We start from the raw sequence: 72,089 nt of genomic DNA on the forward strand, positions 1-72,089 counted from the left end.
GTTTCTTCCATCTCTGGCAGCCCATGTAGAAGACAAAGATGAAGAGGGGGGTGAAGGAGGTGTTTATGGTGAAAAAAGTGGTGAAGATGTAAATGTTCACTGTGGATTCAAAGCAGTGAATGAGTGAATCCGAAGACGAACCAGAGGAGTTGGACATGTTTTTATGTCTGCAGGCATAAAGATGAAGAGGGTCTGAGGTAAAACAGAACAAAGAGAGAAGATTTAGTTGATAAGAGATTTTGAAGTAGACAAACTATCTGCTTTAACTTGACTATTTAATTCTTCATATTCGCCCAAATAAGGCTTGTGTGACTTACTGTCATCCAAGTTTGATAAAGGTTAAATGATCGACTGACTTGGTAACAATTAATACCGACATTATGCATATGTTTCTCCCAGTGTTAACTCTTCAACATGCCAAAAGGAAATTACCAAAGGAAATACACTGTGATCCTAAATTATTATGCATAGCTTGGAGGAATCTGGGAAATGTGTATTGTGGTCAAAGCAATTATTCCATATCTTTATTGGAAGACATGGAGCAAAGAGCAAAAAGCAGGATTAAAAAGCCCAGCTGTGATACATGGATTGCATTTTTGCTTTTCCATTTCTGTGATGGTACCATTAAAACAGAAAAGAGACAATGTTGCAACATGTTACGTTCAGGACCACATCTTATCCAGGGACATTTTCCAACAGGGCAAAACAAAATCAGATCCTGCCCACATTATTAAAGACATGTCTACAGGAAAAGTGGGTGTGGCCTCTGTTACCAACAGAGAATGTTAAAGAGAATTTTAAAGCAAAAATGTGGATAACAGTTTGAATGTGTTTTCAGGAAGAAAAGAAATAATTAATATAACTCATCATAACTCAAGCATCCTTCATAGACCGATTCTTCATCCCCAATGTATGAAAGAGCACTATCGCAGATCCTTCCTTTCTGCAACAGCTAGATTGTGTAACCAGCCTGTATAACCAGCCTGTATAACAAGCCTGTATAACAAGCACTATGTATAACCAGCCTGTATAACAAGCACTATGTATAACCAGCCTGTACAACAAGCACTATGTATAACCAGCCTGTATAACCAGCCTGTATAACGAGCACTATGTATAACCAGCCTGTATAACCAGCCTGTATAACAAGCACTATGTATAACCAGCCTGTATAACCAGCCTGTATAACAAGCACTATGTATAGCCAGCCTGTATAACAAGCACTATGTATAACCTGCCTGTATAACAAGCACTATGTACAACCAGCCTGTATAACCAGCCTGTATAACAAGCCTGTATAACAAGCACTATGTATAACCAGCCTGTATAACAAGCACTATGTATAACCAGCCTGTACAACAAGCACTATGTATAACCAGCCTGTATAACCAGCCTGTATAACGAGCACTATGTATAACCAGCCTGTATAACCAGCCTGTATAACAAGCACTATGTATAACCAGCCTGTATAACCAGCCTGTATAACAAGCACTATGTATAACCAGCCTGTATAACAAGCACTATGTATAACCAGCCTGTATAACAAGCCTGTATAACAAGCACTATGTATAACCAGTCTGTGTAACTAGCACTATGTATATCCAGCCTGTAAAAGCAGCACTATATATAACCAGCCTGTATAACCAGCCTGTAGAACAAGCACTATGTATATCCAGCCTGTAAAAGCAGCACTATATATAACCAGCCTGTATAACAAGCACTATGTATATCCAGCCTGTAAAAGCAGCACTATATATAACCAGCCTGTATAACCAGCCTGTAGAACAAGCACTATGTATAACCAGCCTGTACAACAAGCACTATGTATAACCAGCCTGTATAACCAGCCTGTATAACAAGCACTATGTATAACCAGCCCGTATAACAAGCATTATGTATACCCAGCCTGTATAACAAGCACTATGTATAACCAGCCTGTATAACAAGCACTATGTATAACCAGTCTGTGTAACTAGCACTATGTATAACCAGCCTGTATAACAAGCACTATGTATAACCAGCCTGTATAAAAAGCACTATGTATATCCAGCCTGTAAACGCAGCCTGTAAAAGCAGCACTATATATAACCAGCCTGTATAACCAGCCTGTATAACAAGCACTATGTATAACCAGCCTGTATAACAAGCACTATGTATAACCAGCCTGTATAACAAGCACTATGTATAACCTGCCTGTATAACAAGCACTATGTATAACCAGCCTGTATAACAAGCACTATGTATAACCAGCCTGTATAACAAGCCTGTATAACAAGCACTATGTATAACCAGTCTGTATAACAAGCACTATGTATAACCAGCCTGTATAACAAGCATTATGTATACCCAGCCTGTATAACAAGCACTATGTATAACCAGCCTGTATAACAAGCACTATGTATAACCAGTCTGTGTAACTAGCACTATGTATAACCAGCCTGTATAACAAGCACTATGTATATCCAGCCTGTAAAAGCAGCCTGTAAAAGCAGCACTATATATAACCAGCCTGTATAACCAGCCTGTATAACAAGCACTATGTATAACCAGCCTGTACAACAAGCACTATGTATTACCAGCCTGTATAACCAGCCTGTATAACGAGCACTATGTATAACCAGCCTGTATAACCAGCTTGTATAACAAGCCTGTATAACTAGCCTGGATGACAAGCACTATGTATAACCAACCTGCATAACCAGCCTGTATAACCAGCCTGTATAACTAGCACTATGTATAATCAGCCTTTATAACCAGCACTGCTCCCAGCACACCAAAAACACAAACGCACAATAAAATGCAGCATAAATTATTATTGTATATTGTAAATAATAAACACAGTTTTCATGTTTATTTTTCACTTTTGTGTATTTATCTTAATAATTTTTTTTTTTTTTCACTATTTCTTTTTTAACTTTCCCTTTGATCCTTTATGTCTTGCTGCTGATGCCCTGGAATATCCCCGCCGGAGACAAATCAAGGTATTGTCTCGATACCAGGATGCCTCCGTATTACAAGAAGGAATGGCAGCTTTATAAAGTCGTAAAAACTTTACAAACCCAACATCAATAATCTTGGGTGCAAACTGTCTACATTTAAGTTGAATATCAAGTAAATGTAAGAATTCAGCAGTAAAAACTTCTTGTTTTTTTGTATTTTCCCATCTTGTTACGGTGGACATCTTATGGTTTTCTAGGAGCAGATTACATATACTGGCTTCTTTTATACATAAGGGTGTGTGACAAGGAGCAAGTAGCCCCACAGTGAAACTAAACTAGAAACAGTTTCAAGGACGTTGGCTCCTTTAAAAGGGGACATGCTAGCTGGGCAACAGATATGCTGCAAGAAATCTGAATCCTTAAAAATATTCACATAAATCTTTAGTACACAGTACAAGAATATTCTCTATTTAACCTGACAAAACACCACCAAGACAATTATACTTACGGTAGAGAGAAATAACCTATAATATTTAAATTTACATCTTTTAGAGCTGCTAAAGTTTGAACCAGGACTAAGAGATCTGAACACATCACAACAGTTTTGAAATCTTTACACTGGCTTCCAGTCAGTCATAGAACAGATTTTAAAACCCTTCTGATTGTTTACAAATCCCAGAATGGTTTAGGCCCAGAATACATCTGTGATATGTTCAGAGAATATAAACCTAGCAGGGCTCTTAGATCCATAGACTCTGGTCAACTAGTCCAGACCAGAGTCCAGACTAAACATGGAGAAGCAGCATTTAGCTGTTATGCTGCAAAGAAGTGGAACAAACTGCCAGTGGAGATTAAACTTTCACCAAATGTAGACATTTTTAAATCCAGGTTAAAAACTTTTCTTTTCTCATGTGCCTATGCATAAAATCTACACGCTAACTTTTAACCTGTCTTGCTTTTTGTAATTTTAATGTAATTTAGGATTTTATTGTGATTTTTGCTCTTTGTTGCTGCCTTTTACTATTTCTTAATATCTGAAATTCTTTTAATGTTTTATGTAAGGCACCTTGAATTGTCCTGTACATGAAATTTGCTATACAAATAAACTGCCTTGCCAATACACACTTTTGAATAATAAGCATCACTTTGCACTCACCTTGTCAGCAGTGATTTATGATCTCTTGCATTGTCTTTAATAAATGCTGTGTGTGTTTGAGCTCATTTTTTATGACAGAGAACACCAAACTTTTGCATATTACACACCCAATAAAAGATTGCGTGCCGGTAAATGACGTTCAGCAGGCAAATTAGATTTTTGCATTATTTTACATTTTCTGTTTACAGTAGCAGGACAGCTGCAGTGGAAGTCAGCCAGATGCCATCATAACACTGATATGACAATGTAAAAATTACATCAAGATCTGCTAAAAAAGATCTGGATCTGGAAGGTCTTATCTAAAAAGTTAAAATTTGGAAGATTCCCTACAGAGGATTCCTCTATGCCCCTTCTTCCTTACAGTCTCTATCAAAAGACAGTTTTTAATTAAACATTACAAACAATCACAAAAAATGGATCATCTCATTATTTTTTGTTGACAACATAAGACTTATAATTGGCATTTTATAAGTTCCCCAGCTTTCAGAAGTGGTCCCATCCTGGGGACTCATTTGCAAAGCAGTTGTACGCACATAAAATGGTGTACAGCACTTAGAGGCAACTTTTGAGATTTATAAAACTAAAACTAAAGCAGAAATTCTATACTGCCATGGCAAAAATCTGGACAAAAACATTTGAAATGCAAAATCCCAAATAAGAAAAGAGAAAAAAAAAGACTGTTATGCCTTCCTTAATTAACAGACAAATGACTCAAATTTACAAATTATTCTACTACAAATTTATCTCCACAGCATGCGAATGAAGTAAACTTTAGGCAGACAGAAAAGACTAATGTTTACTTTAAAATGTACCATAAAAAACAACTCTTTGTTAAATGTAGCTCAATAAGGTGCAAGTTACATCAAAGCCATTAAGCAATAGTGTGTATGAAAATTAAGAACTTTCAATACACATTTTTGTGTATAGTAAATCATCACCATCAACACAGTGAGAGATTACGAGTTCAACAGATGATTCACTCGTAGACAATAAAGGACTCTAAGGTGAAGAAAGATCTGGAAAAGCCACAGCTCAATTGCTCCATGTGCTCTTCAAACAACAGTGGAGACATTAAGATGGCTGCCCCATGATTCAAAGGCTAGATAAGCTAGCCATAGCCAACATGTGACATCCAGTGGTTGGAAAATTAATTACCTTCTTCTTCTTCTTCTTCTTCTTCTTCTTCTTCTTCTTCTGTTTAATTAGCAGTTGGCACACAGCATTGTAGTGGTGCATTACCGCTACCAACCAGTATAGAGTCTGGCTATAAAACCCTCTACCGTGTTCCTTATATTCCATTTATCAGACCTGATTTTGCAGGCTGACAAAGAGGCAGGAGGCAGACTGGTGCAGAAGTTAAAGTTTTAATAACAAAAAACTAAACTAAACTCTGGCATGCTTTGACTCAGATTCTTTTGATCCCAATGCAAGCTTCACAAACCACTTATCTCAATGTCTTTTTGTACAATCCCTGACCAGAATCAACCAGATGTTTAAAATTGGGAATGTTTACTTGTTGTTGAAGCCTGAAAACTCCCAGTAAATGCACAATATACCAGAAACATGATGCAGTTTCATTAAAGATAAAAACACTTAAACAAAATTGCATTCATTTAACAATTTTATTATTTATAAATATATTTATTCATAATAGTTCACTGTTGTATTCTCGAAAAACAATAATAAAACAATACAAGAGAACCAGACATTGTCAGAGTGGAAATATATTTACTTAAATTATTACTTAAAATACTTAAAATGAATTGCACTCCTGTATCAAGTATCCTTGTGTATCAAGAAAATCATTGTTAATAGAGCTAGTATTCAAGTAGAGCTACTTATTCAACAGGGCAGTAGCTGCAGGGACAAAAGAATATTTGTGTCTGTTAGTCCTTCATCTTGGTGGGATGTACCTGCACCCTGATGGAAGCAGCAAAAACTCACAAGCCAAGAGGTGGCTTTGATCTGCAAGGCCTGAACGAGCTTTGTTTTGTGCTCTGGTTTGATACAGGGCTGAGAGGTCGTTCAGGGAGATCCCTGCAAAAAGATCTAGACCTCTTCACCCTACAATGACAGACATTATCCAGAAGTGCAAAACATTCAAGGCAGCTGCCAATTTTCCCAGGAGTGGATGTCCCAGTAAGTTTAGCCCAAAGTCAGACTATTTAATGCTCAGAAAAAATTAATTAATAAAAAAAATAAGCTACATCTCAGACTCTCCTGGCCTCCATTAGCATGCTAAATGTTAAAACCACAACAGTACAATTAGAAAAAGACTCAACAAGTATGGCCTGTTTGGAGGGGTTGCAGGAGAAAATATCTTCTCTCTATAAAGAACATGACAGCGTAGCTAAGCAAAGCTGCATCTAAAAAAACCTCAGGACCTCTGGAGAAATGTGTTCTGAACAATTGAAACCAAAGTGAAAATGTTTGGTTAGAAAACACAGCGACATGTTAGGATAAAACCAAACTCAGCGTATCAGCTCAAACACCATACCATATGTCTAGCATGGTGGTGGAAGACTGATGATCTGGCCTAGTTCTGCGCTCACAGGACCTGGACACCTTGCAGTCATTGAATTTACCATAGATTCCTCTGGATTCCAAAGTATCATACGTGTGACAGCTAAAGCTTGGCTGAAACTGTTTCATGTGACAGGATCAGACAGAAGGAAGGTGTTGACGGTGTCATCCAAGTCCAGACCTCACCCTGTTTAAAATCAGAGAGTTGTAGAAACCGATGCTACAAACCTCAATGAACTGAAGCAAGATTGAAAATAAGCGTTCATTGCTAAAGATGCTTCTGCTGAATCATTGGGTAGATGTGGTTGTATAGTCTCTCCGCATCTGCTACTGGTTAAGCTAATTTTTAAATAAATAAAATGATATGGTGTAAAATATCACGTGTTCATCTCATGTTGCATTTACAAAACGTTCCAACATTTTAAGTCCAAATTGACTTTCAACATGCATTAAAAGGTTAACTTTGGAATTTTAAACATCCCTTTATAATCAAAGTATCCCTTAGCGACGCCAGAATGAATGCAACCACCTAACAAAAGGCAACATCCCTTCCTTTTCTTGTAAACAAAAACACAGTTCAGTGCTATGTTGTAGATGTCCTTAGAGCTCAGGGTGGTGATGAGCTCTGGTCTTTTCCCATAGTGCATGTTGGTTAATATTCGTAGCTGCCCTAATAGCAGATTTCATAGATGTCTCGATCCAAGCATGAGGAAAAGCTGTGTGTTCACCAGCAAAGTGCACCCTGCCTTCAGGCCTGAAGAGCTCTGCTGAGTACTCTAAATGCTGGTAAGGTGTGAACAAAGCAAAGGCCCCTAAACTGTACGGATCTATGCTCCACCTTTTCACCACCACACCAGTGCACTTTGACCTGATGACCTCACCGTGGATCTGCACTAAATCTCTCAAAGCCAGCTCTTTCAGGTCTTCGTCGCTTGCACCTTGAAAGAGGAGGGAGTCGTCGGACCAGGTGTAGGAAGCCAGAAGGACGCCGATGGTGTCATTTCCAGGGAAACTGTGGCTGGGGTAGTAAATGTAACGAGAGGGTCCGTCTGTGATGCTCTTTCCTCCTCGGATGCCATCTTTCGCCCAGAATTTCTCACTGAAGGTGAGGATGATTTTGGTGGAGCTTTCATAGTGCACCCCCCGCATGGCCTCCATCTTTCTGAAGGACAGAGGAGGATCAAAGTCTATGAAGAGGGCTGCTTTAGCTGTGGTCGTTACCAGGACAACGTCAGCATCGAGGCGCTTCAAAGAGCAATCGTGATCTTTCTCGTACCACACAGTTACACCCTTATCTGAATGGTTGATGTATTTCACTTTGGATTTAAGGAGAATTGGGACATCCAGAACAGACAGAAAAGCTTTAGCAAGAAGGTCCGTCCCTCCGGTTATTTCATCGTACCTTCAAAACAGAAAAGCAGTAATTATATTCAGTGACTTGAGTATCTTATGACATTGTTTTAATATTTCAATCAACTAACTGTCAAGTGAAAGTCTAATGTAAGTCTGTCAGGTCTAGAGAAACTTAAAATGAATGTTTTATACAAAATTTTTCAAAATCAAACCAGCCCAGCTGGAAAACATGGATGTCACTCAACCAGACTCAGATATGTTCTGCACATACTCCAAAGTTGCATGCTTTTGTAACATGTAAAGCATTAAATGTTAAAAGAATTACCATCACCAAGTATGAATGAGTAATGAATGTATATTCATATTTACATATTCAGATACAATGTAAAGCCTTGGGTGCCTTGAAAAGTGCTATATAAATCTAATCCACTATTATTATTATTATTAATAAAAGGTTCAGATTGGTCCTCAAAAAGTCTATAATATTATATACAACCAGTATGAAATCCATCCATCCAAACTTAAAACAGTGTCTTCAAACTTTAAAATCACTTTAATCACTTATGTCTCTACAACAGAGTGGGACACCTTAGATGTTGCTGTACAGATAGAACAGCCACAAACTCTTTTGCTGTGCTTTCAAACAATACTTGTCTTTCTGTACATAATTATGCATACAAAATAAACTGATCTTACGATGTGCTGTCGCTGACGTCGCTTTCGACATATAGAAGCTCAGTCAGAGCCAAGTGCATGAGGCTCTGCTCGTTGAGCAAATCCCCGATCATCCTCACAGCCTCTGCACTCAGACCACCTTCACTTCTCAGATATTCCTGTAAAACCCACACAAACATGTTTTATATGCTGCCAAGACAAACCTTAAACTTGATTCAGTCTCTTCTGATTTTTACAATATGCTTTTTTGTTACCTTCACAGAAAAGTGGTCGTATTTCTTTAGCATAGCTTTGCAGCCATGAGCTTCGACCTCATCTATCACCTTGAAGAAAAGATCATTTCCAGTGATTAGAATTTATTACAGTGCTATACACACCCTAAACAGGCATTTAGTTAGCAGCTACATGGCATTAAATTAAGAAATAACCACTTTAAACACTAGTTTGGTGATTATTTCATGATCCTCACGTACCCTCTGCAGAGCCTGTTGCAGCAGCTCATCTGCAGACTTCCCCTTCTCCCTTTCAGGCAGCTTGTAATTCAGGATGTCAGGGTTCGCCTTCACCGCGTACGTCTTCTTCCGCAGCCCATGAACCAGATAGAAGGTGTTCATGTCGTCCATGATGAAACGATTCAGCTTCAGCCCCAGTTCTTTGATGAACCAGCGGACGATGCTGTTAAGAGACAGAAGTCAGTGATCAGACCATGTATGTAAATAGGGACGTCCGTTTGAAATTTTCAGTCATATGCGTCTTTTATGTTGCTATGGTTATCTAGTCAGTTTTTCACCACTGAGCTCTAGAGATGTGACGTTCATGAACGAATCGATTCTTTTGAACGGCTTTTTTAAATGAACGATGGGAACCGATTCACAGCTGTGAGTCGTTCATTTATGAGCCATTCTTTTTATATACAAATTCTTGACACTGCCTTCACAAAAACAAATCAAGTCAAACTTTATTTATAAAGCGCTTTTCATGCCATAGGCAACACAAAGTTATTTACATGATTAAGAATAATTAAGAAACACTCAATGAAATCTTTGAAGTCACACACATACACTTATACACACACGCCTGAATGAATAAAAAAATGAACAAATAAGAAAAGAAGAAGTAGTACAGTTGTGTAAAATGAAAATAAAATAAATAACATTTGTGACATCTTAGAAGTCTGATGTCCAACACGCTCCATTCATGTGAAGCATCTATGGGCAGAGAGTTGTTCGGAAACTCTATCCAAAAGGTTTATCCTTTTTTATCTATATTTTTCCTATAATTTTTTAATCTTGTATAGTAGATTTTATATAGGTACATATTTTGATTGTTCGTCATTCTTATATATTGTGAAATTTTGTAATATATTGTGAGAACGAGCCAGTCTTTTGAATGGCTCTTTGAAAGGAACGGCTCCTCAAGATCCGGCTCCCTTCAAAGATCCATAAATCCCATCTCTATTGAGTTCACAGTTTACTCCTGCGATCCGACGTAAGCTTCAGTCACCAGTTGGTGGTGGTGATGCATCATTATGAAGTTATTTCCATCTGCTCAACATGCCCTTAACGTTGGCATAGCCTTTCTTCAAAAACTCAGACAATTTCTACAGTTGTCCTCGGATTCATTCTTTTGATTTTTGTTCCTTTCTCGTTCTTAATCTTCTTTGTTTTTTTTTTTCTTCTTTCACTGGTCACTTATTCTCCTCAGTATTACCCCTACGATTTCTGGAGGTATCGACCCTTGGTTTTAATTTGAGAATAAAGTGAGTAAGAACCAAGCAGACAAAAAGACTGTTTTGTCTTTTCTCAATTTCCTATCCATCCATCCATCCATCCATCCATCCATCCATCCATCCATCCATCCATCCATTTTCTATACTCCTTATTCCAAATCAGGGATGTGGGGGAGCTGTAGCCTATCCCAGCAGTTACTAGGTGAGAGGCAGGGTACACCCTGGACGGGCTGCCAGTCTATTGCAGAGCAACGTGTCAACCATTCATTAAAAAAAAAAAAAAAAAAGAGAGAGAGAGAGAGAGAAAAGAGATAAACTCACTAATGATAACTTGGGATCCTCATTGCTCCCAGTTCTGCGTACCAGCCCGCTGTTTTATTCCTGTAGGTCTCCACACGGCCTCCAACACGACCACTAGCCTCCACTATGGTTACCTTCACATTCACATAAAACAAACATGTCTAATTACACTTTTAAATTATGACAATTAAAAAAAATACAATTATCAGAAACAAAAAAGATGCACTAAAAAGGGGAAGTGGTGGCCTCGTGGTTACAGAGGTGGTCTGAGAAACCTAGGTAGAAATGATCCTTACTGCATATGCCTATAGTGTCAGCTGTACATCAACATAACATAATACTGATCTTTACAGCGCTACAATTCTGTGAATGTCAAAGTCATTTATTCTGTTCAAACATATGATGCATGTAAACACATTTTATGGTTGGATTAATTTTTTCAGGGGCCATGTATGCAGTCCAGGTCTGAACTGAGTCAACCCAATAGAAGAAATTAAACTTATGCACTTATGCACATGGACATCAACCAGTGCATATATATATATATATATATATATATATATATATATATATATATATATGCAGTACATTTTGCATTGGATTTCCACAACAAAAGGACACAAAAAGTACCAGTAATATTTGTTAATCTATTTCTCTTGTCATTAAGATGGAAACTATAGATTATTATTTTTTTACATCATTTTCCAAAACTATCTACGTCTCATAAAAGAAAGCGTGTCTATCCTCTTTTAGCAAAAGTTTTATGCTTTTCTTTATTTTAAAACGTAAAAATAGGAGTAAAAACCAGGTTAAAAATAACAACACATTTTCTATTGTAAATATTTATCGTAAATTATAAGTTGTCTTTTTTCAAAAGGTCTTGTAACATTTGCATCTCTAAACTAGTTTTATTTAGCTGGCTGAGGGAAAAATGGCTCTTTGGATTGGAAAGGCTGCAGACCCCTGCACTAAACACATAAACAGGTTTAGCAGCAGTTTTCTCTTTAAACAGCAACAGTTAAAATATTTCTTCATATATATATTTATAAGATCAAATATTTATGAGAAAGAAGGGTGAAATGTTCAGGATTTACTAACTAAAAGGTAAAAAGTCAGCAGGATGAATTTAAAGCTGTGAAGCTGCTTCCTTCTAAACACACAAGAAACAATATGTGATGAATATCAGCATCAGGTGAACAGACAGAAAGCAGGATGAGAATCTCACAGCTTCTAGATGGTGAGGAGAGAGAAATATTCACAATATGCACAATAACTTCCTATAAAAACTGGAAATATGAAAGGAAAAACTTTAAAAAAGACCTTTAGAAAACCTGGAAAATTATTGATCAAGACTGATTTAAAAGATAATATTTGTCTCCAGACTTTGAGGGGAACCTGAAGACTATAACACAGTACTGCATTACCTCAGGAAACCACTTGGTGTTGCACGTGAGCTGCAATAACTTTTAAAGAAAGAACTAGACCTATGTAGTGCTCATCACACACACTTTAACGAAGAACAATAGAGAATACATGAATCTCAGTCTTTCTCAGCTAAAAATGTTCACATTTGCATGAACAGGGTGGATGATAATCAACTCAGAGAACTTTAAAATGTAAAATCTTTAAACCAGCTAAAGAAAAACATGAAATAGGAGATGTAGGTAGGTTTTCTTGTTTAATATCAGAGGAAAGATTGGTTGTATTTTTGAAATACTATCAGAAACATCCGGCTGCAGCACTCAGACCTGTAGCTTGGATGCAGCACATCTTTTCCTGTCCATTGTTCTCCTATAAAAGAGCTGACTTGTCTGTAAAGTGTGAATTTGTGTCAGGTACCTCATGTCCTGCATCTTGCAATAACTTAGCAGCGGTCAGTCCAGCCATTCCAGCTCCAACAATGATGACGCGATGAGGTTTGTGAACATGTGGAAGGCCGTCCTTCGCGGTCTGCAGCAGCTTGGCGTAGTCTGTATCATTCAGACAATCTGCCAGCGTTTCCTTCAGGTTGAAGGCATCTGTACGACTGTGGTGTAAAAACACCAGCAGCACAAGGACAGAAACTACAGATGCACAAAAAGACAAGATTAATTTTTCATCTGGATCGGCTTCAGGAATCAGTCATATTTCAGCAAGGAGCAGATCAACTTATAATTCCATGTAAACATGTTTTGGCTCGGCACAATTTTTATGAAACTCATACAGTTGATACTCGTACAGCGAGTCGCTGTATGAGTATCAACCTCCTGTATTAGCATTGCCTGGTAAAATTCTGAGAATAAGAATAATATAAAATCTGGTTTTAAAAGGAGGTAAGTACAAGCTCAGATAAGCAACAACACATGACCTGTTACATTATGAATGTTTTATGTACAAAAATTAACCATCAAACGGTTTCCTGATTGTTCTAAACCCCTCTGCGCCTCCAACTTTCACCTGATCACATGTTGAAACAAGTTTAGAGCTAGAGCTTAAACATTCCAGAAAGAAATTCCTTTTCATCCAGAAAATGTTTTTTTTTCTTTAGGCAAGCCTGAAATTTTTTTCATTTGTGGTATGTGCCATCCTCATTTATCTTTCACTAGTAAGCCATTAACTAATATTTAAAGCTTTACACCTGTTAAATCTCTCCTTACTGTGACTGAAAATTTCAAGTAGACATAGTTTGCAGAGACATTTTCACTCATTATGAGGTTGAAATTTTCAAGCTGAGGCCTAAGAATAGACACAGAGCTGGAAAATATCACCACTGACTGACATACTTTAACAAATAAGTTGGCTCCTGCTCTGTGTTTGTATACTCTGACAATTGCAATAGTTTAATTAATCTCAACTGTGCAGATGAGCGTACTGACTGGGCTGTTAAAATTAACACAATAATGCAAAGAGATTAATCTGTGAAATAAACATGTTATTTTATTTTTACGCATCAATGCATAAAAAACAAAGTTATTACTCATTTCATATTAAAAATCCATATTTGGGTTTATCTCTGCAGTAGTGCTGATTTGGGGAATGTGCGTGTTTTATTACAGCGGTAAACCCAAACCACCAAAAACCACTTTATTATTTAATTATTATTTTATTATCTGACTGTTTTCGAGCCTCACATTTAGTATTTTTATTAAAAAAAACCAAAGTTTTAAGGAACATAAACACCAACATGTTAGCATTCAAGACTCAAAATATTTGGGAACCACATCCTTATTACAATACGTCAAACTCTAGGAAAGCTAATCTGTCAGAAATGTAAAGCATTCATTTGGAAAAAAAAATAAAAACAACTTACAGATTTTCCACATCAGTGCTTGTGGATCCAACACAGTTGCCATACTTGTCTTCTCTGTTGTTGGCAGCATAAAGAGGATGAAGAACAAAAACAGTCAATTTTCCTTCTGGTTTTACATCAAGAGCTGAAGCTAAGAAACAGTGTAAAGTCTGATAAAACATAATAAATATCTGTACTTTAACAGCTGGTTAATATTACCATGCACATAAAGATTTCATCTCGCTTTTCTTTTCTTTCCAGTCTTACACATGCTATGTATCTTTTGAAAAATCCTACCTTCCTGCCTTCAGCGCAGCTTCAGTGCCGGGTTGTAATGAAATAGTGACCTGGTGTCGGATTGAAGGCTTTTATATCCTCTGCTGTAGCACAACACTGGAGTTTTTCTCGCCATCTGACTGGTTTCACCACCCAGGTTGTGACTTGCTGTAAAAAAAAAGGAAAAGGTTTGAGGTTTGCTTTCGTTTTCCAAATCAGTCTTGTGATCAGATAATGACCAGATGCCAAAATGTTTCATTTCCCACTGACGCTGTACTGCCAGCACCACATAAGGAATGGTGTCTGGCGGGTTTGATTAAAAGGAAGTTCTAAAAATACTTTCTTTTTCTGCTTTGCTTCCGTGGATGTTGACAAAATAATTTACCCCGGGGCTTTTTCTTGCTCTTTGACAAGCTTGTACTGTGCGTGCACTTTGTAATCACACCCTGATACAAAAACACCCCAGACTAAAAAAATTCCCACAAATTTTACGTGCTGGTTGAGTGTTGGGATTTTTTCTTCACCACAAACAGACTTGAAAACCAGTTCAGTTTGTTGATTTTCACCATTGGAAAGTTAACTCTAGACAGACAATAAAAAGTGTTGTCATACAGTTCCACATTTACCTAACCCTGACCCAACCAAGGACAGGACTTAGGTTTCACATCAAATCTGTAAAAGAAGTGCTTGAAACAGGTAAAACATCATCACTTAAGAAAAGGCTGCAAGATAACACACCTGTCAATCAAACATTATTTGTACTTGTACTTTGTAAAGACTGTCTACAATGATTGCAGTTTATTTAAAAAGTGATTACATTGAAGGTGAAATGTTATTAAAAATATAGAAATTCACACAGTAAATAGGAGCTGTTTTAATATAAGAAAAAACACTTGATATAAGATCCTGAACTAAGAGAAAATATCTAGACTTTATACAACTGTTGAAATGATCGTTTAACCAGCCAGTTAATATTTGTTTTCAGTGTTTCTCACTTTCAGAGAAAAGATCTTAAAAACAAGGGAAACTGAATAAATAAAGAACTGGTAGCAAAGGGATGTGCATGGTGTGGCTCCCAACCTATTTTCTATGAGGACCACCCTTCATGAAAATACTAAAAAGCCCTGGACCACGGCTCCACCACGTGTGGTGGCTCCACCGTGGCGGTCCACCATGCTTGGTTTCATGCTTTCAGTTGTGATATTTTTTGTTTGTTTTTAAATAATTTGCTTTGTAGAGTTTCTCAGACACATGTCACTAGGACAAATCCAGGTTACCAGGATAGACTTGAGCTGCTCCACCACCAGCTCACTGGCCTCACTAAACCCAGTAAATGAATGGAAATTGATTGGATGAACAAGACGTAGCCTTGCAAATTGTTATTTATATATTTATTTTTGACTAAGAATACATGTGGTAAAATATTGTATAGCAGATTTTAATGACCCCCATTTATTCATTTTAGCATCTGGTTTAAAATGTTTTCATGTTTTTTTTTTTCTCCCGAAACACCAGTTCCATGTGAAAGAAAATCCAGATGATCTTAAATTCAATCACAATGGCTCTGAATGCTGGCCAAAATGAAGCACTTTTTAGCACCACAGCCCGTCTTTGCAACCACCCGACTGGTTTACTGCAATGCACTTTATTTTGAGGTGAATCAGTCCTTTATTTCTCGACTGCAACTTGTACAAAATGCAGCTACACGTCTTTAAACTGGCAGACGTAAGTATGAACATATCACCTCAGTTTTATCTTCACCTTACCGGCTGCACATGCACTTCAGGATTAATTTTGAAACGCTTTTATTTCTTTTTATGTGTTTAAATAGTGCTGCATCGTTGTACCTCTCTGAGCTTCTCTGTCTCTACACCTTCTCAGGCTCTGAGGTCGGCTGACCAGCTCCTCCTGAGTGTGCCCAAGACTAGCCAGAAGCTCAGAGCGGACCGGGGCCTCCTTTATATCTGTTTTTAAACCTCTTCTTAAAACCCATTTGTTCACCTTGGCCTTCAGCACCAAATGACATGGTGACATTTTTATCTAATTTTAGTTTATTTTAATTATTTAGTTTTATTTAAGTATGTTTAAAATTTTAATGTTCGTTTGCTGTTTATTTTGATAGTTTTAATGTTAGTTGCACATTGTAGCACTTTGTTCAACTAATTTTGTTGTTTTAAAAGTGCGTTATAAATAAAGTTGTAGTTGCAGTAGCGGGAGCGGTTGTCTTGGGGGACCTGGTCCTCCTGGGCCCTCTGCTTTCAGCTCTTGGGGCCATGAAGGCCGGTGCTGCCGTCTGGGTGGTGGGGTGGGTACTTTTGTCTTTTTTTTTTTGTATGTGTTTCTGCTACTTTGGTTGTTTTTGTGATACATTTGTTTATTTATTTATTTACATTTGTTTTTTTTTTTTTTTTTTTTTTGTTTTTTTAGGAAGTCCTAATAATGGTCAGCTTAGTTTACCTGTAAAGGCTGTAGGGAATTCTTTGGTGTGTTTATGTACAGGGTTAGCAGTCGGCTGTCTGGTGTTACTTTGGATTGAAGGGTTGTTATTCTATTTTTGTCTCCTCTGTCTTTTTTCTACTTTCCTTTTTCCTTCTCTTCTTTTTTTCTGTCCCCTCTGGTCATATCCATGCAAATTCCATAACTAAAATAAAAAAACTAAGATTAAAAAAAAAGAAATCTGATTATGAAGAGGAGCCTTATACCCATTAAACTCCCCTTGGTAAAGCAACTTTGTTTGGCACAACACAGCAGCCAGAGTATCATTCTGCTGCCACCATGCTGGACAGGATAAAAAAAAAAAAACATATGTAGGAGTGAACTGTGAACTCTGTTCATTAGTGGATGAATAGAAACCCAAAAGACACATGAAAGTATGAGGATGGTGACGTGTGACAGTACTTAAAATGTACGTCTCTATTTACATACGTACGGGAGCACAACAGCGCTCCAGACTGCAGAGAACCAAGCAGAAAATGTCCTTGTCCAAGCTTGATTTTAAATCTTCAAATAAATAGCTTAACTTGAGAGAAGTACTTCTTTCCTTAAAACTAACATGTTTTTTACACTAGCCTTTGTGAGAAACCCTTTACCCACCTCCATTCAGGTGGCAGGAACTGCTTGATGCTGCTACTGACCCTTCAGTTAGTTTAAAAGCAAACATAGCAAATGTTTTGGGATGATATAGTAAACTTTTCTCTCAGCAGTGTTTTCTTTTCTCTGGTAATCCTTGCATAAAGCCCAGCTCTGTGGAGTGTCCAGTTAAGAATGGTCCTATCAACAGATCCAACAATCTCTGCTACAGAAATTTCCAACTCTCTGATCGCCCCCTGTAAGTGTTTAAGTTTTGGTAGACAGCCCTTTCTGTGAAGGTGTTGTATTTTTACCATTTTATGATTTAATGGTGCTGTGTGATATTTTCTAAGTTTATAACACTTGATTTGAGTTTTTTCAAAGCTTTGACATTGACCAGTTTGAAGAGTTTTTTGGTATCAATGGTGTCTTGCTTTGTGGGACCATTTGATTAGTGACGTCTCAGACTCGGACTATTCTAGACAGGTTTATATATACAGAGATCATTTGCTAATTGGACTCAACATAGTTTAAACTTTTTAATTTAAGAAAGTGATGTCTGAAGGTAAGCGGTAGCTCCAGATCTTATTTATGGTTTCATAGGTGAATAAATATCTATGTACTGCTTTTTTAAATGTATCTATATTCAATCATACCTTTATAGTTCAACAATTTACACTATTTATCATTTTAATTTTAGGCTATGAAATAGAAAACAACCAAGGGAGGATGACTACTTTTGCTAGCCATTGTAAATGGAGTAAAGAATACATTACTTTTTATGGAAAAAACATTTCATAATGTACAAACATGATTTTATTGAAGACGTTTCATTTAAAAAAAAAAAAATCACCTCAAAAAATTTCTCTTTTGAAATGAAGAACATAAATTTTCATTTCTTTAATTTTAATTTTCTTTAATTTCTTTATTAAAAAACCACACAATCAGACCTCAAAGCTCATCTCGGCCTTGACTTTTATCTGAACTCATCAGAGCTGCCTTGGTAATATTCTTGGCCGCCCTGATTGCAGATTTCATAGACGTTTCGATCCAAGCATGAGGAAAAGCTGTGTGTTCCCCAGCAAAGTGTATCCTTCCTTCAGGCCTGAAGAGCTCCTTGGCATACTCTAGGTGTTGGTAGGGGGTGAATAGAGCGAAGGCGCCCAGGCTGTACGGATCCAGACTCCACTTTTTCACCAAGACACCAGTGCAGAGGGACTTGATGTGCTCTCCATGGATCAGAGCCAAATCTCTTAGAACCAGCTCCTTAAGGCTTTCATCACTGGCTCCGAGGAAGAGGAGGGAATCATCAGACCAGGTGTAGGAAGCTAAGATGACACCGATGGTCTTATTTGGGAAACTGTGGCTGGGGTAGTAGATAAAACGAGAGGGCCCGTCTGTGATGCTCTTTCCACCTCGGATTCCATCTTTTTCCCAGAATTTTTCTTTGAAGGTGAGATGGAGTCTTGTAGCACTGCCATAGTGGACTGACCTCAGGGCCTCCATCTTCTGAATGGAGAGAGGTGGATCAAAGTCCATGAAAAGGGTGGCTTTGGTTGTGGTTGTTATCAGGACAACATCAGCATGAAGGTGGGAAAGTGAGGGCTCATTATGTCTCTGATAAGAGACAATAACACCTTCATCTGATTGGCTGATACGCTTAACCCTGGAGTTCAGGGAAACAGGGAGATCAAAGACAGAAGAAAAATATGTGGGGATGAGGTCCGTCCCACCAATCACCTCATAGAACCTTAAAAAGATAAAACAGATCACACTTACATACTTTACATAGTTACAAATAAAATATGGTTGAAAATTCATGTACACACATGCACACCTGTCTGCCTGGAGTCTGTCAAATCACAGATAATACAAGCCTGAACATGGTAGTTATGGCTTCCGGCCAGACTACTGTCACCCTGAAAGAAAATTACCCACCTCCAACAAAGGAGTTAATTCTAGTATCTGCTCAGTGGCATTCATTTTTTTTTTACCTCTGTCATTTTATTCTTTCCTGCCTCAATGAAAGGGGTAGTTGAAGATGTGTGAGAACCTGCCTCTGAACCAGCCTCACTCTGGCATTTCTCATCAACGAAATGTTAATATTAGATGGATATTATTCATACAGTATGGCTTTAACATAACGTCAAAATTTCTGTCACCTGTGACATTTAACCCTCTAAGGCCTAACCCAGGAAAAAGTGGTAAGAAAAGTCATTTATTTTATATGAGGTCTTTATTTGACCCCTTAATCAAAAAAAAAATGTGGGGGTGGGGGGGTATCTACCATTTAATATCATGTGATAGTCAAAAATATGTGGTTTTCTTCATCTGGGTATCTGTTAAGGGACAGGTGACAAGTATCAGATTGTGTTCAACAGGATTTTGAGTGAAGTTTATACCATAAATTGAAACAAAATGTCTCAGAAACTGTATGTAACAAATATGTCACATCAGGCTCTAATGGGTTAAGACAAAAGACTCTGTGCTGTAAGCTCCTGCTCGAGAGTCACCGCCAGTGCATGAAAGACTTTACTTTTGGCCAAAGTAATTGCATTGTGTGTGGTCAAATTTAGGAGATATTTCTTAACTTTGTTGTGATCAAAGCTCTGCATGTATTGCAACTTGCCCTAGAATCATCTTTTTTTTATAAAATATAACCATATTTTTGAGTGCTTCTTCACCATCTTGGCTATGTTCTGAGCTAAAATACAGAGCTTGTACATGACGTCATCACACAAATACTTCAGATGCTAGTGGAACCGATAAGCTTAATCATTAGGCAGGCAGATTAACAATTCCAAAGAACTGGGAGCCAGTTCTCCACAAGAGTCGGTTTTCCATTTCCATATCTCTAATTGTATGGATCTTTAACTGTTATATTTGAAGACAAAAAATGTAGAATTTACAATGAATTTTAAATGTTTCTGAAGGGCCATCAAAAAGAATTTTTTTCTTTTTTTAACTGTCTGGATGTGCAGCATAATACAGAAATTTCCTTTATAATCCCCTTGGTTTTTGATGATATTTAAAAATGTTCTAAAAACTAATTAACCCTACCATATACTTTAAACAGAAAAAACATGTTGCAATTTCTTCTAAGCACCTACTGCAGATAGAAAAAAAATCTATTAAAAAATAAATGAAGCTTTTTCTTGCCATTGACATAGATTTTAGTATTTTAAGTCATTTCTATGTAAATAAAAGTGTGCTGATGTTAAGCAGTAGTCGGGCCTTACGTTGTGTTGTCAGTGATCTCAGTTTGGTCATAAATCATCTCAGTCAGCGCAGTGTACATAAGGTTCTGTTCATTCAGTAGTTCTCCAATCATCCTGATGGCCTCATGACTCAGTCCTCCCACCTCCTTCAGATACTCCTGTTGAATAAATAAACTCTCTTGTATTGCAGTTACTTTTCCATTAAACAATAAAATCTATACAATGAATAACAGTAGTGGAAGTTAATTAATCAGACTCATCCTCATACACTCAGTTATACTATTTTATAAAACATGACTTGCAGTTAAACAATATAAATTAATTTCTCCAAATGCAATTTTAAGCCTTCGAGTTACCCAATGAATCAAATCATGACTTGCCAAAACGTGGTGAAAAACATAGGATTTATCTAAAGTTTCAAACAAATACAACTTTTAAGTCCCTCCCCCTCCCTCTCTGCTGTGCTTTAGCGCTTACTCCAAAGGCCTTTACACTGCTGAGGCTTGTAACCATGGCAAGTGTTTAATTGTAATTAACAAAAACTGAAGAAAGTGCTTCTGACTGTTACTGCTTATTTGCACTCCGGTAGTAAATTCGTAGAAAGTGCATTAAGGCAGATTTCTTGTAATACTGTACTCAGGTCTCTTTGTGAATCACGGTCAGGGAGCAGTTTCGGCAAGCTGTACAAAACAATGTTGTTTATTCATGCTACAAAGTTCTTCCTTTAAGTTACTTGTTGAACATTTAAAACCATTTTATATCTTTATATTGCTTTAGTTAGAAATGAATTGAAAAATGAGCAGTGAATCTGGAATTAATATGTTAAAACATCTTGTGAGAGCATGCCGTTTACCTGTACAGAGTAGTGGTCATATTTTCTGAGTGCAGCCCTGCAGCCATGAGCTTCCACTTCATCTTTCACCTACGAAATTGAAAGAAAAAGTCTAGAATGTTATGCCAGACCAAAAACAGACCAAAACAAAACACGCCCCACGACAAAGTTCAGGGGGGCAACCTAGAGGCCGAGCAGACAACAGGGTCAGTTCCGGAGGGCGACCCGGAGGCTGAGTAGACAACAGGGTCACGTCAGGAGGCCGGCCTGGAGGCCGGACAGTCCGGGGCAGAATCCCCGGTGGTCGACCCGGAGGTCGAGAAGAACTGGGCAGGGCTCCTGGAGGACGACCCGGAAGATGAGCAGACTGGACCTCAGGCGGACAGCCAGAGACCTGCCCAAACATGAGCCGGATCTTTGGGAGGTGCGTTGACCAGAGCCGGAGCACAGGGAGGCGCGCTGACTGAAGCCGGATCTCTGGACACTGAGCAGACAGAATCTCTGAAGGCTGAGCAGGCTGGACCTCTGGGGGCTGGGCAGACTGGATCGCCGGGGGCTGGGCAGACTGGATTTCAGGAGGGCTCAGTATCCAGATTGTGATGAGCCCCAGAACCAGAGGCAGAAGAGGATCTCCTTGGCGGTGTTGACCATAGACTGCAGAGGAGGAGCGATCTTAGTATTGGACACCAGAAGCACGTGAGGAGCGTCCTGACCTGAGACCCCCTCTGGAACATGGACTCGAGTTGGGTGAGGAGCGTCCTGACCCGAGACCCCCTCTGAAACATGGACTCAAGCTGGGTGAGGAGCATCTCGGCCTGAGACCCCCTCTGGAACATGGACTCAAGCTGTGGACAACGCTGGTGACGTGGACTGTGGATCTAGTGATGGCACTGGGGGAGAAGACCTGGGCACAGGTGTGGGACGCTGAAGAGCTGGGCAGGACCTGGGCATTGGCGTGGGACGCCGAAGAGCTGGGCAGACCCTTGGAGCTGGTGTTGGACGTTGCAGCGCTGGGCAAGAGCTTGGAGCTGACGTCAGACGCTGAAGAACTGGAGTAGACCTGGTAGCTGGTGTGGGGTGCTGAGGCACTGGAGCTGGAGGCAACACTGGAGACGTGGGCCTGGGAGCCGGTGGTGACACCCGTGACATGGACCGTGAAGCTGATGGCGTCACCCGAGATGTGGACCGTGGAGCTGGTGTCGACATCCGAGACATTTCCTTTGAGATTTCAGGTGCTTTTGGATTAAGTTTTTCACCGTAGTGTCTGGATCCTCCTTCATCTGCTCTGGAATCCCTACAAATACCAAATTCTCTCTTATTCTCCGGACCTGCAGATCATTCACCAGTTCCTTTATCTTCTTATTTTCTTTCGAAACATGGGTCGACTCTCTGAGACCGACATTCTCTGCTGCCAGGGTATCCACCTTTAGAGGGGGTTAATGTTTGGTTTGGCTTCCCCATGACGGTTCTGTTGTAGAACCGATCTATGAAATCTGTCAGGCTGGCCAAGTTCTCCCCGCTGTGCTTCAGCGTGTACCTTAAAATACACTATTTTCCTACTTACGTGTATTTTGTGATCAAACTGGCAAACATGCAATTGTATGAATGTATGTTTGAGGTCACCTGATTTGAATCTGCCATCTCACCGGATCTATATCACTATCCTGCATCACTTAGCTCCAGCTAAGCTTGTCTAATAACCAAGCTTAGAAGTTAAATGTCCACTCTACTCTGCCCTCTAGTGGAGGCATAATAACCATACTAATGTAACGTACACTTGGGAACATGTGGGAAGTAATGTTTGAAAAATGTTTAACATGGACAAACCTCTTTAAGCATGTAAAGTTAGCCTGAATAAATCCTTAACCTCCATGGGTAATAGGTCATGGAGAGGTGAGGAGAAAGTTTTTGTTTTTCTTTGAGTATTAGAAAAAGTGGTAGATGGTTATTCTCTGTGTTTGACCCTGGCTTGTTTTAAATATTACCACTAACCATACAGGCAAGGACAAAGTTTTTTGGAAGTTCTTGACACTTAAGTAAAGCCCTTTTAGATGTGAGATACACAACGTTAGTGGTCTGATCAAATTGTTAAACCTTGGATTATTTAAAAGCATTGCATGTTTGAAAGAGGTGTTTAGCTCCTTGGGGGCTGTCACTGATGTAAAAATAAGTCATTACATTATAAGAATGTCCCTGAAATTTATAGAAAGCCATTGGTCCAGAAGATGAAAATGGCCCAAGAATGTTTACACAAACACTTTCATCTGTAGGTGTTGTGTTTGTTAAGAGCCTCTTTTTTGTTGTCTAAGTGCCTTAAAAATTCCATTTGTAATGAGTTTAGCATTTTGTGTGGTATTTTCTCCATTGCATAGTTTGACATGTCATTTTTCTGTAAGTCCTCCAGTGCAAACATACAATACGGCCATTTTTCCAGACTTGTAAATAAGACCCTGAAAAGAGTATACTGTACCGATTTTAACGCATCGCTTAGCAGCTTACTGGCTGATCTTCCTTTTTCATTTGGTGGCAAGTCGAAGTTCAGGATGTTTGGGTTCTTTTTCACTTCAGAGGTTCGGTGTGTCTTCCCATTTACTCGGACAAAGGTATTGTTGTCATCCATGATAAAGGGACTCAGCTGGATCCCCAGAGTTTTGATATACCAGCGGAGGATACTGTTGAAAGGTTCAGATTGTGAGTGCACAGTAGAAGCTCTGAAAAATTAAACAGCACTAAATTTTATTTTTTTTTTCTCCACTTACTGATGAGTACTTGGGATCCTCATGGCACCTACTTCAATGTACCACCCATCTTTATCCCTGTAGGTCTCCACCCGGCCTCCAACTCGTTCACTTGCCTCCAGTATGGTCACCTTAAAGAAAAAAAAAAACAAAAAAAAAACAGACCATATTAACCCTTTAATGCCATACACATCATATTTGATTGTCTAAGACATTTTGCATCACTTTATGGTAAAACTTAGCACCAAACTCTGCAGCACACAATCTGATACTTGTCTTCTGCCCCCTGCTGGAAACAACAATACAACATTGCACTACAATAATTTGGACATATCACAGTAATCAACTGTAAACATGCTAAAATTATTTTGTTATTTTTTTTTTCTTTTTTAATTTACATTTTGTTCTTGTTTTGGGTTTTCAAATGTTTACTAGCCAGAATAAATTTGCAGAGGACGCCGATTATCATCCTGATTCCAATCAAAACATATTGACTGTCATGTTTCACGGTCTTATTGTGTTTTAGTTCTGTCATGATTTTGGTTATATTTCTGGTTTTTGTCATGTTTAGTTTCTGTTTAGATCATGATTTGGTTTTTGTTTTGTTATCCTTAGTTCAGTTTTCCCTCATGCTGTGTTTTCTGTCCCTGGCTCATTAACTCACCTGGTTTGATTTTGATTCACTTCACCTGTTCTCAATTTGTTCCTCTGTGAACATTTTTTTTTTTTTTTTTTTTTAAATCTGACCTCACTGCATTTTCATGAAGCAGATCTTCAAACTTTGATGACCAGTAGCAAGACTGGAAGAGTCCAAATGAACCCAGGTCAAAACAGAAAAACCTTGTAAAACTTACTAAAATAATTCAAATTAAAGGACATGGCATTGCTGCCCCTTTTGAAAATTTTTTGCAAAAACCGAACAAATGGATGACAGGCAAACTCTTAGATCATACTTCACTTGTAAACCAGCCCTATATTTATTTTTTATTTACAGCCAAGTGGATTTTCTGTCATTTTACTAAATAATTCCAACAAATGTTCTTTTGCCTCACCTGAGAGGAGATTTGCCTTCACTTGTTGAAGTGGATGGATTTAGAAACAAATCTATTGGGTCGCTATGATCCACAATTAGTGATAAGCTATGTATTTATGTAAATTGTCTCAATCATATCACATTTTAATTGGTCCAAAGCTGATATAAAAGGGAGGCTTGTTTAATTTCCACACTGATTGTATTGTGTAGCTATTATTTTTTTTAATTTATTGCAAAGTCCCAAGCTATGGCTCATGAAGTCTCAAGGGCCCAAGGGCCACACTTTAAGGACAGGGGTGTTACAGTGGTGTTAAAAAGGACTATTTTCAGATTATGTTTTCTTGGGTCGGGCTTTAAAGGGTTAAAGAGGTTTAACAAAAACCTGGTTGGTTATCTAGAAATGCCGTGTTCAAGAAATGTGTTCAAATTCAGCTATGACATGAAAAAAGATTAATAAGTATGAAACACAGATCACTGGATTGCATGTACCGTGTGTCCTGCATCTTTAAGTAGTTTAGCTGCTGTCAGTCCAGCCATCCCAGCTCCAACAATAATAACATTATGAGGTGTCTTTATGGGTGGAAGGCCTGTCTTCGCTGTCTGCAGCAGCTCTTCATAGTCGGTGTCATTCAAACAATCAGCCAGCTTTTCCTTCAGGGTTATTTCAGCAGAGAGGCTGTGGTGCAGACTGAGCAGCAGTAGACAGCCAAAAGTAACTGGAGACAGAAAACAGGAAACAAAAACACACTTCAATATTTTAACAATTATAAAGGCTTGAGATAAAATCAAGACACTCATATGTACTGTTTTATGGGCTCGACACATGGGAAGCGACTGATGACAGCGACAGGCAAACTCATCGCCACCCAGGTGAAACCGAACACACTGGACGTGACAATCGCTTTTCTCCAACACATGTGATTGGTTATGATATTGGAGGGAATTTTGACATTTTCAAAGCAGTCTGTGAAAGACAAGGCATGAAAGATGTAAAGTCAAAAGATGTTGCAGCAGAGATCTTGCTGTTGGCTTTACTGTAATAAAGAAAACGACAATCCTGGGTTCATCCAAGTTTACAAACAAGGAAAACAGCATGATGAATATCAGAACTCAAGGTTGATACAGATAAATCCAGGACTTAATTTTGAAGAAATTCATCCTGGCACCACGCAGCTGCCTTTTTGTTTCTTTGTGTTCATATCTCTATAATCTTTGTGTGAAATAGTGCTAAGTACGGGAAAGTCAGACACAGCTAAAATGATCTGTTCCTCCATGTTAAAGTGTTTGCAGATTGCACTGTTTAGCCTGCTCTCATTGGTCAGTCACTGAAGCTTCTCACTGATTGGTTGTAGTGCCATGTGACAGCAGCAAAAATGTAATTTTTTTCTGTTTTCTTGTGTCATGCCACAAGCCCGTCACGTCTACGTGAACGAGTGCAACATTTCACATGCACGAATATTGCCTGTCACTTGACTGGAATTGGGCAGCGATTTTCACCTCATTGCGCAAGTTCCATAGAAAATTATGGAGAAGGAGCGGCATCACCTCCTGTGTTTTGAGCCCATCAGTCTGCAGACAACATGTAGACAAAATGGCTGATGGCTGAAATTAACATTAGAGGCACGATCTTGTAGGTTATGATACATAAACCAAAGTTTGGTTTAAAGAAAAGACAAGAATTATCTTATCTTATCTTATCTTATCTTATCTTATCTTATCTTATCTTATCATATCATATCATATCATATCTTATCTTATCTTGTCTTATCTCAAAACTCATCTTTTAATTACTACATTCTAAAAATGTAGTATAAAACAAACAAACAAAAAACAAACAAACAAATAAAAAAAACAAAAAGGACAAAATACTCACATGAAATCCATTTCACTGCAGGGAGATCCATCTGGTTGAGTTTTTCCTACTGAACAAAGATAAAAGAAAAAAAAAAAGAGTCCATGTTTATAGCTGATTTAGTATCATCTTGTTTCATCAAGTAGAAAGCAGTTAATCTGTTTTAGATCCAGTGAGCCTGCATCATTTTCATACTTAAAAAAATGTGTGTGCCTTTTGTTTTTGTCTTTTTTTACCTATTACATATATCACCCAGAATGAATTTGTTTTACATTTGTTTATTATTCAACTTTATATTAAGTTACCCAGCAGTTAAATAATTTAATGATGGTATCTGTGGACAGATATATTGCATTAAATCTGAATTAAGGAGCAGTTCTTACCTTCAAAAGATCTTGAAAGCAGGAAGCCAGAATCGAACTGTCTCTTCATGAATTTACAGGCTTTTATACAAGGAGGCCAGAGGAGGCGAGACACACCGTTGAAGAGGTTATTGCATAAGTATTACTGGGAAAGGTGTGTTGTGTGGGAACACATATTTTACACTAGAATTTGTCTGTTCTGTCATCGGTTAAGGTCAGCACATCACGTTTCTTCATAAACCTGGAAAACATTTGACACTTTTGGTCTCGTTTTTGATGGATTTTTTATTCCTACATTTTATATTTGTAATATTTAAACTTGGTATAGGACTTTTAAGTAATGTAAAACATATTGTAAAATAAATTAAATAACATTTTTTTTTTTTTTTTTTTTGCCCAATCCTTCCTGTCATCCCCAGTTTCAATGTTTCAGCTCCATCCACAGATGCTCAGTAGGATTTAGATCAGGACTGATAGAAGACCTCTTCTTAGCCATGCTTGGCTGTTTTCTGTGTGTTTTCGGTGACTATCCCGTTGGAGGACCCTGACATGTGACAGAGAACATACTTTATGACACATGGTGGGATATTTGCGCCACAATGCTTTGCTGGTCTTTCAGAAGTCCATATTTGTTCAATCAGTGAAGGATGGTGCGATCTAACACTGATGTACTTTGACCTTGAGTTCACCTCACCTGGGAAGGTGTTCTGGACTCTGGTTACCCTTTGTATCCACATCCAGGGAAGTTGGCTGTGGTCCAGTGGACCTTAAACTTAAATAACATTGCATATATATATGGGAATTATCTTTTTCAGTGAAGTGTGTAGGTATCTTGTCACAGCTGTGAACATAATCCACCAAAGACCACTTTATCCTCTTTATTTATGAAGTTTCTAACAGTTTGCAAGACTTACATTTAGATGGTGGCCGCAGGATGACCCATTTTAGATGTAACATATTTAACCACTCATTTTTCACATCTGACATTCTGTTTCACACTCCTTACTAGCAAACTGGTGAGATTATTAGTATGCATATCAGTACTTGTTATCAGGAAATACTGAAATGAAAGGACTTGTACTTGTAAAAAATGTGGTATCGGTTTATGAAAAATATAACCCATTCATTGTTGTCTACACAAAATTTAAATCGACAACATGAACTTGTTAGAAATTGTGAGTTTTTGTGATCTCTATTTCTGATAACTGTTATGAATCATTTGTGTAACTCTTGTTTCCCTTTTCTTTTAATATAGATATATATGCAAATATTTATATATATCTATATGTTGCTCCAAGCATCAACACGGTCTCATCTCCTGGTTTTTTTGGTTTAAACTCTTTTGATATCATTTAAATTTCTGTATAAAGAAAAAAAAAGCTTGGATCCAAACCTGTTATAAACATTCAAAAAGTATAAGAAAAAATCTGATTAACAAAGTCAGTGAGATTTAAAAGTGTCCATGCCAATGAATTTCCTCATCACAATCATAATATTGCCCAAGGATCTCTGTGATGACATGATTTAATATATATATATTAAAAGATTTATAGGGCCATATACATTTTTATAACAGCAAAGTGTAACCAGCTCTTGTACAAATTGCAAGGACTGTGAAGACAGACTGGTTTTTTTGGTGTGTATATAAAATGGCGCCCCCCGTGGCGGACGTGTTTGCTCGTGTCGCTCGCGAATGCCGGCTTTTTCTTCTTTTTTTGTGTGGTTTTTATTGCACTGCGCAGAACCGATGCACTGCTAACTTACAGGCATTACTGGACATTGCTAGATCGCACAAGTTTGAGTTTAGTGGATTTTTACCACCAGATCTGCAACTCATTGTGCACCCGCGCGACTACCACCACCACCAGCAACGCCAGGAAGGCCCCAGCACATCGTACTCAAGCGAGCCAGCTGACCCGAGGAGAGTGCTTCGGAGACAGCATTGCAAGAGAGGAAAAAGGGGAGGGCTTCATGCAAGGCTGAAGGCCCGTGCCAGCCGACCACCGATACCCAGCCGCCTGCTGGCTAATGTGCGATCTCTGGAAAACAAGCTGGACGAGCTAAGAGCCAGGATTACAACACAGTGGGAAATAAGAGAATGCTGCTCTCTAATTTTCACTGAAACCTGGCTTTCAGACAACGTCCCAGAGTCCGCCATTTAGCTACAGACTCACTTCATCCACAGAGGAGACCGGACAGCAGCCTCCGGTAAGGCGAAAGGGGGTGGTGTGTGTGTGTTTATCAACAACGCCTGGTGTGAAGATGTATGGACTGTTCATAGACACTGTTTGCCTGATGTGGAGTTCTTATTGCTAAAGTGCCGTCCCTACTACCTACCAAGGGTTTACATCTGTGTTTCTGGCCGCTGTTTACATTCCTCCGCGAGCCAACTCTACAGCAGCACTTGGGAAACTCCATGACATCATCAGCGCACTGGAGACTGCTTACCCTGACGCTGTTTTTATTGCTGCAGGCGATTTTAATCAGTGCAACCTACGGACTGTACTTCCCAAATACCACCAACATGTAAACATTCCCACCCATGATAAGAACACTCTGGATCATGTATACACCAACATAAAGGATGCATACAGGGCCGCACCCCGCACCCACGTCGGACACTCTGACCACATCTCTTTGTTCCTGTACCCGGCCTACAGACAAAGACTCAAACAATCTAATCCAGTCACCAAACAGGTGAAGCTCTGGTCACCTGAGACTGAGGGAACACTGCAGGACTGTTTTGCTACTACAGACTGGGATGTGTTTAAAGCTGCAGCTACTCTGGAGGACTCTTCTGTCAGTGTACAGGATTATGCTGACTATGTGACTGGGTACATCAGCACTTGTGTGGATAACATCGTGCCCACGATACAAGTCAGGAAGTTTCCCAACCAGAAGCCCTGGATAAACAGTCAGGTACGTCACATGCTGCGTGCTCGCTCCACTGCCTTTACATCTGGTGATGATGCAGAGTACAAAGCGACGAGGTACGGACTGAGAAAGGCCATCACAGCAGCCAAGAGGCAGTACAGAGAGAAGCTGGACGGCTTCTACTCCACTGCCGAGTCCGGGCGCATGTGGCAGGGTTTGCAACACATCACTGACTACAGGAGCAGTTCCAGTACAATCAGCGCCACAGACAGCCTGCCTGATGACCTCAACACGTTCTACACCTGCTTTGAGACCTCCTCCCCCACTCAGAGAGGATGGACACAGACACCTGGACCTCCACACCCCCCTCCCCCTCTCCAGTTGTCTCGCCAGCCCAGGTAAACAAAGCCCTGACGAGGATCAACCCAAGCAAAGCGGCGGGGCCAGACAACATCCCTGGCCGAGCCATCAGAGCATGTGCCAACGAGCTGACAGACATTCTCCCCTCCATATTCAACCTCTCTCTTACCCAGAAAACTGTTCCCTCCTGCTTCAAGACCACCACCATTGTCCCTCTTCCCAAGAAGTGCCCCTCCCCCCACCTGCCTGAATGACTACAGGCCAGTAGCACTCACTCCAATCATTATGAAGTGCTTCGAGAGAGTGATGCTGACCCACATTCAGAGCTGCCTACCAGTCACACTGGAGCCCCTGCAGTACGCCTACCGGCCCAACAGGTTCACCTCAGATGCCATCGCCGCTGCACTGCACATCTCCCTCTCACACCTGCAGAATAAAGACTCCTACATCAGGATGCTCTTTATTGACTACAGCTCTGCATTCAATACTGTCATCCCTCACAAGCTCACCCACAAACTGTTCTCCCTTGGACTACACCCCATCCTCGGCATGTCACCGAAGATCCTCAGCAACTTCTACAGCTGCCTCGTTGCGTCAATCCTGACCAGCTGCATCCCTGTGTGGTACGGCAGCTCTACTGTCACGGACCGCAGATGCCTGCAGAGAGTGGTGAAGACTGCATATAAGATCACCAGGACTCCCCTTCCCTCTCTGCAGAGCATCTACCAGCGCAGAGTCCTCAGGAGAGCTGCCTCCATCATCAAAGACCCCACCCACCCTCAACATGGACTGTTCACTCTCCTCCCCTCAGGCCGGAGGTACAGGAGTATGAAATGCAGAACTAGCAGACTCAGAAACTCTTTCTTTCCCTCAGCCTTCAGACTCCTTAACAGTTAACAGCAGACTGGAGTCTGTAACAATGGACTCTAACATTGGACTGTACATTTGCATACTATCTACATAACAGTTAAGAGCAGACTGGAGTCTGTAACAATGGACTGTACATTTACACATACTGACTGTTTACATTATCAATGCACCTTATTATTATTATTCAGTATTTGCACATGTATCATACCGTCTACATCATGACAGTTCTTTTTTGCACAATTAATCATTCAATGCTGAATGTTGCACAGTTTATGTAGCACGCTGCACATTATGCTCATAGATTACTTTACTTTACTTATATTTTACCTATAGTTTATATTTTATGTTTACTCTTTTGCATGCTCATCTTAAATTAGTCTTTTCTATATACTCTGAATATTTATGGCATTCAGTGTGGATGGCAAAGTAAGAATTCCACTGTGCAGGGAAACCTGTTTCCTTACTGTGCATGTGACAATAAACGCTTTGAATCTTTAATCTTTGAATCTTTGAATGTGACAGTTATTGTGTGCGGTATAATAACCGTTTGATGTGGGCAGTTTGCATGAACCACCTCCAGCTTCTGGAGAATGGTTACACCAGTCCTAATGTGCTGCTACAACCATTCAGGCCAGTTCAATCTGGTTCTGGGTGTAACACTCCCACATGGTGTTGGTAAATGCTTCCTTAAGAAATCCTGTAGAAATTCTGTATAAAGGAGCATTTAAACAGTTCAAAGAAACAGTCCATAGTTCTTTTTTTTCCACTAAGTTTTCTTAAATATTAGATTTTTGTTGTTTGTGTAATCTTACTACCAAACCCACCAATATACACAACGCTGCTCACATACCTTATTTAATATGAATTTCAGTGATATGGGTTCACCTTCTTTTTAAGTTAATTAAAGGATCAAGAAGACATGATGAAGAGGAGTTGGGAAAGTAAAGAGGATCAGACTAAAATATACAAATCAGATCTTTGGACACACAGGACAGGGAATTTGCTTCTATAGTGCATTTATATAATTCAACATAAGTAACAAGCATAATACAACTTAGTCATGCAGGTGCTTTTAAATCTTTTGAGAAGGTTTTACACCTGTTACTGAAAATAAAAAGATCTGAATAAGAGTTCAGGCTGCACAAATTTTCTTTACTTAAATTTCATGTTTAGAAAAGCAGCTGATGCAAAGTTTTATCCAAAATAATTCATTTCAAACATTGTTTACAATCACCAGTTTTTAACTTATGTTAAAAGGAGCAATAATCAAAGTTTCTGTTTTATTACTTTTTAACTGAAGGAAATAGGCACTCAGCCATTTTAATTTCATCACTCAATTATTTAGGCTGGATATTTTTTTAAACTGTATGAGACACTAAGCGAAAAGTATAGTTGGACATCGTCAGCATAGAGATGGTTGGAAATGTTGGAATGTCTTAGAATATGGTCTTCTAACATATGATACAGGTGATGTTATCCTGCTGTGCGTTGCGTTCTGATGCACCTCCACCAATGCCTTTGTACAGGTGTGCTATGGCACCTCACTGAACACCTCTATGGTATTACGTGGGTCTTCAGCTGGGGACCCCTAGTCATTGACGTTTCACTACTTTAACTTCAGTATGTCTCCTGATGGTGGAACAATGGCAGGGTTCTCTCCCTGCCACCACCTGCTGAAGTGCTAGGTGTTGTTCAGCCCCCACCCCTTATGCTTCCTCCTTAGCCACAGCCAGAAGCTGCCTTTCTCTGCTTCGTCAGCCAGCTTTTTCATGGCTTCCTGATGCCCCGCCCATTTGCATCCCATGTTGTGGCGTATGCGAGCAGTTGAGGAACCAACAAAGCCTCTGCACGCCACTTCCACTGGGCACGTAACAGCTTTCCAGCCAGCCTGCCTGCACTCCCCCGCCAGGTCTGCATACAGTACATGGATCGCTTATGCTCATTAGCAGCTTCCAGATCCCCTTCCCATGGGACAGTGAATTTGACCAGAAGGACTATCTTGCAAGCCTCTGACCACATGACTAACTCTTTCCGGAGTGATGCTTTCATAATCTTCCCGGGGAAGTAGAGCCAATTCCCCAGGTCGACCCTCATGATCCACTTACTGCCCGGTCAGAGGAGTCTTGCTGTATCTCTTTGGCGATAGGGCTTGAGGCTCTCTGCAGCCCTTGCAAACTGGATGGCATGTCTGCCTGGAGCAGAAGGTCTGCTGTTTGCCTCCTGTTTGCATGACTGCCAGGCTTTTCATTACTAAGTCGTGTGGCCATCTGTAGCGGCCTTGGGCCAACGTTGTCCTGCAGCCTGACAGAATGTGCAGGAGGCTTGCATTGATGGTGTTGCAAACGGGACAGGTCTCTTCAGCACCAAATCATTGGTGGATGTTTCTGGGAACAAGGTATGGTGTCATATGTAGCTCTGACCAGGAAGCTGAGCCTGGCTTGGGGAATCTTCCAAAGATAAGACCATGACATGGGCCTAAGAATATTAATTTATTCATTCATTTCCTGTAAAGCTTAGTCCAGTTAAGGGTTGAGAGGAAGCTGGAGCCTATCCCAGTAATTAACAGGCCAGAGACAGGGCACACCCTGGACAGGTTGCCAGTCCATTGCAGTTTCTAAGAATATGCATAGTAAAAACAGAATATGGTCCAAAATGGAACCATGGGGTACGCTTTAAGACAGTCACTTGATTAATAAAAACACTAAAAGACCTATCATTTAAATATGAAACTTACCATTTTAAATCAGTTATCCCAAACAAGTCATTAAAGTGTCATTCATTCTAACAATTCATGACACTTTGTTCAGCTGTATCGAAGTCACAGAAAAAATTCAATTAAGCCAAAACTCTCCATTCTCCAGAGTCAGCTGTCAAATGGCTATTAGAAACTTTAAGTAAAACAGCTTCATTGAAGTGCAAATGACAAAATACAGAAGAAAAAAATAATATTGTATCTCTCCAAAAAGGATTATTTTTTTATGCTACAACTTTTTCCAAAATAATTTACATAAAAAATGTATTTTGGAGATGAGAAGGCATAGAGGCCAGCCTATTGGTGGTAAAAGGGAACGTGTTGTGATCCATGCGAGCCACTTTCAGCAAAAAACAAAGGTATTTTACTGTAATAGTGACTTTGAATTAGTTTCAAATAGATTAAAAATTTATTGTTATCGGTTGTTATGTTTTTGCATCAGTATTGGAGAGGAAGAATGGCTGGTGAACCTTTTGTTAGGTGAATAAATATCCATGCACTGCTTTATTTAAAAGTATCTGTATTTGATCATACAATTATAATTCAACAATTTACACTATTTATCATTTTAATTGTAGGCTGTAAAACAGAAAACAACCAAGCGAGGATGACTTCTTTTGCTAGCCACTGTAAAAGCAGTAAAGTATACTATAAGTACTTTTTTATGGACAAATAAAACAAGTATTGAACATTTCATAATGTACAAACATGATTTTATTGAAGACATCAATCAAAAAATTTCTCTTCTGAAATCAAGAACATAAATTTTCATTTCTTTAATTTCTTTATTAAAACCGCACAATCAGACCTCAAAGCTCATCTCGGCGATGACTTTTATCTGAACTCATCAGAGCTGCCTTGTTAATATTCTTGGCCGCCCTGATTGCAGATTTCATAGAAGTTTCGATCCAAGCGTGAGGAAAAGCTGTGTGTTCCCCAGCAAAGTGTATCCTTCCTTCAGGCCTGAAGAGCTCCTTGGCATACTCTAGGTGTTGGTAAGGGGTGAACAGAGCAAAGGCACCCAGGCTGTATGGATCCAGACTCCAATTTTTCACCAAGACACCAGTGCAGAGGGACCTGATGTATTCTCCATGGATCAGAGCCAAATCTTTGAGAACCAGCTCTTTAAGCCTTTCATTACTGGCTCCGAGGAAGAGGAGGGAATCATCAGACCAGGTGTAGGAAGCCAAAAGGACACCGATGGTCTTATTTTTTGGAAAACTGTGGCTGGGGTAGTAGATGAAACGAGACGGCCTGTCTGTGATGCTCTTTCCCCCTTGGATTTGATCTTTTTCCCAGAATTTTTCTTTGAAGGTGAGAAGGATTTTAGTAGAACTGTCGTAGTGGACTGACCTCAGGGCCTCCATCTTCTGAATGGAGAGAGGTGGATCAAAGTCCATGAAAAGGGTGGCTTTGGTTGTGGTTGTTATCAGGACAACATCAGCATGAAGGTGGGAAAGTGAGGGCTCATTATGTCTCTGATAAGAGACAATAACACCTTCATCTGATTGGTTAATTCTCTCAACCCTGGAGTTTAGCAAAATAGGGACATCAAGGACAGAAAGAAAAGCTTTGGGGAGAAGGTCTGACCCACCAGTCACCTCATAGTACCTTGAAAAGATAAAACAATTCACACTTAGATATTATACATAGATAGGTACATAGAAAATATGGTTGAACATTCATATTATGCACATGGACATCTGTCTGCCTGGAATCTGTCAAAGCACAGATAATACAAGCCTGAACATTGTACCTCCGTTATTTTACTCTTTCTTGCCTTGATGAAAGGGGTAGATGTGTGAAAACCTGCCTCTGAACCAGCCTCACTCTGGCATTTCTCATCAACTAAATGTTAATATGAGATGGATATTACTCAGAAAGTATGGCTCTAACGTTACAAACATCGGGACCTGGAGGAGATTTTTGTTACCATTGACATTTAAGACATAAAACGCTGTGCTCTAAGCTCCCACTCGAGAGTCATCGCCATTGCTAAGCAAAGACTTTATTTTTGTCCAAAGTAATTGCATCGTGTGTGGTCAAATGTTTCAGCATGTTGGAGGTATATACCTCTTTTGTTGTGTTCAAACGTCTGCACATGGTAGAACTTGCCCTAGTATAGTCTTTTTTGTAAAATACAACTATACTTTGGAATGCTTCTGCCTCAACGCAATCTTGGCTATGTTCTGAGCCAAAATACAGAGGGTATACATGACGTCATCACAGACAATCGTCATCACACAAATGCATCTAACACTAGTGGAACCGATAGGCTTAATAATCAGGCTGGCAGATTAACAAGTGTAAAGAATTGAACTACTGGGAGCCGGTGCTTTACATAAATTGTTTTTTGTTTTTTTTATTCCCATCCCTTGTTTTATGGACCTGTAATTTTCATATCCAAATATAAAAACTGACTAAAATTTAAAATAAATTTTAAATGTATCTGAAGTGCCATCAAAAGCATTTCTGTGTACTGTATGGATATGCAGCATAATACAAAAATTTTGTTTGTAATTCCTTTGGTTTATGATGATATAATAATAATATAATATATATATATATATATATATATATAATAATTCACCATACTATATACTTTAAACAGCAGAAGTAACATGTTGCAATTCTTTTAAACACCTAGTGCAGATAGAAAAAAAATCTATTAAATAATAAATTAAGCTTTTTCTTGCCATTGATATAGATTTTAGTATTATAAGTCATTTCTATGTAAATAAAAGTATGCTGATGTCAAGCAGTAGTTGGGCCTTACGTGGTGTTGTCATTGATGTCACTTTGGTCATAAATCATCTCAGTCAGCGCAGTGTACATAAGGCTCTGTTCATTCAGTAGCTCTCCAATCATCCTGATGGCCTCATGACTCAGTCCTCCCACCTCTGTCAGATACTCCTGTTGAATAAACAAAACAAACCCTCTTGTATTTAAGTTACTTTTCCATTAAACATTAAAATCTATATAATAGATAACAGTGGTGGAAAGTTACTTAATCAGCCTGGAGTTCTCTGCCCACATCACTCAGTTCTACTGTTGTACTATATCTTCACCTATAGTTTCAGCAAGCTTTACAAAACGCTATTCTTTATTCATCCTATGAAGTTCAACTCAAAAATTACTTGTTAAATAATTAAAACCCTTTTATGTTTTTATTGCTTTAGTTGGAAATGTATAGAAAAACGAGTAGCAATTCTCATAATCTATTCAACATATAAAGTTAATATATTAAAACATTTTGTGATGCCTTGTTGTGGTTTACCTTTACAGAATAGTGGTCATATTTTTTCAGTGCAGCCCTGCAGCCATGAGCTTCCACTTCATCTTTCACCTACGAAATAGAAAGAAAAAGTCAAGAAAACTTGTTGCATAATGTCCTGGGACTGAAACAAACTACTGAATTCAAATATGCTGTACGAAGTCTCCTCAAGTTTTCTACATGTCTGAACAATTCAAGAAAACATTTGGACCTGATCCACCAGATATTTACCCCAAAATTTGTGAATTAAAAGGCTTTAACACTTTATAATCCAATCACAAAAAATAAATTAATTAATTAATTAATTAAAAAAAAAAAGGAAAAATAAAAAGTCTGTATCTGGGCTCTTAACAAAATGTTTAAAAAATAATTTACAACAATAAATTTTATATATATCTGTTCATTACTGCGAGAAATTATTGTAGTGTACTTTTGTATTATTATTGTATCCACTAGGCGCAGAAGAATTGTGTACAACAGGATTTTGAGTAAAGTTTCTATCATAAAGTCTCTGAAACTGTATCAGATTAGATGAATACAGCATTAAAAAGTTAAAATACCTTTGTTGCTATCTCTGTACATGTGAAAATGTTTTTGTCTTTAGAAGATTGTGTACATTTGAAAGACTTTCTATAGAAGCTTCTTTTTTGTTTAGTTGTCAAATGTTTTGTTAAAATTTAGTCCTTTATATAGAGTTGTTTTCTCACCTCATGCTTGGCATTGATTTAAAAGAAAACAACACCAGAATGTACTTGAAATGTAGCCTTCAATCATTATCGCAGTAGAGATGTTCAGTCAATCAAAGCCATTATAGATCAGCTATGTGCAGATTTGCTGTGTTGACGATTTATAAAGATTTTGTTTTAGCAGCAACCTATCAAGAAACTGACTGAGTTGTCTAAAACAGAGAAAGTGAAGTGATTATATGCATATACTATATGTATTTTGTGTGACTTGGTTCCCGGTTTCTTTTTAAATACGTACCGGCTTCAGAGCCTTTTGCAGCAGTTCATCAGCTGAACTGTTCTTTTCACTTGGTCGCACCTTGTAATTGAGGATGTTAGGATTGGCTTCCACTGCATATGTCCTTTTCCTCTTTTCGTTAACCAAGTAAAAAGTGTTGGGATCTTTTATGTTGAACGTGTTCAGCTTAACACCAAGTTTCTCAGCAAACCAAAGAACAATGCTGTTAACAAAAGAGTTGATAGACAAAACCAGCCTGTGTCAAAACTGAAATAGTAATTAAAGAAAGAAATCTCTTACACACTAAAGATGTACATATGCAGGAACCTGGAAACTTTTATGGCAGTAATGTGTCAATCTTTGTGATGGTGGCCCTGACTGTGTCCTTTATTTACCCTCCTTGTGCCACTAGAGTTTTAACCAGGACTAAGAGATATGAACACATTGCACTGGTTTTAACATTTTTACATTGGTTTCTAGTCAGGCACAGAATAGATTTCAAAATGCTACTAATAGTTTACAATTCCTAAAATGGTTTAGGCCCAAAATACATCAGTGTATATGTTAACTTTGTCCAGACTAGAGTCCAGACTAAATATGGAGAAGCAGCATTTAGCTGCAATCAAGTGGAGCAACCAATGGAGATTAAAAGGATTGAAAGTGGCCTTGCTTAGAACTCTGGTTTGATACAGATCTGAGAGATCATTCAAGTTAATCCCTGTAATTTTCCTACACAGTCTCAAAATCACCTAATTTTTTTTGAGGGAAAGGAAGCTGTCCCATCAATTTAAAGAGACATTTAAAATGGATTCAATAAAACAAGAGTAAAACATTTGCATAAAAGTACTTTCAAGATTAAAATTATGAGGCTTCTTGTAAAAATATTTGCGCTGGTGAGGCTTCCTGCACAAAGCATAGACATGGAGGACAAATGACAGCTTGTCATTCAAGCTCTACTGCTTGGTTCTCAATGCTGACAGGAGAAGTAATTTCATTAATTTTGGTTCATGAAACCTGCATGGTATCTTTTAACTTATCTAGACTGTTGCTTGCTTTTAATAGCTTTACGTTAGTTAATTTATATGATTTTATTATGAAAATTGCATCTCCTTTCACTTATGTCTTACTGGCCAGTAGTCGTCTGCCAACCTGAAAGTTGGTAGATCGATTCCTGGCTTCCCTGGACTACATAATAATAATAATATTAATAATACATTTTTTTTAAAAATGCCTTTCAAAACACCCAAGGACACTGTACAGAGGAGCATTAAAATAGTTTAAAAACCAATATGTACAAAACAAACATTAAAAAAGTACAAAACTAAACGGAATGGAGGACAACAGAAAGATGGAGAATGACTAGGTGGCATAGGACTGTCTGAACAAATGTGTGTTGAGTTGTAATTTGAAGAGAGGAAGAGAGTCTATGGTACGGATGTCAGGGGGAAGAGAGTTCCAGAGATGGGGAGCAGAGCAGCTGAATGCTCGGCTCCCCATAGTGACAAGACGGGCAGGGGGGACAAGAAGCTGGAGAGAAAAGGAGAAGCGAAGTGAACGGGTCCGAGTGGGAATGTGCAGGAGATCAGATATATGGAGGGGCCAGATTGTGGAGTGCTTTGAATGTAATGAGGAGAATTTTAAAGTTAATTCTTTGTTTTACGGGGAGCCAGTGAAGTTGTTGTAAGATGGGGGTGATGTGGTGAGTAGATGGGGTCCGTGTAATGATGCGTGCTGCAGAGTTTTGGAGGAGCTGCAGTTTCTGGAGGGATTTATTGGGGAGACCAAAGAGAAGAGAGTTGCAATAGTCAATCCGGGAAGTAACAAGACTGTGGACGAGGATGGCAGTGGTGTGGGGGGTGAGAGAGGGACGGAGATGAGAAATGTTTCTCAAGTGAAAATATGCAGACCAGGTGGTACTGATAATGTCTGATAATGTGGGAGTGAAAAGAGAGTGTGCTGTCGAGAACGACACCCAGACTCTTTACCTGAGGGGAGGGAAGGACAGTTGAATTGTTTATGGAAATTGGATAACTGTTAGATTTGGAGAGAGTGTGGGGCGTGCCTACCAAGAGGACTTCTGTTTTAGAGCTGTTGAGTTTGAGGAAGTTGGATGAAAACCAAGAATGAATCACCTCCTGGAAAACAAAAGGAGGGAACAGTACTGCTTCTGACCCCTCTCTCCCAAATGAACTAAATCAGTTTTATTGCAGATTTGAAACTGAAAATAATGAGTGTGCTGTCCTTTCCTCTCCCTGCTGTGAGCAGAATTGTTTTACTGTTGCTCAGCAGGATGTTGTGAGAGTCTTGTCCAGGACCAAGATGAGGAAAGCCCCTGGCCCGGACGGCATCCCTCCTCATGTTCTTAAGTTGTGCTCAGAGCAACTTGCTCCTGTCTTAACTCATCTTTTTAACATGTCACTCAGGTACTGCACAGTGCCACACAGTTTTAAGAAGTATGTGATAATACCTGTGCCTAAGAAGACACCTGTGACAAGCCTTAGTGGCTATCGGCCTGTGGCCCTAACCTCCGTCTTAATGAAAACCTTCGAGCGTCTGGTGTTGGACTACATTAAAGGTCAGATTCCTATGTCTGTGGATCCATTCCAATTTGCATACAGACAAAACAGGAGCGTTGAAGACGCTATTTCTTTTGCTTTGAACTCCGTTTATGAACATTTGGATAAAGGAAAATCTTATGCGAGAATGCTTTTTATAGATTACAGTTCTGCTTTTAATTCTCTTGTTCCTGTGAAGCTCATTCACAAATTGAAATCTCTGGGACTGGGCGATGCCATGTGCAAATGGATTTTAAACTTTTTAACTTGTAGACCACAGAAGGTCAGAATCAATGACTGTGTCTCTGAAGAACTTTGTGTGAGCACTGGCTCTCCTCAGGGTTGTATTTTAAGTCCCTTGCTTTTTACCCTGTATACATACGACTGTACTGCTACCCACCCCAACAATCTGATTGTTAAATATGCAGATGATACCACTGTTGTTGGACTTATTAATTCTAATGATGAATCACATTACCGTGCAGAGGTAGAAAACATTGTTCGTTAGAGTGTGGTATTGAGAGTCTTCTTACCAGCTCTATTACTGTGTGGTTTGGTAATATCACTGTGAAAGAGAAGAAAATTTTAAACAAAGTGGTTCGCTCTGCTCGCAGGACAATTGGCTGTGACCTACCAGTCCTAGAGGTCTCCTACAAGTTCAGACTTTTAACCAGGGCTTTGCAGATCATCAGGGATCCCTCTGGCCACCCTGCTTCCGAGATGTTTAACCTCCTCCCCTCCGGGAAAAGATATCGCTCTGTTAAATGCACTACATCTCGCCATGCTAACAGCTTTTTTCCACAAGCTGTGAAGGCTTTGAACAATGCACCTTGAATACCACGAACAAGCACCTTATTGTATTGCTTTTATTGCCTTTTTATTGCTACTTATTTATTCAGTTTTTTGTTGTTTTATTATATTACTGACATCTATGTGTTCTTATGATCAAGCTATGTGTGTCTATTTAGGCTTGTGTTTTTATGTTTCGTCTGTTTATATGTGGAAAATGCTTGAGCTTCTTGCAACTGTTTTCCAATGTGGTTTTTTTCTATTACTGCAAATGGCAAATAAACTGAACTGAACTGAACTGAACTGAATGAATTTCTTGCAAACAGGTGGTAAGGGAGGTTGGTGGAAGTGAAGAGGATGGTTTGGTAGAGAGGTAGAGCTGGGTGTCGTCCGCGTAACAATGAAAATTAATATTGTGTATGCGAAGGATGTAACCAAGTGGAAGAATACAGATAATGAAAAGGAGGGGCCCCAGGACTGAGCCCTGGGGCACACCAGCAGAGACAGGGAAAGAGTTTGATTCATGGGATTTTAGTCGGATGAATCGTGTGTTTTTTTTTACATATCAAAAAAGTTCCATTGCACAGGACACTGAACCCCACATTACATCCTGATGTTTCAACTCTGTAGATATCTCCAGAGACTGAACAGCATACCTGTAGTCATAATCAAATTTAATTCTCATTGCTCCTTTAATGTCAATTCATGTGTGAGCTGGTTGCAAATCAATACAATGGAAATCTGAAATGGCTATTTGTCCATTGTCCACATTGCATATAGCAGCTTTCCAAGGATTCCTCAGGCATATTCATGTTATTTTTGACAGGGAAAAAGATACATTCATGTTTGTACGAAAATCTTTAACTTACTGGTGAAAACTTGGAATCCTCATGGCCCCCAGTTCTGCGTACCAGCCCTCCTTTTCATTCCTGTAGGTTTCCACTCGTCCCCCAATTCGATCATTAGCCTCTAAAATGGTAACCTTAAACACACACGTAAACATAAGCATTAATAAATATGGTTTATTTTTCAACACAGTCTCCTCACCATTTACCTACATTCGTTGGCATTGTTGGCATATTCTATAAATTTATAATTCTGAAAGTTTTGCTAATCTATGTTTGCTCAAATTATCTTTCACATCTTTTCTGGCACATACAAAGGAATGATGGTACCAGAGTAACCAGGGGCATGGTGAACAGAAACAGTAAAATACCACATTTGGACAGTCCTCTTAGTCTACTAAGGGGAGTCATTGCCTTTGCCAACTAAAATATAATTATTTCTTTTACAGTGTGTGCAATGTAAGGACCTAAATGCAGGCTGACGAAGCAGACATCATGCAGGAACAAAGTTAAAAGAAAACAGAGCAAAAAGACTTTCAAGGAACCAAATTGGGGAAACACAGCAGAATCAAACAGTAACATGAAACCTAACTGAAAACATGAACAGGAAACCAAGGCTTACATATGCACAGATGGAATGAAAAGGAACAGGTGAAATGAATGAACAAAACCAAGCCAGGTGAACTAATGGCACAAGCAGAAAGCATAACATAATACACAAGGGAAAACCCACACACAAAAAAAACACAAGAAAAACAGAACTAAATGTGACAAGACTAAAAAAAAAACCCAAACCAAAACCCAGAGACCATGATAATCACCAGATAAGAAACTGTTTGTAACAAAGGTTAAATCATAGCTGTCAAGTATCCCATTCTGGCCAGGAAACCATTGTATTTTACCTCTGTTTCCCACCGCCCTCCCATATTAACATTTTCCCGTAAATCTCCTATATATATACTCGGAGCTCTGTCCAAGCTGAACTTTGTTGTGACAATAAAGGTTGCCTTTAAGAAAAGCCACACAGGCTACTGCAAGTGGCAATTCTCGCGAGGTGCCAACAGCAGGAACAAACCCGAAACAAAAAAGAGAGATGGATGGAGCTAACGAAAGAGAAGGCATTCTTACTGAAAACCCAAAGAAGTCATGTAAATATTTTGAAAAATGGGATGGTGAATTTACTTTGCTAAAGAGGAGCAGAATGGGGCACAGTCACACATTCTGGAAAATCTGTAAGTGTGATTTTAGTGTGTCCCATGGGGGAGGAATGATGTTACTCAGCATGAAAAATCCACAAAGCACAAACGCTGGCTAGAGGGACAGAAACATGCCAAGGCCATGTCAACATTTGTGATTAGAAATACTACCGAGGCAGACCAGGTCACAAATGCAAAGGTTAAAATTGCAATGCTGTGCGCCAATAACAACGTTGCTTTCACCTTCTGTGACGACTTCAAGAAGTGTGTAGCTGTGATGTTCCCAGACAAAAATACTCGATGGGAAAAAACAAAGCTACGCAACTCATCAAAGGTAAGTTGAGTGAAATTATGAGTATTGTACATGTGTATGCCTTTTTGATCATGTCACACATGTGTATTGTAAAGGCCTAATGTTAGCTAACATTAATTAATGGGCACTCACTCAACAGGTGCCATAGCAGCAGAGTTAGATGACGAGTTAGCCAAATCATGCGATCTCAGTCATTTTCACTGATGTGCGACGAACTGAACAACAGAAAAACAAAGAATTTTTCATCCTGACTAGACTCAACGATGAGGCCACTCTGCCTATCACTACAAGATTCACAGAGATGCCTATATGCAACGTGGGAAATGCAGAAAATCTGTATGAAAAGCTTAGTGAAGCACTAAGGCAGGTTAACTGCACCATGTTGTTGATGTGTTTAGTATGGTGAGAAAGATTGTTACAGAGAATAGGATGTCATTAGACAACAGCACTGTTTGTGCTTTACTTTCATGTAAAATCAACCACTCTGGCCCTGTCCACACAAACACCCATACCCAAAATGTGTTAAAGGATGCATAGTCTGCAACAAATCTCTATAATGAGTCATTAGTGAATGCCAATGAGCTACTTGACTGAACATGAGAAATTAAAAGAAAATGTGTAATGAAAATAAAATATAAATGTTTAACTTTGACTTGTTTATGAACTGAAAATATGTAGGATAAATAAATCTGCTTCAGATACCCCTTTATGTTTTCATTTAGCTGTACTATAACGTAGGAATAATCACAGCATTTCAGTGTCAACAAAGGTAGGCCTATCAGACTGATCACCTAAACATGGTTAGTAAGTGGTTGACAAGTGGTTATTTTAGGTTGCTTCTGCACCTGTTTTAAAATGTAAGAGATAATGGAGCTTGGTTGGGGTGGTGGGACAGCTCACAGCAGCCTTTGGAAAATTTCCCTTATTTTCAAATCCAAAACTTGGCAGGCATGGATTAAATGATAGAGCCACTAACTCTTTGTGTATTGCTCACTGTTGTGACTGTATATTTGTATTTAATTCTGCTTTGCTGTACTTTCATCATGTCAATAATTTTGCTTAGTTTTTTAATATTATTTATGTAAATGCCCAGCAGGGTTGAAAATTAGCAATAGCTATGAACTCTGTACAGCACATCAGTTGCATTAAATTAAATTATATTTTATAATTATATGTCTATCTATTCCCTGAGAAATACACACTTCATTCCATCAGTGTTGCAGCTTGGATCCCATAAAAGTAAGCCATGTTAGGTTAAATTAAACCTTTGCGTTATAGTCAGCCTGTACATCTTCCCACCCTAACTTCCCTTGTATTTAGCACCATCATTCATTCCCTTAGTTCTGATCACTTTTCCAGTAACTGCTAGTAATAAGTACCCTCACCATGATTCTGTCACCACCATGCTTTATTGTGGGGCTGTTGGTATTGGAGTGATGACATGGATATTGTAACACTTTACTGGTTTTGTGACTCATTTTGTGGTAAAAGTGAAAAGCTTATATTGTTGCTGGTACTTATTCTACTCACAAGTATACAGTAAAGAAGACAGTAACATTTCTGTCTGGGATGGTTGGGGTTTTCCCATGGTTTTAAAGGTTCTTTCCCTTAATATCCTTTTTTTGTATTGTTTCTTTGTTGTAATTGATTTTACACAGAACCATAGCAGAATCATACTGCTAATGATCAAACAATGAAACTTCTCACAAAGGTCAGAGGCTTCCCTGTAAGTAAATGGCATGGCCCTAGCTTCATGTACTGTATATCTAAAGGCCCATTTATGCCCCCTTACGTACATAAATAGCTATGCACGTTTCAAACGTCATACATCGTTCTCATACTTCCATGCGTCTTTTGCCTCGCCATGGTTGTTAAGTCAGTTCCTCCGCTAGTGTGCAGTGCTAATTTCAGAGACCGATGTCAGTTTCAGACACCATTTGGTGGCGGTAATGGACAGGTATGAAATTGTTTTCAACTGCACAAAACATCCTAAAACACTTACATATCCTTTCATCAAAAGTTCACGCAATTTTTACATTCTTCTACAGTTTTTTTTTCCTTTCCTGATTCTCTTCTTCTTTTGTGTTTTGGTCGCATGTCAGCTATTCTGCTCAACATTGCCCTGCGATTTCTGGTGGTATTGCTCTATCTTCTGCATGAAGCGATGGATAGCTAAGCTCCCTGAAAACGGATCATAACCAACGCGGAAGATGGACAAAACTGCCCATCTGTCTGCATATTTGTCTTCTGCAGCGAGTATAAATGGGCCTTAAGAGAATTTTCTGTCCATTTCAAGTACCTTGTGTCCTGCATCTTGTAGCAGCTTGGCAGCTGTCAGTCCCGCCATGCCAGCTCCAACAATAGCAACGTGATGACTTGTGCAAGTGTGATGGAGGCCGTTTTGCACTATATGCAGTAGTTTGTCATAGTCTTTGTCCTCCAGGCAATCAGCTAGATGCTCCTTCAGGCTGATAGCATCATTGTGGTGCAAAATGACCAACAGTGCAACAGTTGCAACTGGGCACACAATCAAAGGAAAACAACTTTTAGCCAACAGATAACTATAACCTTTGACATTTTAAACAATTATTTATAATTACTGAAACCAAAGCTGCTTTTACAGAATAGAATCCACTTAAACATGTAGGTTTGACTTGTATTTGTCCTGAGATGCATCACATTTACACACAGTTAAATGATGCTGTTATGACTCAGTGACTGATGCTTTTGTCCAACATTGGTTAAGGAAGAAGCTTTTTCTCCATCATTGTTTCACATTCTTGGAATTCCTGGAAAGTCCAAACAAACTAGGAATCTGATGCAATTCATTACTTTTGCTGGTGTAAACAGCAGACTAAGAAAAGCAGAACTAGATTAATCATCAATGGCTTTTAAAGCAGACATGAAAATAAATTTGGGAACTGAAATGTGTAAAGACTGCTTTATTTCCTGTTTAACATCCTCATGACTTCATGCTTCCTTAATGCAGATACAAAGACAGCCTGCTAGTGCAACTGCAGAGCAGTTTAAAGAGAGAAATACAGTAAAATACTCACATAATGACCACTTCATCCCAGGCAATCCCATAGTTGTAATTTAGTCTCCTATTCCTGTTTGGTGATGTAAAGTAAATAAGATAAAACATGTTTTAAATTAAACTTTGTTATTCTTTCTTTTTTTTAACATTTATAATATTTTCAACCATTTTTTTTCAAATGATACAGACTTAATTTAAAAAGGAAAGTTTATTTGTTTAGCACATTTCATGTACAAGGTGCATAAAAAGTAAAATCAAATTTAATCATGAATTTGTGATACAATCTACAGGCTTTTTGCACATGTTTCATGGTTTATTAGGTCATGAACAGTAAACGTAGTAGATGCAGAAATATGCAAGGTATGTTAAAAAACTACAGTGCTTTAAGTTTATAAATTATGAAGATAAGAAGTCTTTTTGAAAACATAGAATAAAAAGCTATTAAAAATGACTTTCTTACCCTTTGTGGAGCGTCAGACATCCAGTTGCAGCTGCCTGAAGGGAAGAAATAAACTATTTCACTTCGTGTTGGAATTTTCCCTTTGCCTGAAAGCGTCTTAACCAACTGGTTTTACGCAGGTTTGTCATTTACTAGCAGCTCATCATCAGATGATCGGGGAAATTCTAAGTCTTGTGATTAGAAAAAAAAAGAAAAAAAAAAAAAGAATAAAAACCTCGACAGTACTGCACTGAGCTTGCCAATGTGAAAGTGAAAGAAGATTAAATGAACTTTGAGGATTGGTTGTTACACAACCAACCACATTTTTAAAACCAGCTAGATGAAGGTGTGGCACTGGTACATACTTCATACCCTGATAATTAATGGAAAACAAATATAAAGTTGAGAATGGATGAACATAAACTAATCCCAAACAGTCAGGGAAATTCTGCTTTTACCATGATGTCAAAATAAAATAAACTTTAAACTTTGTAGTTTGACCTTGTCTAAGTCACTTCTGTTTTAAGTCTTTACTGCACTTGTTAAACGAATAAGATGATCAATGAAACAACAGAAGAGTCTTGACCTCTAAATGTTCTCTTCATCATGCTGTTCACATTTAGAAGTCATGATCAGAATCAGCTTTATTCACCAAGTACGAACACATACAAGGGATTTTTTTTGCCAGCAGATGTTGTCACTATTGTAAAAACGACAAAGATAAATAAAGATATTTAAATAAGTAAGGAATAAAATGTGTAGAAAGTAATAAAACAGACTCATGTAAAGTGGTTTCAAATATATACAAAGATATTCACAAATATGAATCACAGATTTAAATGTACAGCATATCAGGGGTCTCCAACCTGTAGATCTGGAGCATCAAGTGTCTCTCTGGACCTTCCACAACGGCTCCTATACATGGCCAGAAATGCTAAAGAACTAACTAATGTTTGTAAATGAAGATATATATATATATATATATATATATATATATATGTGTGTGTGTGTGTGTGTGTGTGTGTGTGTGTGTGTGTGTGTGTGTGTGTGTGTGTGTGTTTGTTTTTCATTTGTTGTTTTTTTGTTTACCAAATAATTGCATTGAATTTCCAAAGCACAATGACACTGAAACTACCAGTAATATTTTTTGTTATCTATTTTTCTTGTCATTGTTTTGTACATAATTTCCCAATGTTTTGCTTTTTTTTAAAACCTAAAGATACAAATTAAAATGTGGTTCTTTCCTATAGTAGATATTTATAAAATAAATAATAAAAAAAAAAACTTGTCTGTTTTCAATAAGTGTTGTAACATTTGTGGGTCTGAACAAATTTTATTTAGCTGTGCTGAGGGAAAATGGCTCTTTGAATTGTAAAGGCTGCAGACTCCTGCAGGACACAGTGCAGGAGCAGGATAAGGACACATGAAGGTGATGAGGCGCAAATACAGCTTGTGCAGCCGGTTAGTGGTTTATATGTTCAGTAGGATGACTGCAACCCCACACATGACATGGACATCTCAGGATGTCAGTTTTTGTTTTTATTAGATAATTTGAGATGAAGGAATTACCACTGTATGATTCTGCTTAAAGGCCGTTCATTTATTATGCAATATGAGTGAAGTAACTCTACATTTTCCACAAATTCCAACTAAAAGTTAAATATCTGTTTTTGTCTTTGCCTATAAATGGACAAAAGATCTTTTACATATGAATCTTTTCTAAAATTCTGAATCTGTGTAAAGTAATTATATTTAACTACATTTTCAATGATTGAAATAGATTTTACATGGTCATTTTTATCACTGAAAAACCTGTATAGTTATGAATAAAGAACAAGTATTTGTGTAGTAATGTATGATAAAATCATTTCTAGCATACCTCTATTTTTCTACTTTTGATTTATGGACACAGTAGAATTGAGAAGATTATTAATTTTTAAACTTAATTACTTAAACTACTTAATTGAATAAGTTTCAAACAACATATATTTAAAAATTAACCGTGTTTCTAAGAATTAGGATGAAATTGATGTGTGATCCCAAAAACAATAGACACCGTCGTAATATGCACTTTCATGATAATCACTCTGCAATGTCAGCAGGTTCATATCAAAAGGGAATAGAGACAAAACAATGAGAAGTAGAGTCCAGTAGAGACATTTAAAAGTGTAATGATTGCATGTCTGGCCAGGAGTGGTTTGACCAAAATGAGTGGTTTGACCAAAACCACCAGAAATACCCACTTCCTCTTCATTTCTGTTACATTTTCTACATTTACTGTAAATTCCCAGAGTTTCATTCGTTCCACAGCAGCAACAGTAGTATCAGCACAGTTGGATGGCGAGTTTTCTTCTGCCTGCAAGCGTCACGCTTTGATGCTTTGCTTCAACATAACAATACTTTTAGTTTTTAGTCTGATATATTAGATTTTTTGCTATTGTCCGTGGTATAAAAAAAGTAAATCAAGTATTGTTTATTTGATAGTTGATATTGTGACGTATATCGGTGCACAGATCGTATTAAAAGTTGCTAAAAGCTGGGGATGTTATGAATCCAGAATCATGCTGTATTCTTTAGCTCTGTGTTGTTGTCGTCCTCCCTCCTGCATATATGATGTGTGTTTCTGTAAGTCTGTGTTTCTGTGGGGGCGGTGTTCCGGCCTCTTGGCATCAATCAACCAAACCTGCAGGTTTATCTTACCACCATATCACCCTCATCCTCATAACCACTTGTCTGATAATAGATAAACTACACTTAACCGTCTGTAAAGACCTCGGCCTTTGTTTAAATCTTTTTTGCAACCATTTCTCTGAACAAACATAACAGCTTTCATATCTTCAGCTGTTTGTCTTACCTGCCTGATACTCAACCCGTTTACCATACAGATTACAAATCTTGATACACATTTAATTAATCTTAGCAAAAGCATCAATAAATCCCTTTAATCTCAATTGTCTTGATGACAACATAAAACTTTTACAACCTGGTGTGAAGACTGAAAGGTTTGAGGGATAATTGTTGCTCCCATGTGGCAACATGAACTGGCCACCAGGTATCACTGACAGCTTTAAGTTATGGAACGGGAAACAACTTTCACCAAATTTACTGGAAGAATGACGCTCCAAAAGGAAGAAAGTGAAAGAGATGTTTGGGTATCTTCAGACATGGAAGTTTTCCGTAACAGGAAGTCCAAAGAATGAGAATAAAACTTTATATCCTATGATGATGTGTATTTTCCTAACGGAAGGGACGGTGTCCCTTCAGGACCTTAACTGAACCAAGTGCAACAAAGTGCACGTAACTTTATAATATATTAACAACATAAAACATTTAAAATAAAGTTAAATAAAATAATTAAAAAATGTAATCGTGTCATTCCGTGTTAGAGGCCAAGCTGAACAGGTTTAAGAAGAGATTTAAAAACAGATCTAGAGGAGTTTTGTCTGATGTATAACACCAGCTCATTCCAGTTTATTATCAATATTTGGTAAACAACATATGCTGCTTTCAAGATCTTATCTTTACCAAGTATATAAATATATATATACATATATATATAAATATATATATATATATATGTATATATACATATATTTAAACAAGACAATTCTAAACCTCTCTGCAGACATTACAAAGGTATGGCCGAGGAAGAAAACGGCAAAACAAGGACACGAGGAGACAAGTCAGTCTTTGTATTGCTGCACTCAGTAATAAATGTTTGCAGGACGTACTGGCCTCCTGACATAAAGAAGAGAAAACATAGAAAATATTGAGCTCATATTGTTTCCAATAAAATGGGAATTAAAACAAATGAATCAAAAGGTTTTTAGTTTCACTTCCTGTTTTTCTCTTCTCATTATCTCTTTCATATCGTTTTTTTCTCTCAAATTTCCAAGATTGTTTTGCAGGCAGAATTTTTTTTTTATTTATTTTTTTTTTTTTTTTGCATCAGCAGTAATTTATTTTTTTTACAACGTTGCCATGCACCCAGTTCCTGATCATGTAATATGAATAATTCAGTACAGTTATCGGCCAGCTGTAGTCAGGTGACTGCTGTTAGCAATGACTTCAATCATATCACCACATATATTATCCGTTTGTTTAAAATGATTAATCATTCATAGAAAAGGCCCAGCTAATTAAAAGTTTATAAATAATAGCTGAAGACGAAGGGACAAAGATTTGTAAAAGGTTGAAAGACTTACAGTTTAGCCGATGACCCTCAAGGCTGTGCAAGTTTTATTTCTGACTTAATGATGCTGCGACTGGCAGTCTGACACATCCTGGTTACTGCCACATCCTGGCAACCCAGGAAATCATGAAAACCACTGCTGAACACTATAAAGAAACTAGACATCCACTCATCTGCTGTTTGTAAGCTGGGTCAAGCATCTCTATTCCTCTGCAATGTTCGTGATCTTAAATTAATCCAGTTCAGTTTTGCTGCTGCAGTTTGTTTCATGAGCAGCGTTTGCATGGGAAACATCAAGAGAAACTCACCTAAATATTTTAATTCTGCCTCTCCTCTGGTTTGAACTTGCTGGGACATTCATTTATTGAAAAGCCATCTTAAAAGTTTACCACCTTAAAATTGCTATTTTCTAATAATTGGTGATGTCTCGCGTCCTCGGTAATGTGTCAACACATTAATGAATGCTATTGAACAGTAAGCTCCCAAGAACAGAGCTGCTTAGACTGTGTGTGTGTGTGTGTGTGTGTGTGTTAATTAAGTGCATTTGAAGGTAAATGGCACCTGGTTGAAGTGTGGTAAGGTGGACAGGCTAAATTCTAGAATCCATAATGCACCTAAACAACAGACAAATTTTCCTTTAATAATACATGTTCAACAATGTTAAAATGTAAAAGATTAAACCAGAACAGACTATAAAAGTCTATTTTTCTCCAGGGTAACAGGCACAGATGTAAAAAAAAAACAAAACAAAACAAAAAAAAAGACTTAAGATAAAAAACTAATCCGTATAAGTCCATTAAAAGCAGTCTGTATGTGTGGGACCATCAGCACAAGCCCAGCCATTTGTTTGGTTACCATGGAAATGAAATCTAAAACCGAAAGTATATCCCCCCCAAAACAGGCCAGACAAAAGAAGAAAGCAGTGCATGCAAGAGCACCAGACCAGAATGCACCGTGGCACACAGCCAACACGTGTGTCTACAGAGGATCATTCACGCACGTTATTTGTATGTCAACAAATGCAGCACCACTATGCCAGGTGTCTGAGTGTGGGAGGGAACCTATAGGCCAGATACCATCCCGCTGGAGAATATAAGAGACAAGCTGGCCTGATGCCAAGTTTCCTCTACTGGAAATCAGGCGTAACGAGATAGAACCAACCATGAAGGAATGAGGAAGCATGCTGAGCACCAGAGACCTGCCCAGACATGAGACTGTCTGCTCCGCCCAGCAATCCCTACACACAGGGTGACGAGTGCAAAGTGGGGAAGAGTAAAAAGATGAAACCTGTCCCAAGCAATAAAACGTAATGAAACCATGGGTCTGTAGGAAGTTCTATTTTCTTTGTAAGTAACTGCAGAGTTTTGACACAACTCCTGACAGGCACACAGCTCTGAATGTACCCCCATCCCTGGTACTGTTGGTAGGCAATGTGAAGCAGCAGCACATTCATGGCAGAATAACCAGACAACACACCACACAGGTAAACTTGTTTTAAGGCCTCGACCTCCAGGATGCTAATGCTGTTAGACCTAAAAGTTCCATAGACTTAGTGACTGTTGAAGCAACAACATGCTTTTAAAATTTCTTGCAGGAAACATGCAGAGCCAACCCAACTCATAAGCTAACTAATCAGCTGCTAGAGGCCCCAATTCCTGCTGCCTCTATTTGTATAGCATAGAATAAAATATTGTTTATTGTTATTGACATATACTAGAGTAAAATGCAATAAAATGAACAGCAGCTCTGCTATATGCTCAAAAGTGACTGCAATAATAAAATCAATCTTCAGTTAAAATATTAACCAAAATAGTTAAAATTCAAGTAAAACTACATGGAAATTCTATTCAAGGAGTACATAAAACATTTTAAAATAAAAAATAGATGAATGAATGAATGAATAATGTTAAAATAGCATTAAACAGGTAGATGGGCCCTGACATATAACTGAAACCAATATCAGTATGGTATGTGCTCAGTGTTTTGTGCAGCACAGTGTGGAATCTTTAATATTAACTAATATCAGAAGTCATAGAAAAGATGGCTGCAGTTTAATCCTGTTTTGTAGTAGAAGATTGCACACTTTTTTTACACACGTTTTAGCTGTGAAGCACTAAGTTAAGTAAGAAGTAATTAAACTTGATATCTTGTTTAATCTAAATGGGTCTTCAATGCTGATTTTTTTTCTCTCACTTTTAAATACAAGTAATACTTAGTGACACCAGTATGATGTAAACCAACTACAGTTAATGCAAATGAATGAATGTTTTATAATTGCAGTGTATGAAATGATCAAGCAGCAGTAAAAGTTAAACACCGGCGGTGCTGAGGTGGTTTAAGAGGGCCCCGAAATAAGATTCTGCATGGAGGCCCAACATGCCTAGGATCACATGAATTAATGGAAAGTCCAGTAAAATTGGCCAAACTGTATTTCATCATGCAGTCATGCAATCCCAAGTCACGCTGAAAAAACAGAAGTGAAACATGGATTAGTGGAAATACTTAGAGAACTGATGTTAGCTAATTCAGAATTACCCTTAGATTCACACAGACTTCCAAACTCACTATTACCTTATTACCTACACATGTTTTTCCCATTTAATTATTATTGTTTTGTTTGTTTAAAAACAGACATATTTCAAGTTTACCACAGCTAGAAGCAGCCGAGGTTTCATTAAATTTACAGCCCATAACAAAATGTTCATTTCACTGTACTGGAGCCCAATCTGGAATGGCATTTAATCATAAAGCAGTTTTAGCAGAGTTAAACCTGGAATAAATAAAAAAATAGCCATTCTGCTAAAAAAAAATAAAATAAAATAAATGAATAAATAAAACACACCTGGGATGTTAATTTATAAAAAAAAAAAAAAATCATTTGATCTGATCTACGCTGCTCAGGACAGCAGAGATCATACCATGTTAGTACAAGTTGTTAAAAACATATTAAATGTTATTTAATTTCATGCTTTAAGTACTAAAAAGTAATGCACTGAACCTTTGTTTTTTTGGCCTGTATGAACACAGTTGTTAGAGTGGGACTAAAACTGATCATAAGCTTGACTGTCTCTGGAAAACAAGTTCAAGAGGTTCATAGGCTCCACCCTAACAGATTAAGGGCTTCTTGAATGAAAAGATGAAAAATGTCAGAATTAAATATGGTTCTCAGTTAATTTCCCCCAAAAACCCTAATATTAAAATCATCATCAGCTGTATTATGTCCCAAACAATGGATTGTTTCAATTGCATTATTATGGGACTACATTAAAATAGACTGTTTGTAAAAGTGCCTTGAGCTGACTGTTGAGAATTGTCATGATACAAATAAAGCTAAATTGCATATACCTGACAAAATTTTAAATCTCTTTACAGAGGACGCCAAAGTACAGTGAACAAAATCAGAAAGATCAAGAGTTTATTTTCTTCAGCACATAAAACAATATGAAGATTGATAAGAAAGAAAAATAAGGCCATTGGATTTTTTATTTATTTTTTTATCTTTTTTTTAGATCTAACAAGTCAAAAAATTAATTTATTTCCAGATGAATCAAACTTTAAGAACAAGCTGGATAGTGAAATTTAGAAAGCTAAAATTGGTTGGAAAACCACTTTTTAACCAAGTATGTTCATCCTGTATTTGGACTCTACGGCACCTCATAGATCTGAATTAGCTGCCTTGTTAATATTCTTGGCCGCCCTGATTGCAGATTTCATAGACGTTTCGATCCAAGCATGAGGATAAGCTGTGTGTTCACCAGCAAAGTGTATCCTTCCTTCAGGCCTGAAGAGCTCCTTGGCATACTCTAGGTGTTGGTAGGGGGTGAACAGAGCGAAGGCACCCAGGCTGTATGGATCCAGACTCCAATTTTTCACCAAGACACCAGTGCAGAGGGACCTGATGTGTTCTCCATGGATCAGAGCCAAATCTTTGAGAACCAGCTCTTTAAGCCTTTCATTACTGGCTCCGAGGAAGAGGAGGGAATCATCAGACCAGGTGTAGGAAGCCAAAAGGACACCGATGGTCTTATTTTTTGGAAAACTGTGGCTGGGGTAGTAGATGAAACGAGACGGCCTGTCTGTGATGCTCTTTCCCCCTTGGATTTGATCTTTTTCCCAGAATTTTTCTTTGAAGGTGAGAAGGATTTTAGTAGAACTGTCATAGTGGACTGACCTCAGGGCCTCCATCTTCTGAATGGAGAGAGGTGGATCAAAGTCCATGAAAAGGGTGGCTTTGGTTGTGGTTGTTATCAGGACAACATCAGCATGAAGGTGGGAAAGTGAGGGCTCATTATGTCTCTGATAAGAGACAATAACACCTTCATCTGATTGGTTAATTCTCTCAACCCTGGAGTTCAGCAAAATAGGGATATCAAGGACAGAAAGAAAAGCTTTGGGGAGAAGGTCTGACCCACCAGTCACCTCATAGTACCTTGAAAAGATAAAACAATTCACACTTAGATATTATACATAGATAGGTACATAGAAAATATGGTTGAACATTCATATTATGCACATGGACATCTGTCTGCCTGGAGTCTGTCAAAGCACAGATAATACAAGCCTGAACATTGTACCTCCGTTATTTTACTCTTTCTTGCCTTGATGAAAGGGGTAGATATGTGAAAACCTGCTTCTGAACCAGCCTCACTCTGGCATTTCTCATCAACTAAATGTTAATATGAGATGGATATTATTCAGAAAATATGGCTCTAACGTTACAAACATCAGGACCTGGAGGAAATTTTTGTTACCACTGACATATAAGACATAAGACGCTGTGCTCTAAGCTCCCACTCGAGAGTCACCGCCATTGATAAGCAAAGACTTTGCTTTTGTCCAAAGTAATTGCATCGTGTGTGGTCAAATGTTTCAGCATGTTGGAGGTATATACCTCTTTTGTTGTGTTCAAACGTCTGCACATGGTAGAACTTGCCCTAGTATAGTCTTTTTTGTGAAATACAACTGTACTTTGGAATGCTTCTGCCGCAACGCAATCTTGGCTATGTTCTGAGCCAAAATACAGAGGGTATACATGACGTCATCACAGACAATCGTCATCACACAAATGCATCTAACACTAGTGGAACCGATAGGCTTAATAATCAGGCTGGCAGATTAACAAGTGTAAAGAATTGAACTACTGGGAGCCGGTGCTTTACATAAATTGTTTTTTTGTTTTTTTTTCTTTACAGAGGACGCCAAAGTACAGTGAACAAAATCAGAAAGATCAAGAGTTTATTTTCTTCAGCACATAAAACAATATGAAGATTGATAAGAAAGAAAAATAAGGCCATTGGATTTTTTATTTATGTTTTTATCTTTTTTTTAGATCTAACAAGTCAAAAAATTAATTTATTTCCAGATGAATCAAACTTTAAGAACAAGCTGGATAGTGAAATTTAGAAAGCTAAAATTGGTTGGAAAACCACTTTTTAACCAAGTATGTTCATCCTGTATTTGGACTCTACGGCACCTCATAGATCTGAATTAGCTGCCTTGGTAATATTCTTGGCCGCCCTGATTGCAGATTTCATAGACGTTTCGATCCAAGCATGAGGATAAGCTGTGTGTTCACCAGCAAAGTGTATCCTTCCTTCAGGCCTGAAGAGCTCCTTGGCATACTCTAGGTGTTGGTAGGGGGTGAACAGAGCAAAGGCACCCAGGCTGTACGGATCCAGACTCCACTTTTTTACCAAGACACCAGTGCAGAGAGACTTGATGTGTTCTCCATGGATCAGAGCCAAATCTCTCAGAACCAGCTCTTTCAGGTCCTTATTGCTTGCTCCTGAGAAGAGGAGGGAGTCATCTGACCAGGTGTAGGAAGCCAAGAGGACACCGATGGTCTTATTTTTTGGGAAACTGTGGCTGGGGTAGTAGATAAAACGAGAGGGCCGGTCTGTGATGCTCTTTCCACCTCGAATGCCTTCTTTTTCCCAAAACCTCTCGCTGAAGGTGAGAATGATTTTAGTGGAGCTGTCATAGTGGACGGCCCTCAAGGCCTCCATCTTTTGGATGGAGAGAGGTGGATTAAAGTCCATAAAAAGGGCTGCTTTGGTTGTGGTTGTTAGCAGAACGAGGTCAGCACGAAAGTGAGTCAGACAGGACTTTTTCCCTGTCTGATACGACACAATCACGCCTTTATCTACTTGACTGATGTGTTTGACTGTGGAGTTGAAGAGGATTGGGTATTTGAGGACGTTTTTAAAAGCTTTGGGGAGAAAATCCATCCCACCGGTGACTTCACTGTACCTTAGAAACAAAGAAAAAAAAGGTGCTCTCATTGCATGCTTCGTTTTCCTAACAGTCTGTGGAATACACAGCAGAGGCAACTAAGACCTAACAAACTCAAAAGCACAGTTTAAAAGTCTGCACAGGTCTCTACAACAAGACAACCAAAGTATTGTTACCTTCGCTTTTTATCTGAGGCAGGCTTTTGAATCAAGACTTTTCTTTCTTTGATAAATTAAGTGCTATAGTGCACCAATACGATTTGTTAAAACACTGCACAGATAATTCCAATACAAAGACACAGTGTGGTTATTTCTGTTGGTAAGGACAATACAACATAATACAGTTATGCCTTTATACTGGAAATAGTAAAAAAAAAAAAAAAAAAAAAAAAAAAAAAGCCTAGATTTAAGCTTAGACTATCAACGTGACAGATTTTTAAATGCATGCAGGCTCATGCAGGACGTTTTCGGGTTTTCTAAACTAATGCCCCATAATGTGACAGCTTGCTTCCCTGTATGTCTCTGCCAAGCTCAATCACATCAATAAAGGTAAGTTCAGCCAAATGTTAAATTAATGCATGTTTAAGAACTGGGGATTTCTGTTGTTTGTGCAATAAAGTAAGGACATCAGATTCAAATATATTTTTCTGCTATATCTTAATCCTTAAATGGTGTATGTATCACATATGTACAAAGAGTTTCTGAGACCAAAACCCTGTTGCACACAATCTGATGCTTGTCTTCTGCCCTCTGGTGGAAACAATAACACAATTTTGATATCTCACGCAATAATAAACAGAAATATTAAAAAAAAATACTTTATCTATCTATCTATCTATCTATCTATCTATCTATCTATCTATCTATCTATCTATCTATCTATCTATCTATCTATCTATCTATCTATCTTCATTTTCTTAAAGGGCCAAATAAAAGCTTGGGTCATTCTTTAAAGGGTTAAGTCACTGCAGTTAGGGTAAAATATTTCAAATGTATAGGTTTTCTTAGGGAGTCAATGAACATACTATGAAAAGATAAAGAGGAAAACATGACTATACAGAAATATATAAAATTGAAAAGCAGTGAACAGTTTAAGATTTACCAGTTATTTCATTAATACTGATTTATATAACTTCTATCCATGTGATGATTGATTTAAAATGTTAAAGTACACTATAAAAGGAAAGTTGCCCTTTTTAATGGCAGCCTTACATGTTGTCATCACTGATGTCAGTCTGGTCATGGAGCATCTCAATCAGAGCCGTATACATGAGGCTCTGTACGTTGAGTAGTTCTCCAATCATTCTGATGGCTTCTGGACTCAGACCCCCTTTTTCTTTCAGATACTCCTGTATATGAACATATTTAAATAATCTGTCATTAGAATGCTGAAATAACACTTAAAATCAATTCACTCAGATATATTTGGACTATATTATGAATATTGTGTACTGTGAATAACAGAGGCACAGAGCAATGAAAAAAAAAAATCAGAAATGTTTCAGTAGTTGTAAATGAAAGGTTTTACTGTGTTTTTAGAAGCTTATTATAGAGGCTACAGAACACGTTCAGATAGATCCTACCCCGATCTATTAGACAAGTGAAATTTGAAAGAATGATGAGGTAGATGACTGAGAACTACTGAGAACTACACGACTTCAATTTTGCAAAGTGAAAGTTTTGTGAGCGTCTTCTTTTACCTGAAGGCAATGATTCAACACGATCAATTTATGGTCTTTAAATTTATGGTCTTTAAATTTATGGCCATATTTATGATTCACGTGTCTCATTTACTAAAACTAAATTTCTGATTTGAAAACATTTAATCTACCATTGACAAATATTTGACAAATTATTCTAATTTTTTTCTAATATTTTCTTTTGATCTCTATCTGTGTTGGCCCTGCGACAGACTGGTGACCTGTCCAGGGTGTACCCTGCCTCTCACCTGTTAAAATGCTGGGATAGGCTCCAGCTCACCCGCGACCCGAAATGGAATAAGCGGTCAAGATAATGGATGGATGGATGGATGGATTTTCTTTTGATCAACTCACAAGTAACAAACCATGTTTATAATACAATATTTCATTCGCACTTTGCTAAAAAGTGGATAAAAATGTAATTTAGATTTTTACTACTTTTCACAGGCATTTTTTGTTAGGATGCAGCTTGTACAGTTCAATAGAATATTTGATATGACACATTCAATGCACCGGAAAATGTCCTTAGAAGTTAAAGGTCCCATATTATGCAAAATTAACTTTCTAAAGGTTTTCTAACTGTCATATGTGTCCTCATAGCCTGTGTATGAGGCCCAAAAATGAGAAAATTCTGTTTCCTCTCTCACTTGTTTTCTCCACTTTTTAGCAAATGTGTGCTCAAATGGGTGAGTCTGAGATCTTTCCCTTTGTGACCTCACAAAGGGAAATAAAATGAATGGGAACTTGTTGAGTAGCTGTTGAACTTAGGTTAAGAAAACGACTTCCAAGTTGGAGATTGTGGCTTCAAACCATGCATAGGAGGTTTGTTGTTATGTTGCTATCCACAATGGAGATGATGCATCATCATCTTTGTTAATAATATTTATTTTCACATAGATTTCGACAAGATTTCTATGGACCATTTAGATAATGATACCAGTAAATAGCTCTTAAAATATGAACAGATGTCACTGGTAAATGTTGAGTTAAATATCAAACTTTTTTTTTTCTCTTGCACAAACCTTGGCTTCATTTTACAAAATTTCAACATATCACATAAAACTTCACCTTCACAGAATAGCGGTCAAACTTTTCCAGCGCAGCTCTGCATCCGTGTAGCATCACATCTTCCTTCACCTGCAGGAAAGGTGATTTGGATTGAGATATATGCCTCTGATACTGGTTCTGGAAACCTCAACTGGGAATTTACTGAGATTTACTGCAAATTCAGGTAGATTTTTAAGGTTTTTAGGGTTTAACAGACGTCTCAATAAGAAAACATGCATGAGATTCAGTTGTTAAGCTCATATTCTGGTAAATTAAGCCGGAATCAATTAGTCCGACCAGGTTTGTTGGTGTGCATAGAAGTTTCTGATGTATTTTACCAGCTAGTATCAGTCAGATGAATTCTCACCCAACCATCTACCTTCTTTAAGGCTTGCTGTAGCAGGTCGTCCACTGGTTTGTGCCTCTCATTCTCTGGCAGGTTGTATCTCAGGATGTCAGGGTTGTTTTTTACATCATATGTTTTGTGCTTCTGATTTTCATTCACCAGGTAAAAGGTTTGATTGTCATCATTGATGAATTCATTCAGTTTGACCCCCAGATGATTTGCAAACCAGAGCACAATTCTGTTGAGAGGAATTATTTTTTGACTGTAAATCCTCAAAGTTTGGAAAATTTGAGCTACATCACCTCCGTTTCATGAGATGGTTCTACTCACTTGTGAGAACTCGAGACTCTCATGGCGCCCAGCTCAGCATACCAGCCCTCCTTTTCATTCCTGTAGGTTTCCACCCATCCTCCAACTCGTCCACTTGCCTCTAATATGGTTACCTTGTTGAAACATTGCGAAATAAAGGCTGCACATGTCAGACAATAATAACATGCACTAAGATGAAAACAAGTTTGTATGTCGCAAAAACCTTGTGCCCTGCATCTTGCAGCAACTTGGCAGCAGTTAGTCCAGCCATGCCAGCTCCAACAATAGCTACATGATGAGATGCGTTGATGTGGGGAAGACCGGTCTGCACTGTCTGCAGCAGCTGGTCATAATCTTTGTCCAGCAAACAATCAGTCAGTTTATCTTTCAGATTGACGGTGTTACGGCCCCTGGTCGTAAAAACAGCAGCACTGTGGCTGCAAAGCAGAGTAAGCAGCAGCACACCAACAGCACCACCTAGTGAAACATAAGGGGAGAAACATGTTACACTCCCAATAAACAAGCTGACATGAAGACATCAGACCAGTAATGAATTGACAACCAGATGACACATGTAAAATAAATAAATAAATAAAAAAATAAAACCTGTGCAGTAATGTTTGGGATCCAGTCAGACTGCACAGTCTAACTGCAGGGCTGCCAACTCTCACGCAATGACCGTGAGACTCACGCATTTGAGTGACTTCACATGCTCTCACGCCACACCTCTGATTTCTCATGCTGAAATACACATCAAGCCCGATGCTGGAGGTTTGGGAGGATTCCTGGTGGGCTGCATTACTCTTGAGCGGGTGTCCCGGTCAAAAAATAAATAAATAAATTAATAAGTGTGTTGGTAAAAATGGACCTACAATTCGATATAAGTATCTGAGAAAAATAAATAATAGTGATGCACAGATCAATACTGAAATATCTGTTCTTCCTATACCAACATTTGTTTAACTAAACTTTCAGGATAAGTAGGAACTACTTCTTCACTCATAGGCATGTGTAAAAAACACCCAGTGTCATATTACAGCAGCACGGCTGCTCAGCGATCAGTCCGACATGCAGTGATGAGTCAAGATATTTCAGCTCCACAAACAGCAATGATCCACAGTTTGATGTGTGTGTGTGTGTGAAGACCACAAACCTCCTTAAATGTCTGAGAATCAGATATAACACAGAAGCAGAGGTGAGGAGGTTGTGATAAGGCAAACTAAAGATGAGAGGAGGAGGAATACAGGTGCTGCTAGAGAGGAGACAGACACCACTCTGAGTCTTTTGGTGCTTCAGGCAGGTAATATCAGGTACTATCTAGTTACTATCAGGTACTATCATGTACTATCCAGGTACTATTAGGTACTATCCAGGTACTATCAGGTATCAGGCCTCAAAAAAGGCCAAAAGCCAGTCCAACAAGGCACACAGGTCTAGAGAAATTATTATTATTGGTAAATCCCGTTTGGTTTGTCTTACTGTCACTTCCTGTGTGTAGTTGAGTTGTTTCCTGTTTTATTTTGAAGTTTCTGTTGGTACTTTCATAAACTATGTGTAAACCTTTTCTGTTTTTATATTATGTTACTCCTGAATGCTGCATTTTATGATTAAACCTTCACAAAATGAGATGAAATGATTCTTATGTCTTGCTGCCGTGTATGTGGCAACATTTTGGTTGGTTCAACCAAATCTCACTCCGAGGATTATTGAAAAGTTGGCTGTCCTGAACCTGCCAACTGTTGAACTGATTCATTTTTGCAATGCAGAACCTGGCCACCAGAGGGAGACAAAAATTAACTTTGCTTTGATAAACAAAAGGCATTTTATTATGTGTACAACACATATTTAAAGCCCTTTTAGCTTCAAATGAGTTAAAAACCCTCTGGAAAGACAATCACACAAGTTTTTCTGGTGTTCTAACAACTGTCACACATAGACCAATTTCTGTTTCCCTGAATAAAATAAGCTGTGAACTCAGTACTAACTATAGTGGAATAATGTGACTGTGGACAGAAGGATACATCTTTCATTGCCTGGAATATCTTGTTTCCAGCGAAAAACTGATGGCTTTGCCATTGTGTGAAGCAAACGAAGGTGGTTTGACAAATAAAGGAGAAAGCTTTCTACAGTGGTAAAAGTTGAGCTGAAACTTCATCAGTTTTCTTTAAGTATGACAACAGTATGTATGCAGGGAAACATGTGACCTGCAGCGTTAGAACACAGATTCAGTTTGTAAATTTAATCAACACAGTTCCTCTCTAATATCACATCAGTGTGTAAAGACTTTTAAGAGCTACTGGACATTTATGGAAATAGTTTATATGAAAGAAAAGAGGCTTATAAGGTCAAATAGATAAATAGAAATAATAAAACTCCCATAACAAGTTGGTGCTCATAAAGACCTGGAGAAACAAATTTCACTTTTTGTGGGTGGCTGCAGAGGCCTTGAGCACATCTAAAAATCCTCATGTCTACACAATATAATCAAATTATCAGCAAAATACTCACAATATTTCCATTTTACTGGATATGGATCCATGTCTTCGGGTTTTTTGTCTTTTCTTCTGTGCCGACTTGAACTGAAAGAGCATCAACAAGTAAACATTGAAGCAGACTGTAAAGGATGCAGGACGCAGGAATGAGCGGATCGATACTCTGCAGTCGATACATCGATATCAGCCAGTCAAAATATCAGGTTCAGTACTTTTTTGAGTATCGAGATACCTCGGCTGATACTAAACATGCCAAAATTTTCACTTCTAAGAGTTTTAGGCTATAAAATGGCATTCAAAGCCACTGTGTATTCCTCCTGTGTCACATGATCATGGCAGCCTATCAGATGTCTTTATGCTGCTGTTAGTGATGATGAGGTTTTGTTTAATATTTTAATGGTTTAATTCATGTTATTGTGTATTATGATTTATTATCCATCATATTACTTTTACATATAATTTCTTTTTTTTATTTTCCATTATTAATATAATATAGCAATATAGCCGTCTTTTTTAAGACATCAGCTGTCAATCTGTGTCTGTTCGGGTTGATTTTTCACGCTGGTCAGAGGCTGTGCTATACGGGAGATTTTTCTGAATATTTTTCTGTTTTTGCAAGACTTGTTATTGTGAGTCTCCATGGCAACGAGACTTGTTTACCATCGGGATCAACTGATAAAACTCTCCAAACTCAAGATTATCAGTGAAACAACACTTCAAATCCCAACGGAGTTGAAAAGAAAGAGACGAGGATGCAGGGCAGGAGCGAGGCAGAGAGAAAAACGGTGGCGATTCAAACCGTTTCTTCCAACGGTTGTTATGGGAAACGTGAGATCGCTAGCTAACAAAATTGATGAACTTCAGGTGCTAACCAGGTCTCTTAAAGAATACAGAGAGTGCAGTATTATGTGCTTCACCGAGACATGGCTGCATGAACACATCCCAGACTGTAATGCGTCTGTACACGGCTTCAGGACGGTCCGTGCAGACCGCAATAAACAACTCAGCGGGAAGCGGAAGGGAGGTGGAATTGCGGTGCTGGTAAACCAGCGCTGGTGTCATCCTGAACATGTCACTGTTAAAGAGAAGATCTGCACAAGAGACATTGAACTGCTAGCTGTGAGTCTCCGCCCGTATTATTTACCCAGAGAGTTCACATGCGTTATTCTGGTAGCGGTATATATATTACCTGGTACCGCTCCAGACGCAGCCTGTGATGTCATTAACTCTGTAGTGGCCAGGCTTCAAACACAACATCCAAACGCATTTGTGGCTATCTCTGGAGATTTTAACAACATCTCCCTCTCTGCAACTCTACCAACTTTCCAACAGTTTGTCAGCTGCTCCACCAGAGAAAACAAAACGTTGGACTTATTTTATGCAAATATTAAAAATGCATACAGCTCCTTTGCCCTGCCACCTTTAGGAAGATCAGACCATAACCTAGTTCTTCTCTCCTCCTCCTACAAGCCCATCGTTCAGCAACAACCAGTCATTAGAAAGGCTATTAGAACCTGGTCTAATGAAGCTGAAGATGCTCTGAGAGGATGCTTCGAGGCTACAGACTGGAACGTCCTATGTGAACCTCATGGAGATGACATCAACGCCTTGACTGAGTGTGTGACAGATTATATTAACTTCTGTGTGGACAGCACCGTTCCAACAAGAACAGTGAGGTGCTTCCCCAATAACAAACCCTGGATCACCAGTGACCTGAAAAAGCTGCTGAACATCAAAAAGAAAGCTTTTAGGGATGGAGACAGGGAGTTATTGAAGTCCACACAAAAACAACTTAAAACACAAACGAAGAAGTGCAAGGAGGACTACAGGAAGAAGTTGGAAAGTAAGCTTCAGAAAAAAATGTGAGGGATGTGTGGTCAGGAATGAAGAAGATCACTGGCTTCGGGATAAAGGAGGATCAGACCGATGGAGGTCTGGACAGAGCGAATGAACTGAACATGTTCTTCAATAGGTTTAGCTCATCTCCTGCTTCAACCCCAACTAGCCACACACCCTCCATGAGCCCACAGCTTTCCTGTCACACCTCCACTCTGTCACCCTGCAGCTCAGTCAAGGACCTGGACACAACCTCATCTCCCTCCACATCAGGACTTCCTGAAACCTCCTCTGCCTCCACCTCCACTCTGTCTGTCTCCTGTAACCAAGTCATGCAACAACTGGTGAAACTGAACCAGAACAAGGCTGCAGGTCCAGATGGTGTCAGTCCCAGAGTTCTCAAGACCTGCTCAAAACAGCTATGTCCGATTCTCCAGCACCTGTTCAACACCAGCCTGAGTCAGAGAAGAATCCCGGTGCTGTGGAAAACATCCTGCCTTGTTCCAGTGCCTAAAAAACCACAACCAGCTGAACCAAAAGACTACAGACCAGTCGCCCTGACATCTCACGTCATGAAAGTCCTGGAGAGACTCTTACTGGCTCACCTCAGCAAGCAGGTGAACACCTTTCAGGACCCATTACAGTTTGCATACCGTAATGGGCTTGGGGTTGAAGATGCCATCATATACCTGCTTCAGAGAGCCCACTCTCATCTGGACCAGTCAGGCAGCACTTTGAGGGTCATGTTCTTTGATTTCTCAAGTGCTTTTAATACAATTCAGCCTGCTCTGCTGTGTGAGAAGCTGCAGAAATTCCAGGTGGATCCCTCCACAACCACCTGGATTTACGACTACCTCACAAACAGACCACAGTTTGTGAGACTGAAAGGTTGTGTGTCTGAGATGGTGGTCAGCTGCACTGGAACACCACAAGGGACTGTACTTTCACCATTTCTATTCACGCTGTACACCTCAGACTTCCAGTACAACTCTGAGTTCTGTCATCTGCAGAAATACTCTGATGACTCAGCAGTTGTTGGGTGTATCAGTGATGGACAAGAAGCAGAGTACAGAGAACTGGTCGGTCAGTTTGTGAAATGGTGCGGTGACAATCATCTCATCTTGAATACCAAGAAAACAAAGGAGATGATTGTTGACTTCAGGAGGAACAAGAACACACATAGAAGTGTTTCCATCATGGGAGAGGAGGTGGAGGTGGTGGAGGAATACAAGTACCTTGGAGTTCAGCTGGACAACAGACTTGAGTGGAAAAGCAACACTGAGTACATTTACAAGAAAGGTCAGAGCAGACTCTACTTCTTAAGGAAGCTGAGATCTTTTAACGTCTGCACCAAAATGTTGCAAATGTTCTACAGGTCTGTTGTTGAAAGTGCAATCAGCTTTGCAGCAATCTGCTGGGGCAGCGGCATCAGAACCAGAGACTTGAAAAGAATTAACAAACTGATCAAGAAAGCCGGTTCTGTGCTTGGAGTAACTCTGGAGCCGCTGGAGTTGATCATCAAAAAAAGAATTCTGTACAAGCTGACGAAGATAATGGAAGATCCTTCACACCCTCTACACAACGCCGTGACGAAACAACAGAGTGTGTTCAGTGGGAGGCTTGTTCAAGTCCGATGCAAGACAGAGAGATACAGAAGATCCTTCCTTCCAGCAGCTATCAGGCTGAAGAACAAAGCCCTTAATTAATTAATGTGATTGTTAAAAAAAAAAAAAAAAAAAAAAAAAAATTACTACTACTACAATATTGAATTTCCCTTTGGGATTAATAAAGTATTTTTCATTTCATTCATTTCATTTCATTAAATAGGAATAAACTTATATTAATCTGTCGTTTCATTATTTAATCATTTTTAAAATATTTACTCTATTTTAGTTTTGCTTAATTTACTCATCAGTATAACTTATTGTTTGTTCTACAAGCATTTATTTCAAGTATTTATGTCGCTGAGTTTTATTTATTTTTCATACTTATCTTGGAACACAGAGCTTAATGCAAACGGTACAATCAAGATTTTCCTTTAAGGGTCAAGAAGTATGATGAAAAATGACCATAATAGTATCGTATCGACAGGAAAGATTGTGGTATTGTCCATCCCTAAAAATGATTCTGTCTGCAATAGAAACAACCAGACTCGCTCTGCAAAGCGGTTAAAGTTGAAAAGACCAACTTCTGTTACTGAACTTTGGCTTGTTGTTTATTTAAAAGCCAAATAAACTTGGCATGTTCTATTTTACAATTTAATATTTTGCATCTTTCTTATTTTTCTAACTTTAAGCCAAATATTTTATCTGCTCAAACATTTTTTATTTCTATTTGCTAGATATCACCACTGCATCGCCCAAATCTGAATAAAACAGCAGTTCTTACCGTTGGATGATCCTTAAAAGCCGCAGATCCCAATCACACTGTCTGCATATGAATTTGCAGCATCTTATATCAGAATTCATGGGGAAAAAAATCTGATAAAACTGAGGTGATGCATCATGTTACATAGTCTTACTCATTATTATTTGTGAAGGTGTGGAGTTTTGCATTTTTCTCCCATGAACATTTTGAATTTCTTGGTTATTCTCTTAAATTTAGTATAAAACTGTAATTTATTTATAAAGCTGTGTGATTCAACACCAGCTGATGGAAGATCATAGATTTCATTGTGATTTCATTCTGTTCTGTACAGGAGAAAATATCCTAATCTTTTCCAAATGTTTTTCAGAAACAGTTTTAAGCTGTTTTAAATATTGTTTTCATTTCCTGAAAGCCTGAAGAGCCTCTTCACATCTTTGGTCATAAAAAATTCAGCTTCACAAATGAAAAGTGTTTTAGAACATTATCATATTAAAATCCTCGTTTTGATACAAAATTAATATATTTTTACATTATTATGCCGTCATTTTGCTCTTGGCCCAACTTGTTTATGGGAATGTGCTGCAGGTCCAACATGCAAAAGTGGATCTGATAAAATACAAAGAACTTGTGTTCAGGCCACATAAAAGTCTATAAAAATAAAAGTTCCCAAGATTTTTTTTTTTTTTTTTTAGCATTTTCATCCATCCCTACATTTTTTTATTTTTTATTTTTTATTTTTTTAATTTAGTTTCAGGTCAGTGGCAACAGTTCCAGTAATTAAAACCCAGATTTTCCTCTCGATGACACTCTCCAGCTTCTCCATAGAAACCCTGAAGTTTGCAGGTGGAGGTGACATCCCATAATTTCTCATAATGGCCCCCAGGTGTTCGCCATGAGAAAAACGAGGAGTCGACATGCATCGTAACTCTAGTCCAGGGAAATCTGTGGAGAAAGAAAAAGAGAAAAATGAGTTAATGGCAACAACAATGTCAGATATTTATCAGGTAAAGAGGGCAGAGAGGAGCCCAGTGCATCATGGGATGCACAGCAGCATCAGCCTGGAGCAGAATTACTAAAGGGATGGATCAGGGTCACCAAGCCAGACCTGATACAGGATTTATCAGAAAGGACAGTATGAAGTAAAGACGGGGTCTGCATCCTGAAGCCAAACTGGGAGAGAGGTCCGATAACTGAAGGTTCCTCCCGTTCTGCTTCTAGAACGTCTGGAACCACCAGACGAGAAAACCTGGAACTCTGAGATCTTTAAGATCTAATGGATCTTGGTCAGTAAGAGGTTTATATGTGAGGAGAAGAGTTTAGATACTTTCTGGATTTAACAGAGAGACGATGGAGAGAAGATAAAGTTTAAAATGTGTCCTGTAACATTTTGCCTCAAGTGTCCCAACAATTCATGCTGTACCAACTTTTTCTAGATTCAGCTTCTGTCTAAAATATCACCACGTTTTCACTTTGCCATTTTAAGCTTTTTGGTTAGATCATAGTTAATCTAAAAATGAAGGAGTTTGAATTCTTTCTACAACAATTAAATGTCTAATTATCTTTGACTACTTCACCTAAAACGTATGACTATTTAGTCATGACTGTAACCTGTTGACTTTACCATGTTTTCCACTAAAATGGAACTACGAGTCAAAGCATCGTCATCATTAAAGTTTTAACCCGCTACCTCAGTTTAAAGCTGCATTTTGCATGAAGAAACTTCTGGACTAAGTTCCCTGTTTGTTTATGATCCTGCCAAGATATTTGGTGTAAAACTGAATCAAAGAATCGGATGGAGAAAATTCTATAGCAACAGTTAACATTAATATCAGATACTAAATCATTAGGAGAACCCAGAGGAGCTGAGTCCTGATCAGCCAAATCACATATTTATACATGAAAATCCCCCACACAGGTCACACAATGTGCTTTTAAACACGTACTGATGAGCAAAAGTTTAATGTCACCTGATTCTCTTTAACTTTAATAAACGGTTGCCATGACGCTGCTGCATGTTGAGTAATGCACTACGTCATGTTCACATGTTCACTTTACTGCAGACTAACAACACACTGAGTCATTTTAAGATGTTACATGATACATTTTAATAAGCTGTAACCACAGCGATTATATTTAGTTTATTAGTTCCTCCTTGTTTTCTGTGTCGTATAAGGACTGTGAAGAAATACCCCTGGTATCCAGCAACTTGTGCAACCATCAGCTCCAGATCAGTCCCCAGAGCAGAACCAGAACAGATGCTGCAAAGCTGATTGACCTTTTTTAAACAGACTTATGGAAAACATGCGACTCCATGGTGCAGATATAAGTGCAGTCTGCTCTGTCCAGGGTTGTAAACTTCCTGGTATGGATAAGAAGAGGGCATCATCTTCACCAGTGCAGGCCTACAATCAAACAAACCATCCTGGTTTTCACTACTTTCAGAACTAAACATTGATGTGGAGAGGAGCATATAATCTCTCAGCTACCAAAATCTGATACATGAACAATCCTTTTGCCAAACTCTCTCTCCTACTTTGCTTTTTACTGTCCTAAACCTCGTCATTTGCCATCCCTGCCAACAAACCTGTAACAAGGCCACAATCATGAGAGTAGTGAGAGAAAGCTGTCCGACCACAAGAGACGCAGTAACTAACTAATGCAGTCAGAGTGCAAAGAGGAAGAGATGGTGGTCAAAGGTTTTGTTGTTGTGGTGAAAAAGCTGAACCAGGATAGGACTGAGTTCAATGAGTCATTCAGTTCAGTTCTTAATTTCCTAATATAGAACATCTATTTCACCAAATGTAGACGCCTTTAAATCCAGGTTAAATACATTTCTTTTCTTTTGAATGCAATCTGCACAGTAACTTTGAACTTATCTTGTTTTTATTCATTTTAATGTAATTTATTATGATTTTATTGTGAATTTTGCTATTTGTTGCAGCCTTTTATTACTTTTTAAGGCTTTATTTGTTCCACCTCTAATTCTTTTAATGTCTTATTTGAATTGTCTTCTTCATTAAATGTGCTAAACAGATAAACTCTCCTGGCTTTGCTGAAGCAAATGAAACCTTTTTCTAAACAGTCAGCATGCAGTGGAAAGGTCAGGCTGAAGTTCTTCTCTTTTCCAAGATACTTGTTTTCCAAGATACTCTGCACTTGTTCCACCAGGTTACCCTGGATGGTGAGCGGTTGGAAAGCAGCACAGCTTCTTGGTTTCTGAGATGTTTGAGCAAAGGTTTGGACAAGATGTGGACATACTGTTTCACTGGCTGGGGATCAGTTAGATGAGCTATAAGGTCATCAGCATATTTAAAAACTGTCACAAATGGCACATCATCCTTCTAATGTCAGAAAACATGTCCAAGCCAACAACTAAGGTCTCCCAATTTAAAAACTATTGAATTGTGCATTTAATCTCTACTGTAGAGGCTTTTAACCATATCCAGGTCCTTACAAGATGCATTCACATACAGCCATGCTTATTGAAGACATATCCGTAAAGGAACTCCATATAAGCTGCATGTTTTCAGTGTGGGCTCAGCTTCTTTCCAAAGGACACCTCAGATATATATATATATATATATATATATATATAAATAAGTTGTTTTTTACCTGTCCAAAGGACACCTCAGATATATATATATATATATATATATATATATATATATATATATATATATATATATATATATATATATATATAAATAAGTTGTTTTTTACCTGTCCTGTCCAGCATCATAGCAGCAAAATGATAATCTGGTTGCTGTATCGTGCTGAACAAATTTGCTCTGCCAAGGGGAGGCCTATGGGTAAGGCTCCTCTTGATAATCTGATTCATTTATTTATTTATTTAATTTGGATCACGGAATCTATGTAATCTTGCTGGACCTGACCGGAGGGGACAGAAAAAGATGGAAAATTGCAAAAAGAGCAAAAGGGAAAGAAGAAAGGAGACAAAAAGATCACAGACAGAAGGACGA

The 72,089-nt window shown here is 38.4% G+C and overlaps 4 protein-coding genes across 4 annotated transcripts; all 4 read right to left on the reverse strand.

The window, feature by feature from the left end:
- Window positions 1–5,707: 5,707 nt before the first annotated feature.
- On the reverse strand, window positions 5,708–14,350 carry LOC121640149 (L-amino-acid oxidase-like). Its single transcript, XM_041985833.1, has 8 exons — window positions 14,241–14,350; window positions 13,965–14,018; window positions 12,515–12,738; window positions 10,697–10,809; window positions 9,120–9,321; window positions 8,901–8,969; window positions 8,668–8,804; window positions 5,708–8,020 (listed from the first exon to the last, which is right to left on the reverse strand). The coding sequence occupies exons 2-8, from the start codon at window positions 14,005–14,007 to the stop codon at window positions 7,219–7,221; spliced, it is 1,590 nt and encodes a 529-aa protein (XP_041841767.1). The 5' UTR covers window positions 14,008–14,018; window positions 14,241–14,350; the 3' UTR covers window positions 5,708–7,218.
- A 3,883-nt stretch (window positions 14,351–18,233) lies between these two features.
- On the reverse strand, window positions 18,234–27,362 carry LOC121640150 (L-amino-acid oxidase-like). Its single transcript, XM_041985834.1, has 8 exons — window positions 27,345–27,362; window positions 26,983–27,031; window positions 25,599–25,825; window positions 24,098–24,207; window positions 23,809–24,010; window positions 21,360–21,428; window positions 20,528–20,664; window positions 18,234–19,038 (listed from the first exon to the last, which is right to left on the reverse strand). Exons 2-8 carry the CDS (start codon window positions 27,011–27,013, stop codon window positions 18,240–18,242), a joined length of 1,575 nt encoding a protein of 524 aa, XP_041841768.1. The 5' UTR covers window positions 27,014–27,031; window positions 27,345–27,362; the 3' UTR covers window positions 18,234–18,239.
- Window positions 27,363–34,875: 7,513 nt separating this feature from the next.
- Window positions 34,876–47,754, reverse strand: LOC121640151 (L-amino-acid oxidase-like). The gene is made up of 8 exons (XM_041985835.1): window positions 47,612–47,754; window positions 47,171–47,224; window positions 46,414–46,631; window positions 42,630–42,742; window positions 38,438–38,639; window positions 37,457–37,525; window positions 36,956–37,092; window positions 34,876–35,790 (listed from the first exon to the last, which is right to left on the reverse strand). The coding sequence occupies exons 2-8, from the start codon at window positions 47,199–47,201 to the stop codon at window positions 34,989–34,991; spliced, it is 1,572 nt and encodes a 523-aa protein (XP_041841769.1). The 5' UTR covers window positions 47,202–47,224; window positions 47,612–47,754; the 3' UTR covers window positions 34,876–34,988.
- A 9,385-nt stretch (window positions 47,755–57,139) lies between these two features.
- LOC121640300 (L-amino-acid oxidase-like) lies at window positions 57,140–63,167 on the reverse strand. The gene is made up of 7 exons (XM_041986014.1): window positions 63,110–63,167; window positions 61,638–61,891; window positions 61,436–61,548; window positions 61,139–61,343; window positions 60,781–60,849; window positions 59,225–59,361; window positions 57,140–58,031 (listed from the first exon to the last, which is right to left on the reverse strand). The coding sequence occupies exons 1-7, from the start codon at window positions 63,165–63,167 to the stop codon at window positions 57,257–57,259; spliced, it is 1,611 nt and encodes a 536-aa protein (XP_041841948.1). The 3' UTR covers window positions 57,140–57,256.
- Between the last annotated feature and the right edge of the window lie 8,922 nt (window positions 63,168–72,089).

This window comes from Melanotaenia boesemani, chromosome 5, assembly GCF_017639745.1.
Source record: "Melanotaenia boesemani isolate fMelBoe1 chromosome 5, fMelBoe1.pri, whole genome shotgun sequence".
NCBI lineage: Eukaryota > Metazoa > Chordata > Actinopteri > Atheriniformes > Melanotaeniidae > Melanotaenia > Melanotaenia boesemani.

Excerpts from the sequence above, each read along its gene's own strand:
- LOC121640149 (XM_041985833.1), bottom strand. The coding sequence starts at position 14,007 with ATGGCAACTGTGTTGGATCCACAAGCACTGATGTGGAAAATCT. Across the intron at positions 10,810-12,514 it reads TGCAAGATGCAGGACATGAG|GTAACCATAGTGGAGGCTAG; the intron begins GTACCTGACACA and ends GTGAATGTGAAG. Across the intron at positions 9,322-10,696 it reads AGGATCCCAAGTTATCATTA|CATCGTCCGCTGGTTCATCA; the intron begins GTGAGTTTATCT and ends GTCTCTTAACAG.
- LOC121640150 (XM_041985834.1), bottom strand. The coding sequence starts at position 27,013 with ATGGATCTCCCTGCAGTGAAATGGATTTCAT. Across the intron at positions 21,429-23,808 it reads TAAGCGATGCGTTAAAATCG|GTGAAAGATGAAGTGGAAGC; the intron begins GTACAGTATACT and ends TCAATTTCGTAG. Across the intron at positions 19,039-20,527 it reads GAGATCACTGACAACACAAC|GTTCTATGAGGTGATTGGTG; the intron begins GTAAGGCCCGAC and ends TATCTTTTTAAG.
- LOC121640151 (XM_041985835.1), bottom strand. The coding sequence starts at position 47,201 with ATGGGATTGCCTGGGATGAAGTGGTCATTAT. Across the intron at positions 42,743-46,413 it reads TACAAGATGCAGGACACAAG|GTTACCATTTTAGAGGCTAA; the intron begins GTACTTGAAATG and ends TGTGTGTTTAAG. Across the intron at positions 37,093-37,456 it reads ATGACCACTATTCTGTAAAG|GAGTATCTGACAGAGGTGGG; the intron begins GTAAACCACAAC and ends TTTATTCAACAG.
- LOC121640300 (XM_041986014.1), bottom strand. The coding sequence starts at position 63,167 with ATGAATCAGTTCAACAGTTGGCAGGTTCAGGACAGCCAACTTTTCAAT. Across the intron at positions 61,892-63,109 it reads ACTTTTCAATAATCCTCGGA|GTGGTGCTGTTGGTGTGCTG; the intron begins GTGAGATTTGGT and ends ATGTTTCACTAG. Across the intron at positions 60,850-61,138 it reads TACAGCAAGCCTTAAAGAAG|GTGAAGGAAGATGTGATGCT; the intron begins GTAGATGGTTGG and ends CCTTTCCTGCAG.